We start from the raw sequence: 72,089 nt of genomic DNA on the forward strand, positions 1-72,089 counted from the left end.
GCGCCTGAACTTTTGCTGGGATTGTGGTCGTAGGAATACCGAGATACCACGGGAAACGAACGACGTCTCCGCCGAGATGCCGGCGCAGCGGAGACGAGCGAAGTAGCAGTCCGACATCAAGGAACCCACCATTAAGGATAACCAACGGCCTGATCACTGCTACCGTGCAGATCGGAGGTCGATGGGTGGACGCCACGGTGGATACGAGAGCGTCGGGGAGCTTTGCGAGCGGAGGAGATGCAAGAGATCATCACTACGATAGCGTTAGCTGATCGGTCAAGCCTGGCAGTGAAGAAGCTATAGCGTACTCGCGTGGAATTAGATGGCACGCGAGTGTGGATGCCCTTCTTGGTGATGCCAACCATGTTGGATCGCGTGATATTAGGCATGGACTTCTTGGCGGCGATGGGAACACAAATACAGTGCGGGGAAGCCACCTTAAAGGTAAAATTGAGCCCGTCGGCGGAAGACCCCCGACTGCGGCCGAGTAAAGTCGATCGGATGTCCTCAGAGGATACGAGCCCGGAAGTACTCGAAGGAAGGAGTACGACGGTTCTAGGAAAGCAGGAATCTGACGACAAGGACACTATTTACACAGAGCAGAGTGAGGTCCCCGCGCATAACCGGATCATGCGTCAGATGACCCCGTCAGGACAACGAAAGACCGACCACGGAGGAGAGGAGATCAGGAGGTACGACGAACCGGGAAGAGTCTTGGAGGACTTTCGGCCGGACGAAATCGAAGAAGCAGAGGATGGAGAATCAATTAGGGAAGAGGATGACCTAAGCCCCGACCAGCGGAAATTCATCACCCCAGAGTTGACGCTCTTCAAGGAGCTTCGAGGTGTATCACACGTGGCGGAGCATCGGATTATAATGCGAGACGATAAACCCTTGAAACAAAGGTACTACCCAAGGAATCCGGCAATGCAGAGCGTGATTGACGCCCAAGTGGATGAACTACTCCGAGAAGACGCCATCGAACCTTCACGGAGCCCGCATAACGCACCCATAGTGTTGGTCAAAAAGAAGACGGGTGAATGGCGCATATGCGTTGATTATAGACAATTGAACGCTCACTCAGTGCCCGACGCGTACCCCGTCCCCAGGATCAACCACATCTTGGAAAAACTACGTCAAGCCCGATACATTTCGACGTTGGACTTAAATCACGGTTATTGGCAAATACCCATGGCCAAGGATAGCCGTCAGTTCACGGCCTTCACCGTTCCGGGCAGAGGCCAATACCAGTGGAAGGTCATGCCCTTCGGGCTTCACTCGGCCAGCGCAACCTTCCACCGCACCTTGGGTAGCGTGATTGGTGTGGACATGGAGCCGTTCGCCTTCGCCTATTTGGACGATATCATCGTTATAGGCGCCACGGAGGAACAACATTTGGCCAATCTGGGCGAAGTCTTCCGTAGGCTACGGAGGGCGAACCTGAAGGTGAACCCTAGTTAGTTTACCTAGGCCACGTGATTAGCGCCGAAGGAGTCCAGACTGACCCGGAGAAAGTGACGGCCATTACCAACCTTAAGTCCCCTACATGTATCGCCGGTTCGTCACTAACTTCGCAACCGTGGTACAACCAATGACTGCCCTGTTGAAGAAAGGCCGGAAGTGGGCATGGGGCCCCGAGCAACAGAACGCGCTAGAAGAGGTAAAAAGGAGGTTAACCACCGCCTCCGTGTTGGGATGCCCCGACTTGGACAAGACGTTTGTGTTGCAAACGGACGCTAGCGACGTGGGGCTAGGAGCGGTCTTGTCGCAAGACATCGAGGGCCAGGAGAGAGTCATCGCGTACGTCAGCCGTCGACTCACAGCCACGGAGGGCAATTACACGACGACGGAAAAAGAGTGTCTGGCCATCATATGGGCTATCAGAAAAATGCGGTGCTACTTGGAAGGGTATCGGTTCGAGGTGGTTACCGACCACCTAGCCCTCAAATGGTTGAACTCCATCGAAAGTCCCTCCGGCCGGGTAGCAAGATGGGCCCTGGAGTTGCAACAGCTCCAGTTCGACGTGCGGTACCGTCGAGGCAAATTGAACGTGGTTAACCCGGCAACGCGTTATCCCGGCAACCCTGTGGAGTCTTGCAACAGATGGCCGAAGTGGACACACCCTGTAAATGGATCCAAGGTATGCGAGTTAAGATAAAAGAACACCCCGATAAGTTCTCAGACTACATGATGGAAAATGGGCAACTATACCAGAATTTGGGACACAGAGCTGATGACGAGGACTACTTCCCGTGGAAACTGTGTGTTCCTAGTTCAAATAGAGTCCGAGTCCTCCAAGAATGCCACGACGCGCCCACGGCTGAACATCTGGGCGTCCAAAAACCGTTTCTCGACTATCTCAGAGGTATTTCTGGCCCGGCATGTCAGCGCTGCGAGTCGTGCCAGAAGTTTAAAACCGCCCAGACGAAAGCGGCAGGCAAAATGTCAACCCGCATAACGAGCGAACCGTTTGACGTTTTCTGCGCAGACTTTGTCGGCCCACTACCCCGGTCGAAACACGGAAACACCATGCTCCTCGTATTTCATGACGTCTTTTCTAAATGGGTGGAGTTGATCCCGTTACGGAAAGCTACCGCCGCCCAAGTTCAGAAGGCATTCCGGGAACGGATACTGGGCCGAGTCGGCATCCCTCGGAAGTTCGTCTGCGATAACGGTACTCAATTTACCAGCCGCATCTTGAAAGAGTACTTCCACACGATAGGGGTAGAGATCCAATATACTGCTCCATACTGTCCACAGGAGAACCCTACCGAGAGGACGAATCGGACGGTCAAGACGATGATAGCCCAACTCACCGAGGGAGACCAAAGATCTTGGGACGGGCTATTACCGGAAATAGCGCTCGCCATCAACGCAAGTGTATCGGACTCTACGGGATATAGTCCCGCCTTCCTGACACAAGGAAGTGAGCCCAAACTCCCTACTATGTTATACGACGAGGTCACCCCCGGATCTAAGGACCCCGCAGGAAAAGCGCTCCAACTCAGAGGAATCTTCGATATTGTCAGATCCAACCTCCAACGTGCTTCCCAAGATCAAGCACGCCATTACAACCTTAGACGCCGTGAGTGGAGACCGAAGCTCGGTGACAAGGTGTGGCTACGCCAACATCCTCTCTCGAAGGCGGCCGAAGGTTTCGTCGCCAAATTGGCCCCCAAGTATGACGGTCCCTACACCGTAACGAGATTCATATCCCCTAACCTGGTTCTGTTGCGACGCCCAGGGGAAAGACGTTCACGCTCTGCCAACATCAGTCAGCTGAAACCCTATTACTCTGAGGACTTTGGGAATGCAGCCACGAAAGAAGACGACGGGGCTGCCCTGGGAGGCGACACGAGAGGTTAAGCACGGTAGAGGTTCGCATGGTAATTTCTAAGTTGAATTGTACTAACAAACAATGTTATTATCTAAGTATTCTAAGTCGAGGTTTCACTGCACCGATAGGTAGGGAGCTTGAACAATAAGGGTCTTGTATCTATAAGTTTAGTCTCCGCTTTCAAATGGATGAAGTCATCGAGTTGTCGGATGGTTCGGACGATACCGAGGTTTTTCATCACGACCTTTTGGAGCGCGACGAGTGGGTCGCGGAAGGGTACAGCGGAGGAGATTCGGAGGCATCGGAAGACGAAGAGGAAGAGGTCGCAGAGGACCAGTTAATCAACGATAGCCAAGGTGAAGAAGGCGTACCCGACGGCGCCGAGTCTTCCGACGACCAGGAGTCTGAGGTTACGGGTGGACCTCGGTTTGCGGGCATGTGGAGCCCTAAACCCGGCGAGACACGACGACCCGCTCGACCTTCGACAACGTATACCGTCGAGGATGATCTCAGCAACGCGAGCGACAGCGATGAACGCGACGAGCCTCGAGATTACTCGTGGGGTCGCCGTTCGCAAGGGCCACGGTATCACGCACCGCAAGAAGACGACGCACCGCAACCGTGGACCAGGCGAGATCCTCGAGGCGGTCACCCGAGGTACGCAGAGTCCCCCACCCCACGAGTTAGCCCGGTTACCAGAAGGCTGGACCGGGACGGGCGAATTGCGACAACTGCCGGCATCGGCCATTCGTCTGATCGCTGAGAGGGCGGCCGGACAAGCCGACGGCTAGACCGTCACAATATATAGATATACATAATAGTTAACTAAGTTTGCCATTGTTATTATTAGTACGTAAGTGATACGAAATGAAGGATTATGATTTATTAGGTGGAAAGCGAACATATTGATATGATTATCCCGAAGGTCCAGCCCGTGGAATTGTTGGCCTCGCAAGCCTTATCCCTCGGCCACGTATGATAGAACCCGGCTGCGGCCTCGCCCGGAGGTTCAGCCCGTGAAATTTTTGGCCACGTAAGGACTTGGCATTCTGACGGTACCGTAACCTCATAGGTCTTGGAATGCCCCTCCCCCCCCTCGAGCGGATAGACGTAGAGTCTCCGCGATAATTGATCATAAATCATCGTTCGCCCCGCGAATATTACTCTCTAGCCCTATGTCTCAGTGACTTTACATATTTCTTGTAAAAGGACCTCTGGATCCGACTGAGAGTTATATCCTGGCCAGAGGGCATCCTTACACCAGCAGCACAAATTTTCTAAATTTTTACTTTTGCACTTTCACCGCTTTTTCTCCCAAACAAATCTATATTTCGAAAGTCTTGGTATGCAATCTTCTTAGTTTTTGCGATACCTTTCGATTGGTGTGTCACTCGTTACGATCGGACCATAATGGCAGATTTTCAATTCTGCGGCTATATATAGTAGTTGCCTTCGCACGCGATGTCACCATACATACCAGCCGCGACTTGGGCTGCCAGCAACCGGTGTCCGTTCAACCCGCACAGAGGACCAGCTATAATCGCCTACCACAGTTGACGCCGACTACATCCAGCATTTCCCGGTGAGTCCGTTCCGTAATACTACGTCCACCACATTTGGGAACTTCCAGCCGTCGCATCGCGGCGTTGAGAAGTACCGCCATTTTTTCTGGCAGCCGAAACTCGGACTGCCTTTGCGCAACTCACCATAGTGCGCCAGTGAATTTATCCGGAAATAAGGATTATTTGTCCTCCTTGTTTGCCTAGAATCAAAAAGGTCGCGAGCATTAGTTGGATGGTATAGGTTACAGTGCAGTTACGTACCTTTTTGGCCTGTCCCTTCTTTTCCCCAGGAGTTCCTCAGGATTAGGTGACCATACACATGCGCATCGCGTATGTTCCTTTTGAGGGCCGTGTTTCCATGCGAGCTCTACCAACAAGTGACTGGTAGAGCGTAACTCTTCGCGGCGCCTATAGCCTTTTTCCAGCAAAGCAAATCCTCTGCTTTGACCGCGTAAATAGTGAAGACGGCGGCCAAGTATTCAGTCTTAAAGGCTGAGGAAGGATAGATCGGTTAAGAGAAGCATGAATATAAATGATTGTAATAACCATATTCATTAAACATTAATAAAACCCACAATGTGTAAGTAAGCTTACCCACTGGGGGAGATGGAACAGTCGTAGTAGAGAGGAGGGGGTCTTGCCGACCGAGCATCTTGAGGGCATCCATTGTTGTTTCTGTTAAGATTTTTAGCATCAAATCTGTAGCAGCCACAAATTTGGGCGGTTTTTGGGCGTTAGAGTGGGCGTGGCACTCTGCTGAAACAAACTTGCGCTGCGCAGGAATCTCTGGAATCTGCATGCCTAATCCCAGTATTGTAGCTCTTATAGTTTCCGAGATCTCAGCGTTCATACGGACAGACGGACAGACGGTCAGACGGACAGACGGACAGGCGGACATGGCTAGATCGACTCGGCTAGTGATTCTGATCAAGAATATATATACTATTACATACTTTCCGACGAATCTAGTATACCCTTTTACTCTACAAGTAACGGGTATAAATAGGAGAATTCGGAAGTTATCTTTGCTATTAGTTATTATCGTATTTATTTATTTATTTTGTAATTAATTATATTATTTATTATCGTAGTTATTTGTTAACCTTTTTATTTATTTTTTTATCATAATATTTTTTATCGTATTAGTATTTATTTTGAAAATTGAAAATCATGTCCGAGGATAAGGCCGTCAGGGTCTTTGAATTCAAGGCGATCATCGAGGCACAGGAGCAACTACTGGGTATGGACCAGAAGAGTCCGCAAAAGCTGAACCTGAAACGGGATACAGCGGCGGAGTCGGCGATGAACGCAGCTTAGGCACAAGCGGCCCAAACCTATCGCGCATTGCAGGAGTTGGGAGTTAGCCAGGCGTTGCGGGAGGAAATCAAGAACGGCTTCAAGGACATGATGAAGTTGCTGAACGAAGTCCTTAGGCCAGCGGAGAGCAAGCCACAGCTGCTCTAGGAGGGCGCAAGTCGCCAAGTATAGATGGTGCCCACTTCGTCGTGTCCAGAAGGCGGCGGAAATGGCCCAGCTGAAATTCATCAGCGGTAGGAGACAGGAGGATACTATCGAAGGCCGCCGGAATTTCCGCCCGCAACCACGACCGCCGGTGAATGACTCTCCGCGGATCGACAGCAGCCTGAGCCAGTAACCGGAGTATCATCCCGCAGGCAGGAGTGATCACTACGCGTGGCCGTGGCGCATCGAGGACCGAAGGACGGCGGATTTCCGGGGCGAGTCGCGGTTGTACGCCAACGCGGGAGCCCGCAACGGGAACCGATACATCCGAGTGGACCGCTGGAAACTCTCCTTCGGCGGCGAGGACGATGGCAATTCCGTAGACGATTTCGTGTTCCGTCTAGAGATCCTGCAGCGTCAGCATCAGTGTCCGTGGAATGAAGTTCTGCGTAACTTCCACGTACTCCTGTCGGGCATAGCTAAGGAGTGGTATTGGGTACACGTTAGTTATATGACACATTATTTAGGGGCTCTTACCCAATTTCTAAACAACTAATTTATAAACAGCTAATTTTCAAATAACTCTGACAGACCCGAGATAATACCGTGGTCAGCTATTTTTGTCGACCAAGCCTCCAAATCATTCCCAAACATCCAAGCCGATATTGTAAGTATCGGAGTCCCAAGCGAGCCCTAAGTTCGCTAACGTAGTTAAAAGATCCCCAAAGCGAGCCCCAAGTCCACTAACGTAAGCAAAAAGATCCCCAAAGCGGTCCCTAAACTCCGCTAATGTAAACACCAATTTCCGGCCAAGATAAGACTTCAAATTTATTTGGCAAATTGCATCATCATATTTTTTTGGGGATAAAATCTCTTAAGCCGAGGTTTGATTATTGATCATTGAACTAGAGAGCAGGCAGTCCGTTTTTGAGATCCGAGCAGTAGAACAAATCGAGAAAAATTAAACGAGCAGTGAATAAAATAAGTTCGACCTATTAAAATTCTAAAACAAAACTTTAAAGTACACGTTAAAAAAGTTTTAAGGAGAAAAAGGAATTTAGCGCGGCCAAAAACCAGATGCAACCGACGAATGTATACAGCCTGTGTTGATAAAAATAAGGTGGAAATTAATAAATGCAGTAATCCCCTCAAACCCTATACAACCGGCAAAAAAATAAAAAGTTTGTGTTGATAAAAAAAAAAACTAAGGTGGAAAACAATTAATGAAATAATCCCCTTAAGTCTCAAATTACAAAATAGTGATCGTAACATAAATTCACTGCTCGGACAATTTTAAAAAAAAATTTCCCAATGGTTATTATGGAAAAAAAAGTTACTTAAAAAAATGTTCAAAAACGAAAATTAACAAAAAATCTTCGAAATCATCAACAAAAAGACATTCAAAGAAAACGGGCTGAAGGACAATGCTTCGCCAAATATAAACATTGGAAAAGAAGGAAGACCCCAATTTAATAACCGAAAAAAAGAAGGAAGATCCCAAGATAAAATCGGAAAACCAAAAAAGAAAGGACGATCCCAAGCAGGATCATCAACCAAGAAAAGGACGACCCCAACAGGATTAGAAAACAACGAGAAGAAAAATAAGGACGACGATTCGTGAGCGATACTATCTTTTTTTATTATTATTATTTTATACGAAATTTGTACAAAATCAAGTATAAAAACAAAGTGGAAGACTTAATCTCTGATTTCAAAAAAATTTTCAAAACGTCAGAACCTTCAACCAGCCAGATTGGAGCAAATAAAAGACTCCACATGAATTCGCCTCAAGAACATACAAACCATCAGGCAATAACAAACAATACAATGTTAAATGTAGGAGATTTAATTAAACAAATTTTAAATTTTGAATTAAATCCAATAAAGGAGGAGATCGTAAACTTAAGATCGCAGCTTTCTCACAAAATTAAAACGGTTGAGGATTTTCAGATAGAGATTTTAGATCCAAAAATTAAGTGCGACACATCTTATGAGATCATCAAATCTGTAAGGGACTATAAAGGTGAAGAAGATAAATATGTAAGCTGGAGATAATAAGCTGAAATAGGCATGGGGCTATATGCCAGATGGAGAGAAAGGTTTTATTCTGCCTTATCCATATTAAGAAACAAAATAACGGCAATGGCTAACGATGCCTTAACCCATAATGGTACGGTATTAAATTAAGATGCCATAATGGCCAGACTTGACTTTGTCTTTAGCGACAAACGTCCAATTCATATTATTGAACAGGAATTAAGTGTATTGAGTCAGGGAAATTTATCCATATTGGATTATTATGGTACAGTTAATAGAAAATGAACTCTACTAATTAATAAAACTATTATGACCTATGGTAGAAGCAAACCAATAACAGCGGAAATTAATGAAAAACATTGGAAGAAGCTCTTAGAGTTTTCATTGCCGGCCTCAACGGCCAAATTTCCTGACCTACCAAATGCAATAGTCCTAGTTCAGGATTTAGAAAGCAACAACATTAGGGCTCATTTCGCAAATAGTTTCTCAACTACTTAGAGAAAACATAGTGGTAGTAATTAGAACAGAAATTTATAAAAATAAGAGTGAGCTTCCAATACATAAAAGAGTATCCACAGTGAATGGATTTTCAATAATTAAATATTATCACATGATAACTATTTTTGATACGCGATGTACTTTTCATGAAATAGAAGGGCTAGACTCAGATTTACTGGTCGGCTATAACCTTTTAAAAAAAAATTGGAGCTGTAATTGATACAGCTAAGGGAGTAATTATATAAAATGGAAAAGAATAAAAATTAAATTATGATTACGGAAACATTTTGAACCAACTTTCTTTAACAGAAGAAAACGCCATTCTTCTGTTACTACTTTACTACTTCGATGAAAAGGCTCAGATCAGATCCGAATCTGAAATGGGTAATCAAAGCGAGTTTAGTTCGGGATATAAAATTCCTGAACACGCCGTCGTTGAAATATCCGAAAAAATAAAAAGTTGGGAATTAAAAAATTTGAAAATAAGTTTGGAATTTAAAAAGTCTGAACACGCCGTCGTTGAGTTAACCGACAATCAAAAAATAAACAACATAAAAATATCATCTGCAGATCAAAGAAAAGATCTGGAGAACAAAATATTAAATATAATCAATGAAGAGCATTGAAAAATAAATATGCAGATTCCTTTAAGGACAGATATACGCGGTGAAATAAACACCGTAAATGATAGGGCCATTTACAGCAAACAACACCCTTATGCTCTATCAGCTTCAGACTTTGTAAATTCTGAAATAAGTCGAATGCTAAAAGAAGAAATTATTAGGCCAAGTATAAGTCCTTATAATTCCCCTGTACTAGTGGTACCAAAAGAGGGTTTCAATGAAGACGGAACTCCAAAACTCAGACTCGTAATTGATTATAAAAAAAATTTAATGAAAATACTATACCTGATAGATATCCAATGTAGGACCCTTCAGTGATTTTGTCAAATCTTGGAAAAGCCAAATACTTTTCAACAATTGACTTGGAATTTGGATTTCAACAAATTCTCATGAATGAACCAGATATTCAGAAAACCGCATTTTGAATAAACAATGGGAAATACGAATTCCTAAGAATGCCTTTCGGTTTGACCAACGCTCCAAGAATATTCCAACGAGCGATGGATGATATTTTAAGAGAACAAGTGGGTAAAACATGTCATGTTTATATGGATAGCAAATTTAAATTTCCAAAAACAATTGAACAACACTACAAAGATTTAATTTCATTATTAAAATTTTGCTGAACGCAAACATGAAAATTTCGATTGAAAAAAAAAGTTCTCGGTTTTCTCGGTTACGTTGTTTCTTACAATGTGATCAAACCCGATCCTGAAAAAGTTTCTACAATTATAAAATATCCGATCCCTAAAAATGTTCGAGAGCTTAGAAGCTTCCTAGGCCTTTTAGGATATTACAGAAAATTTGTGCAAGTTTACTCAAAGATAGCTAAACCATTAACAAAATATTTAGAAGGCCAAAACGGCAAAGTATCAAAAAAGGCATCACGTATAATTTTAATACAGTTTGATGATTCAGTTGTAAGAGCTTTTAACGAGCTCAAAGAAAATTTAATTGCACAAGTAGAAATAGTACAACCGGATTTATTTTTAATTTTAAATTTACCCTAACAACTGACGCATCTGACTTAGAAATTGGTGCTGTTCTTTCTCAGGAAGGAAAACCAATTATATTTATTTCAAAAACTCTGACCAAAACCGAGCAAGTATACCCAACAAATAAAAAGGAACTTTTAGCCATTGTATGGGCTTTTAAACATCTCCGAAATAACCCAAATGGGGTTAGCAACATCGAGATCTTTACCGATCACCTTTTTTTGTGCTAATATTTATTTAAGCGTTGATCAGCCAACCTAATGGCTATAAAACGCATGGAAATAACAAAGGAAAAATGACATGAAACATAACAGAAATATGGAAGTTAACAAATTTATAACAGTGTCAGTTCAACATTATTTACCGATCACCAACCTCTTTCTTTTTCCATTTCTCAAAAAAAACCAAATATCGAGATGAAAGATGGTATTCCTTTATTGAAAGTTATTCACCCAAAATTATTTATAAGCCAGGGGCAACAAATGTTGTTGCAGATAACTATTTTTGATACGCGATGTACTTTTCATGAAATAGAAGGGCTAGACTCAGATTTACTGGTCGGCTATAACCTTTTAAAAAAAAATTGGAGCTGTAATTGATACAGCTAAGGGAGTAATTATATAAAATGGAAAAGAATAAAAATTAAATTATGATTACGGAAACATTTTGAACCAACTTTCTTTAACAGAAGAAAACGCCATTCTTCTGTTACTACTTTACTACTTCGATGAAAAGGCTCAGATCAGATCCGAATCTGAAATGGGTAATCAAAGCGAGTTTAGTTCGGGATATAAAATTCCTGAACACGCCGTCGTTGAAATATCCGAAAAAATAAAAAGTTGGGAATTAAAAAATTTGAAAATAAGTTTGGAATTTAAAAAGTCTGAATACGCCGTCGTTGAGTTAACCGACAATCAAAAAATAAACAACATAAAAATATCATCTGCAGATCAAAGAAAAGATCTGGAGAACAAAATATTAAATATAATCAATGAAGAGCATTGAAAAATAAATATGCAGATTCCTTTAAGGACAGATATACGCGGTGAAATAAACACCGTAAATGATAGGGCCATTTACAGCAAACAACACCCTTATGCTCTATCAGCTTCAGATTTTGTAAATTCTGAAATAAGTCGAATGCTAAAAGAAGAAATTATTAGGCCAAGTATAAGTCCTTATAATTCCCCTGTACTAGTGGTACCAAAAGAGGGTTTCAATGAAGACGGAACTCCAAAACTCAGACTCGTAATTGATTATAAAAAAAATTTAATGAAAATACTATACCTGATAGATATCCAATGTAGGACCCTTCAGTGATTTTGTCAAATCTTGGAAAAGCCAAATACTTTTCAACAATTGACTTGGAATTTGGATTTCAACAAATTCTCATGAATGAACCAGATATTCAGAAAACCGCATTTTGAATAAACAATGGGAAATACGAATTCCTAAGAATGCCTTTCGGTTTGACCAACGCTCCAAGAATATTCCAACGAGCGATGGATGATATTTTAAGAGAACAAGTGGGTAAAACATGTCATGTTTATATGGATAGCATAATTATATTTTCAAAAACAATTGAACAACACTACAAAGATTTAATTTCATTATTAAAATTTTGCTGAACGCAAACATGAAAATTTCGATTGAAAAAAGAAGTTCTCGGTTTTCTGGGTTACGTTGTTTCTTACAATGTGATCAAAACCGATCCTGAAAAAGTTTCTACAATTATAAAATATGTTCGAGAGCTTAGAAGCTTCCTAGGCCTTTTAGGATATTACAGAAAATTTGTGCAAGTTTACTCAAAGATAGCTAAACCATTAACAAAATATTTAGAAGGCCAAAACGGCAAAGTATCAAAAAAGGCATCACGTATAACTTTAATACAGTTTGATGATTCAGTTGTAAGAGCTTTTAACGAGCTCAAAGAAAATTTAATTGCACAAGTAGAAATAGTACAACCGGATTTATTTTTAATTTTAAATTTACCCTAACAACTGACGCATCTGACTTAGAAATTGGTGCTGTTCTTTCTCAGGAAGGAAAACCAATTATATTTATTTCAAAAACTCTGACCAAAACCGAGCAAGTATACCCAACAAATAAAAAGGAACTTTTAGCCATTGTATGGGCTTTTAAACATCTTCGAAATAACCCAAATGGGGTTAGCAACATCGAGATCTTTACCGATCACCTTTTTTTGTGCTAATATTTATTTAAGCGTTGATCAGCCAACCTAATGGCTATAAAACGCATGGAAATAACAAAGGAAAAATGACATGAAACATAACAGAAATATGGAAGTTAACAAATTTATAACAGTGTCAGTTCAACATTATTTACCGATCACCAACCTCTTTCTTTTTCCATTTCTCAAAAAAAACCAAATATCGAGATGAAAGATGGTATTCCTTTATTGAAAGTTATTCACCCAAAATTATTTATAAGCCAGGGGCAACAAATGTTGTTGCAGACGCTTTATCACGGATCCAAGTAACTAGACTTTATTATTGGCCTAATTTATACAAAAATCTTAAGGAGTTTATAAAGAATTGCACAATCTGCAATAAAAACAAATACAACAGACACCAAGTACAGATTCCTATCGGTCAAGAACCTATTCCAGCGAGAGAAGGTGAAAATTTGCATCTTGACATATATTACGCCCAAAATCTTATATTCATTACCTGTATAGATTCGTATTCGAAATACTTAGTCGTAAAAGAAATCCCTAATAAACTAAATATAGAAAATAAAGTTTCAGAAATTTTACAACAATTTCCTTTAGCCAAATCTTTGATGATAGATAACGAACCAAGTTTTTCTTCATCCCAATTTAAATCTTTTGCACAAAGAAATGGGATATCTCTATTCTTTGCAGATCCTCGACATAGTACGCCCAACGGACAAATGGAAGGGCACACTCTACCTTAACAGAAATTGCTCGCTGCATTAAAGATGAGCTTAATTTAATTGATTATTCCGAAATTATAATTAGAGCAGCACAATAAAATTTAACAATTCACTCAATAACCAACCATCGACCTTTTGATATATTATTTAATAAAATCAAACACGATGATATTCATAAATTATTGCAACAAGCTCAAAAGAAAATGTTGCATTTTCACAATAAAGATAGACATAATAAGAATTATTACGTAGGAGAGGTAACTTACGAAAAGAAACACGGGGAAAGAAACAAGCTTAATTCTAGATATAAAAAACAAGTAGTTAAGGAAAATCTCCCCAATAAAGTTATTATAAATAACAGAAAGCGTACGATTCATAAAGATAATATTAAATAATTTGTTTAAAATTACAGATAATGATTTCAATAATGTACTTATTATTGCTGGTAGCTACAACCAAATCCGAAATTATGGATTACACGAACCATGATTTTCTTCTTTACAAGGATACCAAAGATGTTCGCAGATTTATATCATATAACTAATATAAGTCTTTATAGATATATAATTAATCTTGAAACAGAATTTCTAAAGAGTCACGACAGCAAGAATTTCCTTTGGGAAATATCCCACGATTTAAAAACTATCAAAATAATTATCTCTCAAATAATACCCAGTAGATCGAAAAGAGGCATTAATGAAATAGGCACTATTTGGAAATGGATAGCGGGAACACCAGATCATGATGATTTCATAACAGTCCGAAATAAAATCGATGATTTAATAAACAAGAAAGGAAGTTAGCTTCGGTAAGCCGAAGCTTATATACCCTTGCAGCTATAATTATTAAATTTAAAAACACAAAAAATTATATTCCCAATAGTATAAGATAATATGTCAAAAAACACCGAAGCTATAATTTGTTTCATATTATTTTCCTACCAATTTTCCGATCGTTCCAATGGCAGCTATATGATATCGTCGTCGTCCGATTTTGATAAAATTAAATTCAAAATTTAGAACTAATTAAAAAATGTTATTTCCAAGCGTAAGATGTTATATGTTAAAAAACACCAGAGCTATAATTTGTTTCATATTATTTTTCCACCAATTTTCCGATCGTTCCTATGGCAGCTATATGATATAGTCGTCCGATTTTGATAAAATTAAGTTCAAAATTCAGAACTAATTAAAAAATATTATTTCCAAGCGTAAGAGGTTATATGTTAAAGAACACCAAAGCTATAATTTGATTCATATTATTTTTCCACCAATTTTCCGATCGTTCCTATGGCAGCTATGTATATGATATAGTCGTCCGATTTTGATAAAATTAAATTCAAAATTCAGAACTAATTAAAAAATGTTATTTCCAAGCGTAGGAGGTTATATGTTAAAAGCACCGAAGCTATAATTTGTTTCATATTATTTTCCCACCAATTTTACGATCGTTCCTATGGCAGCTATATGATATAGTCGTCCGATATTGATAAAATTAAATTCAAAATTCAGAACTAATTAAAAAATCTTATTTCCAAGCGTAGGAGGTTATATGTAAAAAACACCGAAGCTATAATTTGATTCATATTATTTTCCCACCAATTTTCCGACCGTTCCTATGGCAGCTATATGATATAGTCTTCCGATTTTGATAAAATTAAATTCGAAATTCAAAACTAATTAAAAAATGATATTTCCAAGCTTAGGAGGTTATATGCTAAAAAACACCAAAGATATAATTTTTTTAAATTTGTTTTTCCTATTATTCCTATGGGAGCTATAAGATATAGTTGTCCGATCCGGCTGGTTCCGACTTATATACTACCTGCAAAAGATAAAAGACTTTTGGGAAAGTTTCAGCCCGATAGCTTTAACACTGAGGGACTTGTTTGGGTAGAAACGGACGGACAGGCGGACATGGCTAGATCGACTCGTCTAGTCATGCTGATCAAGAATACATATACTTTATGGGGTCGGAAACGTCTCCTTCACTGCTTTGAAAACTTCTGACTGAAATCAATGTACCCTCTGCAAGGGTATACAAAAATTGACTATCAATTCGTTATTAATTCTAAAATATTTAAAGAGATAAAATCTTTACCTGATCAATTTAAAACAGCCTTTAAGGATCAAGAAATTCCACTCAGAAAATATCGTCTGCGCTTGCTTACTTACGATCTTATGAATTTAATGGACACAATTACACTCACCAAAATTGATGTATTTAAAACTAAAATTTTAAACAATGATGATATACAAGAAATTTATAAGCACGAAAATAAGCCTGTTATTATAACAGACCTTTAATTCAAAATCGCTTTGCATCAAGATCTTATTATGATTTACATAAAATACCCTATTATTACCGATCGTTGTGACGTTTACAATTCAAGATCCATTTCACATAATAAAAGAAAATTATTAATTGATAATCACGTCGCAAAATGTAGAAATAAGTACTATTAATTACTACTACTAATAATTATGGCACACTTAACCCAGAAGGTTCTTGTTTCACCAGATTACTAAATGGAGAAAAATCTTTTTGTAACAAAATCCGAAAAAAAAATGTAGATGTAATCCAAGATGGAGCCATTTTTGTAAATGGAGAAATACAGTTGACACTCATTTAAATGGGTCATATTTAATAACTTTTAATGGCACCACTAAAATTAATAATATTTCCTACACCATCACAGCTCGAAAATATACAGATTTGTTAGTATCCGAATATATTATATCTAATGAATCGGAACTCTCGTTTGATAATATTAACATACTAAATACATTTATTCAAATTAAACAAACTCAAATACCAGTTACGTTAATGTTAATCATATTTACATTTATATATTTAACTATTATGGTTATAATCAAGTTCATACAATTTTTAATATTCAAACCATGGCAAATTCATATAGAAATTGAACCAGAAAGCAATATTTCCGATAATGAAATAAATAATATCCTCGACAATGAAAATATCCTAGAAGAAAATATCATTGTCGAATTAACCAATCAATTACATTCAATATACCCATCAGTTCCAATGAATAGGGACGATTCAATTTAGAATGGGGGAGTTGTATGACACATTACTTAGGGGCTTATACCCAATTTATAAACAACTTTGAACCGAGAGCTAATTTCCAAATAACTTTGACAGACCCGAGATAAATCCGTGGTCAGCTATTTCTGTCAACCAGGCCTCCAAATCATTCCCACCCAGATCAATTTCACGCATTGTATACATCGGAGTCCCAAGCGAGCCCTGAGTTCGCTAACGTAAACAAAAGATCGCCAAAGCGAGCCCCAAGTCCGCTAGCGTAAGCAAAAAGATCCCCAAAGCGGTCCCTAAGCTCCGCTAATGTAAACACCAATTTCCGGCCAAGATAAGACTTCAAATTTAATTGGCATCATCCTATTTTCGGACTCTCTTGAGTCATTCTCTTTATCAATTTTTGGGTAATAAATCTCTTAAGTCGAGGTTTGATTATTGATCATTGAACTAGAGAGCAGGCAGTCCGTTTTTGAGATCCGAATCGAGCAGTAGAACAAATCGAGAAAAATTAAACGAGCAGTGAATAAAATAAGTTCGACCTATTAAAAAATTGTAATAGTAAATAAGTGATTAAAAAATAAAAATGAATTTTTTTTATTAATTCACATATGAGAAACTTAATTGGCGCCCAACGTGGGGCCATGTGATTAAAAAACTCTAAAACAAAACTTTAAAATACACGTTAAAAAAGTTTTAAAGTGAAAAAGGAATTTAGCGCGGCCAAAACCCTATACAACCGACGAATATATACAGCCTGTGTTGATAAAAATAAGGTTGAAATTAATAAATGCAGTAATCCCCTTAAACCCTATACAACCGGCAAAAAAATAAAAAGTTTGTGTTGATCAAAAAAAAAACTAAGGTGGAAAATAATTAATGAAATAATCCCCTTAAGTCTCAAATTACAAAATAGTGATCGTAACATAAATTCACTGCTCGGACAATTTAAAAAAAAATTTTCCAATGGTTATTATGGAAAAAAAAGTTACTTAAAAAAATGTTCAAAAACGAAAATTAACAAAAAGACATTCAAAGAAAACGGGCTGAAGGACAATGCTTCGCCAAATATAAACATTGGAAAAGAAGGAAGACCCCAATTTAATAACCGAAAAAAAGAAGGAAGATCCCAAGATAAAATCGGAAAACCAAAAAAGAAAGGACGATCCCAAGCAGGATCATCAACCAAGAAAAGGACGACCCCAACAGGATTAGAAAACAACGAGAAGAAAAATAAGGACGACGATTCGTGAGCGATACTATCTTTTTTTATTATTATTATTTTATACGAAATTTGTAAAAAATCAAATATAAAAACAAAGTGGAAGACTTAATCTCTGATTTCGAAAAAATTTTCAAAATGTCAGAACCTTCAACCAGCCAGATTGGAGCAAATAAAAGACTCCACATGAATTCGCCTCAAGAACATGGTTTGTATGTATGTATGGTTTGTATGTATGTATGTATCAGGCAATAACAAACAATACAATGTTAAATGTAGGAGATTTAATTAAACAAATTTTAAATTTTGAATTAAATCCATTAAAGGAGGAGATCGTAAACTTAAGATCGCAGCTTTCTCACAAAATTAAAACGGTTGAGGATTTTCAGATAGAGATTTTAGATCCAAAAATTAAGTGCGACACATCTTATGAGATCATCAAATCTGTAAGGGACTATAAAGGTGAAGAAGATAAATATGTAAGCTGGAGATAATAAGCAGAAATAGGCATGGGGCTATATGCCAGATGGAGAGAAAGGTTTTATTCTGCCTTATCCATATTAAGAAACAAAATAACGGCAATGGCAAACGATGCCTTAACCCATAATGGTACGGTATTAAATTAAGATGCCATAATGGCCAGACTTGACTTTGTCTTTAGCGACAAACGTCCAATTCATATTATTGAACAGGAATTAAGTGTATTGAGTCAGGGAAATTTATCCATATTGGATTATTATGGTACAGTTAATAGAAAATGAACTCTACTAATTAATAAAACTATTATGACCTATGGTAGAAGCAAACCAATAACAGCGGAAATTAATGAAAAACATTGGAAGACAGCTCTTAGAGTTTTCATTGCCGGCCTCAACGGCCAATTTTCTTGACCTACCAAATGCAATAGTCCTAGTTCAGGAATTAGAAAGCAACAACATTAGGGCTCATTTCGCAAATAGTTTCTCAACTACTTAGAGAAAACATAGTGGTAGTAGTTAGAACAGAAATTTATAAAAATAAGAGTGAGCTTCCAATACATAAAAGAGTATCCACAGTGAATGGATATTCAATAATTAAATATTATCACATGATAACTATTTTTGATACGCGATGTGCGTTTCATGAAATAGAAGGGCTAGACTCAGATTTACTGGTCGGCTATAACCTTTTAAAAAAAAATTGGAGCTGTAACTGATACAGCTAAGGGAGTAATTATATAAAATGGAAAAGAATACAAATTAAATTATGATTACGGAAACATTTTGAACCAACTTTCTTTAACAGAAGAAAACGTCATTCTTCTGTTACTACTTTACTACTTCGATGAAAAGGCTCAAATCAGATCCGAATCTGAAATGGGTAATCAAAGCGAGTTTAGTTCGGGATATAAAATTCCTGAACACGCCGTCGTTGAAATATCCGAAAAAATAAAAAGTTGGGAATTAAAAAATCTGAAAATAAGTTTGGAATTTAAAAAGTCTGAATACGCCGTCGTTGAGTTAACCGACAATCAAAAAATAAACAACATAAAAACATCATCTGCAGATCAAAGAAAAGATCTGGAGAACAAAATATTAAATATAATCAATGAAGAGCATTGAAAAATAAATATGCAGATTCCTTTAAGGACAGATATACGCGGTGAAATAAACACCGTAAATGATAGGGCCATTTACAGCAAACAACACCCTTATGCTCTATCAGCTTCAGATTTTGTAAACTCTGAAATAAGTCGAATGATAAAAGAAGAAATTATTAGGCCAAGTATAAGTCCTTATAATTCCCCTGTACTAGTGGTACCAAAAAAGGGTTTCAATGAAGACGGAACTTCAAAACTCAGACTCGTAATTGATTCTAAAAAAAATTTAATGAAAATACTATACCTGATAGATATCCAATGTAGGACCCTTCAGTGATTTTGTCAAATCTTGGAAAAGCCAAATACTTTTCAACAATTGACTTGGAATTTGGATTTCAACAAATTCTCATGAATGAACCAGACATTTAGAATTCCTTATTAACGCTCCAAGAATATTCCAACGAGCGATGGATGATATTTTAAGAGAACAAGTGGGTAAAACATGTCATGTTTATATGGATAGCATAATTATATTTTCAAAAACAATTGAACAACACTACAAAGATCTAATTTCATTATTAAAATTTTGCTGAACGCAAACATGAAAATTTCGATTGAAAAAAAAAGTTCTCGGTTTTCTCGGTTACGTTGTTTCTTACAATGTGATCAAAACCGATCCCGAAAAAGTTTCTACAATTATAAAATATCCGATCCCTAAAAATGTTCGAGAGCTTAGAAGCTTCCTAGGCCTTTTAGGATCCCTTCAGTTCTGCAGTAGGGACGCGGTGACATGGCTCAAGGCAAAAAGCTTTTTTTGTTTTTTTTTGTGTGCCTAAAACGCTGTGCCGCTGTTGACGTCAGCAGAGCAGTCGGCGCAGCGTAGAAGACTGCCCACGAAAACGATCGTGCAACAAAGAGAGGCAGATATTCGGATATTTCCCTCTCTTTCTTGTCTTATAATCTGCCTGGACTCCGCGCTCGCAGAGACAAATTTCGGCTGGTCCTTTTTTTTTTTTGCGTCTCTCCGTTATGTTCGGCTAGCGACTAATATTTCGGCGGAAAAATTTTCGCGGAGAAGCGACATGTGAATGCCCTAATATCTTAGGAGCATTATTGTGTATCGAAAAAAACAACTAATATTGTTTTATAAAAGTAAACTATTTGATTATAGTAAAATTTAGTAAATTGAATTTACTTATAATGTTATATTTACTTATTATACATTTTTATTACAATATAATTTTTTAGTTAAGTTATAGAAATTTAGTCCGTTAAAATTGATTTAAGTATTTAAAACATTTAAGTATTACCGTTTAAAAAAAAATCGTATTGTATTTTTTACTCAAGAAGTAAAAACTATATAGTCGAATATATTTCACTTTAGAAAGGGTATAGGTGCAGTGGCACGCGCCAACAGCGAAGAGAAAACAAAAGAAATCTAGTAAAGGGGTGAGAAGACTTGGTGCATTCTGTTTGAGTGATTGAAAGGGAAGCATCCATTTTAATGGTGCGCAGCAGAGTTACTTTAATCGTTTAGTTAATATAATAAAGTCAGGTAAGTGCTACATTAAGTTTAAGATGTTGTGCATTGATCTTAGTTTAAAGTACGTAAATTTTGAAGGTATTCAATGGGTTCCGTTAGCCGAAAGTGGATGACGAAATGTTTTGTGCCAATAAAAATTCTGCAACAAGCTATAAAAGGTAAATATACAATTAAACAAATAAAACGCATTTTTTAAACATACAAATGTTTTTTCAGGAGCGTTGGCCAAGGATTCAGAGGACCCGGACAAAGGTTTAAGAACGGCGATGTCTAACGTTAAAAAAAAACAGAAACAATAATTGTACAATTTTTGAAAATCTAAATAGTACCATATAATTAAAATGAATTAAAATGAAATGAATTAAATTCTATATTTTTTTTATTGAAAACTAAAGGAAAAATTCTGATTTTCACAAGTGATTCACTTGGGACGTGTCCCTTGCAAGTGATTTCACAAGTGAAAACTCAGGGAAAAATTCTGATTTTCCCAAGTGTTTCACTTGGGACGTGTCCCTTGCAAGTGATTTCACAAGTGAAAACTCAAGGAAAAATTCTGATTTTCCCAAGTGATTCACTTGGGACGAGTCACCGGCACGTGACAGGCCATACGAAAAATGAGTATAAGGAACAAGTGAAATCCCGTAGGACTTCGACAAATTTTCATTTGAATTTTCACTTGTGAAAATGCGGACATCCCATACAATTTTCTATATGGAGCGTCACTTGTTCTTCACTTGTGCACGAGGACACGTCCCAGGTGATTCCCAAGGTGATTCACAAGTGAAACTTTTTTTTTGGAACTGAAGGGATATTACAGAAAATTTGTGCAAGTTTATGCAAAGATAGCTAAACCATTAACCAAATATTTAGAAGGCCAAAACGGCAAAGTATCAAAAAAGGCATCACGTATAATTTTAATACAGTTTGATGATTCAGTTGTAAGAGCTTTTAACGAGCTCAAAGAAAATTTAATTGCACAAGTAGAAATAGTACAACCGGATTTATTTTTAATTTTAAATTTACCCTAACAACTGACGCATCTGACTTAGAAATTGGTGCTGTTCTTTCTCAGGAAGGAAAACCAATTATATTTATTTCAAAAACTCTGACCAAAACCGAGCAAGTATACCCAACAAATAAAAAGGAACTTTTAGCCATTGTATGGGCTTTTAAACATCTTCGAAATAACCCAAATGGGGTTAGCAACATCGAGATCTTTACCGATCACCTTTTTTTGTGCTAATATTTATTTAAGCGTTGATCAGCCAACCTAATGGCTATAAAACGCATGGAAATAACAAAGGAAAAATGACATGAAACATAACAGAAATATGGAAGTTAACAAATTTATAACAGTGTCAGTTCAACATTATTTACCGATCACCAACCTCTTTCTTTTTCCATTTCTCAAAAAAAACCAAATATCGAGATGAAAGATGGTATTCCTTTATTGAAAGTTATTCACCCAAAATTATTTATAAGCCAGGGGCAACAAATGTTGTTGCAGATAACTAATTTTGATACGCGATGTACTTTTCATGAAATAGAAGGGCTAGACTCAGATTTACTGGTCGGCTATAACCTTTTAAAAAAAAATTGGAGCTGTAATTGATACAGCTAAGGGAGTAATTATATAAAATGGAAAAGAATAAAAATTAGAAGAAAACGCCATTCTTCTGTTACTACTTTACTACTTCGATGAAAAGGCTCAGATCAGATCCGAATCTGAAATGGGTAATCAAAGCGAGTTTAGTTCGGGATATAAAATTCCTGAACACGCCGTCGTTGAAATATCCGAAAAAATAAAAAGTTGGGAATTAAAAAATTTGAAAATAAGTTTGGAATTTAAAAAGTCTGAATACGCCGTCGTTGAGTTAACCGACAATCAAAAAATAAACAACATAAAAATATCATCTGCAGATCAAAGAAAAGATCTGGAGAACAAAATATTAAATATAATCAATGAAGAGCATTGAAAAATAAATATGCAGATTCCTTTAAGGACAGATATACGCGGTGAAATAAACACCGTAAATGATAGGGCCATTTACAGCAAACAACACCCTTATGCTCTATCAGCTTCAGATTTTGTAAATTCTGAAATAAGTCGAATGCTAAAAGAAGAAATTATTAGGCCAAGTATAAGTCCTTATAATTCCCCTGTACTAGTGGTACCAAAAGAGGGTTTCAATGAAGACGGAACTCCAAAACTCAGACTCGTAATTGATTATAAAAAAAATTTAATGAAAATACTATACCTGATAGATATCCAATGTAGGACCCTTCAGTGATTTTGTCAAATCTTGGAAAAGCCAAATACTTTTCAACAATTGACTTGGAATTTGGATTTCAACAAATTCTCATGAATGAACCAGACATTTAGAATTCCTTATTTTGAATAAACAATGGGAAATACGAATTCCTAAGAATGCCTTTCGGTTTGACCAACGCTCCAAGAATATTCCAACGAGCGATGGATGATATTTTAAGAGAACAAGTGGGTAAAACATGTCATGTTTATATGGATAGCATAATTATATTTTCAAAAACAATTGAACAACACTACAAAGATCTAATTTCATTATTAAAATTTTGCTGAACGCAAACATGAAAATTTCGATTGAAAAAAAAAGTTCTCGGTTACGTTGTTTCTTACAATGTGATCAAAACCGATCCCGAAAAAGTTTCTACAATTATAAAATATCCGATCCCTAAAAATGTTCGAGAGCTTAGAAGCTTCCTAGGCCTTTTAGGATCCCTTCAGTTCTGCAGTAGGGACGCGGTGACATGGCTCAAGGCAAAAAGCTTTTTTTGTTTTTTTTTTTGTGCCTAAAACGCTGTGCCGCTGTTGACGTCAGCAGAGCAGTCGGCGCAGCGTAGAAGACTGCCCACGAAAACGATCGTGCAACAAAGAGAGGCAGATATTCGGATATTTCCCTCTCTTTCTTGTCTTATAATCTGCCTGGACTCCGCGCTCGCAGAGACAAATTTCGGCTGGTCCTTTTTTTTTTTTGCGTCTCTCCGTTATGTTCGGCTAGCGACTAATATTTCGGCGGAAAAATTTTCGCGGAGAAGCGACATGTGAATGCCCTAATATCTTAGGAGCATTATTGTGTATCGAAAAAAACAACTAATATTGTTTTATAAAAGTAAACTATTTGATTATAGTAAAATTTAGTAAATTGAATTTACTTATAATGTTATATTTACTTATTATACATTTTTATTACAATATAATTTTTTAGTTAAGTTATAGAAATTTAGTCCGTTAAAATTGATTTAAGTATTTAAAACATTTAAGTATTAACGTTTAAAAAAAAATCGTATTGTATTTTTTACTCAAGAAGTAAAAACTATATAGTCGGATATATTTCACTTTAGAAAGGGTATAGGTGCAGTGGCACGCGCCAACAGCGAAGAGAAAACAAAAGAAATCTAGTAAAGGGGTGAGAAGACTTGGTGCATTCTGTTTGAGTGATTGAAAGGGAAGCATCCATTTTAATGGTGCGCAGCAGAGTTACTTTAATCGTTTAGTTAATATAATAAAGTCAGGTAAGTGCTACATTAAGTTTAAGATGTTGTGCATTGATCTTAGTTTAAAGTACGTAAATTTTGAAGGTATTCAATGGGTTCCGTTAGCCGAAAGTGGATGACGAAATGTTTTGTGCCAATAAAAATTCTGCAACAAGCTATAAAAGGTAAATATACAATTAAACAAATAAAACGCATTTTTTTAACATACAAATGTTTTTTCAGGAGCGTTGGCCAAGGATTCAGAGGACCCGGACAAAGGTTTAAGAACGGCGATGTCTAACGTTAAAAATAAGCTTACGAAGCAAAAAAACAGAAACAATAATTGTACAATTTTTGAAAATCTAAATAGTACCATATAATTAAAATGAATTAAAATGAAATGAATTAAATTCTATATTTTTTTTATTGAAAACTAAAGGAAAAATTCTGATTTTCACAAGTGATTCACTTGGGACGTGTCCCTTGCAAGTGATTTCACAAGTGAAAACTCAAGGAAAAATTCTGATTTTCCCAAGTGTTTCACTTGGGACGTGTCCCTTGCAAGTGATTTCACAAGTGAAAACTCAAGGAAAAATTCTGATTTTCCCAAGTGATTCACTTGGGACGAGTCACCGGCACGTGACAGGCCATACGAAAAATGAGTATAAGGAACAAGTGAAATCCCGTAGGACTTCGACAAATTTTCATTTGAATTTTCACTTGTGAAAATGCGGACATCCCATACAATTTTCTATATGGAGCGTCACTTGTTCTTCACTTGTGCACGAGGACACGTCCCAGGTGATTCCCAAGGTGATTCACAAGTGAAACTTTTTTTTTGGAACTGAAGGGATATTACAGAAAATTTGTGCAAGTTTATGCAAAGATAGCTAAACCATTAACCAAATATTTAGAAGGCCAAAACGGCAAAGTATCAAAAAAGGCATCACGTATAATTTTAATACAGTTTGATGATTCAGTTGTAAGAGCTTTTAACGAGCTCAAAGAAAATTTAATTGCACAAGTAGAAATAGTACAACCGGATTTATTTTTAATTTTAAATTTACCCTAACAACTGACGCATCTGACTTAGAAATTGGTGCTGTTCTTTCTCAGGAAGGAAAACCAATTATATTTATTTCAAAAACTCTGACCAAAACCGAGCAAGTATAAAGGAACTTTTAGCCATTGTATGGGCTTTTAAACATCTTCGAAATAACCCAAATGGGGTTAGCAACATCGAGATCTTTACCGATCACCTTTTTTTGTGCTAATATTTATTTAAGCGTTGATCAGCCAACCTAATGGCTATAAAACGCATGGAAATAACAAAGGAAAAACTACATGAAAAATAACAGAAATAAGGAAGTTAACAAATTTATAACAGTGTCAGTTCAACATTATTTACCGATCACCAACCTCTTTCTTTTTCCATTTCCCAAAAAAAAACCAAATATCGAGATGAAAGATGGTATTCCTTTATTGAAAGTTATTCACCCAAAATTATTTATAAGCCAGGGGCAACAAATGTTGTTGCAGACGCTTTATCACGGATCCAAATAACTAGACTTTATTATTGGCCTAATTTATACAAAAATCTTTAGGAGTTTATAAAGAATTGCACAATCTGCAATAAAAACAAATACAACAGACACCAAGTACAGATTCCTATCGGTCAAGCGCCTATTCCAGAGAGAGAAGGTGAAAATTTGCATCTTGACATATATTACGCCCAAAATCTTATATTCATTACCTGTATAGATTCGTATTCGAAATACTTAGTCGTAAAAGAAATCCCTAATAAACTAAATATAGAAAATAAAGTTTCAGAAATTTTACAACAATTTCCTTTAGCCAAATCTTTGATGATAGATAACGAACCAAGTTTTTCTTCATCCCAATTTAAATCTTTTGCACAAAAAAATGGGATATCTCTATTCTTTGCAGATCCTCGACATAGTACGCCCAACGGACAAATGGAAGGGTACACTCTACCTTAACAGAAATTGCTCGCTGCATTAAAGATGAGCTTAATTTAATTGATTATTCCGAAATTATAATTAGAGCAGCACAATACAATTTAACAATTCACTCAATAACCAACCATCGACCTTTTGATATATTATTTAATAAAATCAAACACGATGATATTCATAAATTATTGCAACAAGCTCAAGAGAAAATGTTGCATTTTCACAATAAAGATAGACAAAATAAGAATTATCACGTAGGAGAGGTAACTTACGAAAAGAAACACGGGGAAAGAAACAAGCTTAATTCTAGATATAAAAAACAAGTAGTTAAGGAAAATCTCCCCAATAAAGTTATTATAAATAACAGAAACCGTACGATTCATAAAGATAATATTAAATAATTTGTTTAAAATTACAGATAATGATTTCAATAATGTACTTATTATTGCTGGTAGCTACAACCAAATCCGAAATTATGGATTACACGAACCATGATTTTCTTCTTTACAAGGATACCAAAGATGTTCTTATATATGCATCATACACAGATTTATATCATATAACTAATATAAGTCTTTATAGATATATAATTAATCTTGAAACAGAATTTCTAAAGAGTCACGACAGCAAGAATTTCCTTTGGGAAATATCCCACGATTTAAAAACTATCAAAATAATTATCTCTCAAATAATACCCAGTAGATCGAAAAGAGGCATTAATGAAATAGGCACTATTTGGAAATGGATAGCGGGAACACCAGATCATGATGATTTCATAACAGTCCGAAATAAAATCGATGATTTAATAAACAAGAAAGGAAGTTAGCTTCGGTAAGCCGAAGCTTATATACCCTTGCAGCTATAATTATTAAATTTAAAAACACAAAAAATTATATTCCCAATAGTATAAGATAATATGTCAAAAAACACCGAAGCTATAATTTGTTTCATATTATTTTCCTACCAATTTTCCGATCGTTCCTATGGCAGCTATATGATATCGTCGTCGTCCGATTTTGATAAAATTAAATTCAAAATTTAGAACTAATTAAAAAATGTTATTTCCAAGCGTAAGATGTTATATGTTAAAAAACACCAAAGCTATAATTTGTTTCATATTATTTTTCCACCAATTTTCCGATCGTTCCTATGGCAGCTATATGATATAGTCGTCCGATTTTGATAAAATTAAGTTCAAAATTCAGAACTAATTAAAAAATATTATTTCCAAGCGTAAGAGGTTATATGTTAAAGAACACCAAAGCTATAATTTGATTCATATTATTTTTCCACCAATTTTCCGATCGTTCCTATGGCAGCTATATGATATAGTCGTCCGATTTTGATAAAATTAAATTCAAAATTCAGAACTAATTAAAAAATGTTATTTCCAAGCGTAGGAGGTTATATGTTAAAAGCACCGAAGCTATAATTTGTTTCATATTATTTTCCCACCAATTTTACGATCGTTCCTATGGCAGCTATATGATATAGTCGTCCGATTTTGATAAAATTAAATTCAAAATTCAGAATGAATTAAAAAATGTTATTTCCAAGCGTAGGAGGTTATATGTTAAAAACGCCGAGGCTATAATTTGTTTCATATTATTTTCCCACCAATCTTACGATCGTTCTATGGCAGCTATATGATATAGTCGTTCGATATTGATAAAATTAAATTCGAAATTCAGAACTCATTAAAAAATCTTATTTCCAAGCGTAGGAGGTTATATGTAAAAAACACCGAAGCTATAATTTGTTTCATATTATTTTCCCACCAATTTTACGACCGTTCCTATGGCAGCTATATGATATAGTCTTCCGATTTTGATAAAATTTAATTCGAAATTCAAAACTAATTAAAAAATGTTATTTCCAAGCTTAGGAGGTTAAATGCTAAAAAACACCAAAGATATAATTTTTTTAAATTAGTTTTTCCTATTATTCTTATGGGAGCTATAAGATATAGTTGTCGGATCCGGCTGGTTCCGACTTATATACTACCTGCAAAAGATATAAGACTTTTCGGAAAGTTTCAGCCCGATAGCTTTAACACTGAGGGACTAGTTTGGGTAGAAACGGACGGACAGACGGGCAGACGGACATTGCTAGATCGACTCGTCTAGTCATGCTGATCAAGAATATATATACTTTATGGGGTCGGAAACGTCTCCTTCACTGCGTTGCAAACTTCTTACTGAAATCAATATACCCTCTGCAAGGGTATAAAAATAATGACTATCAATTCGTTATTAATTCTAAAATATTTAAAGAGATAAAATCTTTACCTGATCAATTTAAAACAGCCTTTAAGAATCAAGAAATTCCACTTGCTTACTTACGATCTTATGAATTTAATGGACACAATTACACTCACCAAAATTGATGTATTTAAAACTAAAATTTTAAACAATGATGATATACAAGAAATTTATAAGCACGAAAATAAGCCTGTAATTATAACAGACCTTTAATTCAAAATCGCTTTGCATCAAGATCTTATTATAATTTACATAAAATACCTAATTATTACCGATCGTTGTGACGTTTACAATTCAAGATCCATTTCACATAATGATAGAAAATTATTAATTGATAATCACGTCGCAAAATGTAGAAATAAGTACTATTAATTACTACTACTAATAATTATGGCACACTTAACCCAGAAGGTTCTTGTTTCACCAGATTACTAAATGGAAAAAAATCTTTTTGTAACAAAATCCGAAAAAAAAAATGTAGATGTAATCCAAGATGGAGCCATTTTTGTAAATGGAGAAATACAGTTAATGACACTCATTTAAATGGGTCATATTTAATAACTTTTAATGGCACCACTAAAATTAATAATATTTCCTACACCATCACAGCTCGAAAATATACAGATTTGTTAGTATCCGAATATATTATATCTAATGAATCGGAACTCTCGTTTGATAATATTAACATACTAAATACATTTATTCAAATTAAACAAACTCAAATACCAGTTACGTTAATTTTAATCATATTTACATTTATATATTTAACTATTATGGTTATAATCAAATTCGTACAATTTTTAATATTCAAACCATGGCAATTTCATATAGAAATTGAACCAGAAAGCAATATTTCCGATAATGAAATAAATAATATCCTCGACAATGAAAATATCCTAGAAGAAAATATCATTGTCGAATTAACCAATCAATTACATTCAATATACCCATCAGTTCCAATGAATAGGGACGATTCAATTTAGAATGGGGGAGTTGTATGACACATTACTTAGGGGCTCATACCCAATTTATAAACAACTTTGAGCCGAGAGCTAATTTCCAAATAACTCTGACAGACCCGAGATAAATCCGTGGTCAGCTATTTCTGTCAACCAGGCCTCCAAATCATTCCCACCCAGATCAATTTCACGCAGTCCGAATAAAACGGATGCCGTAAGCATCCAAGCCAATATTGTATACATCGGAGTCCCAAGCGAGCCCTGAGTTCGCTAACGTAAACAAAAGATCGCCAAAGCGAGCCCCAAGTCCGCTAGCGTAAGCAAAAAGATCCCCAAGCCGGTCCCTAAGCTCCGCTAATGTAAACACCAATTTCCGGCCAAGATAAGACTTCAAATTTAATTGGCATCATCCTATTTTCGGACTCTCTTGAGTCATTCTCTTTATCAATTTTTGGGTAATAAATCTCTTAAGTCGAGGTTTGATTATTGATCATTGAACTAGAGAGCAGGCAGTCCGTTTTTGAGATCCGAATCGAGCAGTAGAACAAATCGAGAAAAATTAAACGAGCAGTAAATAAAATAAGTTCGACCTATTAAAAAATTGTAATAGTAAATAAGTGATTAAAAAAAAAAAATGATTTTTTTTTATTAATTCACATATGAGAAACTTAATTGGCGCCCAACGTGGGGCCATGTGATTAAAAAACTCTAAAGCAAAACTTTAAAATACACGTTAAAAAAGTTTTAAAGTGAAAAAGGAATTTAGCGCGGCCAAAACCCTATACAACCGACGAATATATACAGCCTGTGTTGATAAAAATAAGGTGGAAATTAATAAATGCAGTAATCCCCTTAAACCCTATACAACCGGCAAAAAAATAAAAAGTTTGTGTTGATCAAAAAAAAAACTAAGGTGGAAAATAATTAATGAAATAATCCCCTTAAGTCTCAAATTACAAAATAGTGATCGTAACATAAATTCACTGCTCGGACAATTTAAAAAAAAAATTTCCCAATGGTTATTATGGAAAAAAAAGTTACTTAAAAAAATGTTCAAAAACGAAAATTAACAAAAAATCTTCGAAATCATCAACAAAAAGACATTCAAAGAAAACGGGCTGAAGGACAATGCTTCGTCAAATATAAACATTGGAAAAGAAGGAAGACCCCAATTTAATAACCGAAAAAAAGAAGGAAGATCCCAAGATAAAATCGGAAAACCAAAAAAGAAAGGACGATCCCAAGCAGGATCATCAACCAAGAAAAGGACGACCCCAACAGGATTAGAAAACAACGAGAAGAAAAATAAGGACGACGATTCGTGAGCGATACTATCTTTTTTTATTATTATTATTTTATACGAAATTTGTAAAAAATCAAATACAAAAACAAAGTGGAAGACTTAATCTCTGATTTCAAAAAAATTTTCAAAATGTCAGAACCTTCAACCAGCCAGATTGGAGCAAATAAAAGACTCCACATGAATTCGCCTCAAGAACATACAAACCATCAGGCAATAACAAACAATACAATGTTTAATGTAGGAGATTTAATTAAACAAATTTTAAATTTTGAATTAAATCCATTAAAGGAGGAGATCGTAAACTTAAGATCGCAGCTTTCTCACAATATTAAAACGGTTGAGGATTATCAGATAGAAATTGTAGATCCAAAAATCAAGAGCGACACATCTTATGAGATCATCAAATCTGTTAGGGAATTAAAGGTGAAGAAGATTAATATGTAAGCTGGAGATAATAAGCTGAAATAGCCATGGGGCTATAAGCCAGATGGAGAGAAAGGTTTTATTCTGCTTTATCTATATTAAGAAACAAAATAACGGGAATGGCAAACGATGCCTTAACCCATAATGATACGGTATTAAATTAAGATGCCATATTGGCCGGACTTGACTTTGTCTTTAGCTACAAACGTCCAATTCATATTATTGAACAGGAATTAAGTGTATTGAGTCAGGGAAAATTATCCATAATGGATTATTATGGTACAGTTAATAGAAAATGAACTCTACTAATTAATAAAACTATTATGACCTATGGTAGAAACAAACCAATAACAGCGGAAATGAATGAAAAACATTAGAAGACAGCTCTTAGAGTTTTCATTGCCGGCCTCAATGGCCAAAGTTCAGATACTATTTTCTCAATGAGTCCACCTTACCTACCAAATGCAATAGTCATAGTTCAGGAATTAGAAAGCAACAACATTAGGGATCATTTCGCAAATAGTTTCTCAACTACTTAGAGAAAACATAGTGGTAGTAGTTAGAACCGAAATTTATAAAAATAAGAGTGAGCTTCCAATACATAAAAGAGTATCCACAGTGAATGGATATTCAATAATTAAATATTATCACATGACAACTATTTTTGATACGCGATGTGCTTTTCATGAAATAGAAGGGCTAGACTCAGATTTACTGGTCGGCTATAACCTTTAAAAAAAAAATTGGAGCTGTAATTGATACAGCTAAGGGAGTAATTATATAAAATGGAAAAGAATAAAAATTAAATTATGATAACGGAAACATTTTTAACCAACTTTCTTTAACAGAAGATAACACCATTCTTCTGTTATTACTTTACTACTTGGATGAAAAGGCTCAAATCAGATCCGAATCTGAAATGGGTAATCAAAGCGAATTTAGTTCGGGATATAAAATTCCGACAAAAATAAAAAGTTGAGAATTAAAAAACCTGAAAATAAGTTTGGAATTTAAAAATTCTGAATACGGCGTCGTTGAGTTAACCGACAATCAAAAAATAAACAACATAAAAATATCATCATATCAAGATTTGGTGAACGAAATATTAAATATTATCAATGAAGAGCATTCAAAAATAAATATGCAGATTCCTTTAAGGACAGATATACGCGGTGAAATAAACACCGAAAATGATAGGGCCATTTACAGCAAACAACCCCCTTATGCTCTATCAGCTTCAGATTTTGTAAATTCTGAAATAAGTCGAATGCTAAAAGAAGAAATTATAAGGCCAAGTAGAAGTCCTTATAATTCCCCTGTACTAGTGGTACCAAAAAAGGGTTGCAATGAAGACGGAACTCCAAAACTCAGACTCGTAATTGATTATATAAAAACTTAATGAAAATACTATACCTGATAGATATCCAATGTAGGACCCTTCAGAGATTTTGTCAAATCTTGGAAAAGCCAAATACTTTTCAACAATTGACTTGGAATTTGGATTTCATCAGATTCTCATGAATGAACCAGATATTCAGAAAACCTCATTTTCAATAAACAATGGGAAATACGAACAAATGTTGTTGCAGACGCTTTATCACGGATCAAAATAAATAACTTTGCGGAAAGTTATGAATCGGTCTCAGATCAAAATACGCAGCATTCAGCAAAGAGTAGTTTTGAGAATGTTATACAAGAATCCCGAAAACCCTTAAACCAGTTTAAGCAACAATTGGTAATAGCAACGGGGAGGTGTACAATACATGAGTCGATAAATAAATAATAGAGTATGACACTATAGAAAATTTAAGGGAATACATTCCACCCAATATAACAATAGGAGTTAAAGATTTTTACAGAATTCAAAAACCACTCAAAGACAATTTTATTTGTTGAACGTTGATGCACTTAGAGCAGTACAAAAAAGTGGCCCAAACGACACCAAGCACGTGCTTGTTACGCGCGGACCCATTTTTATTTTGGGCAAATACGGTTCGCGAGGAAGGTACATAGAACAAACAAGGACTGGACAAAACATAGATCAACAAGACTAAAGCAAATGAGCTAAGATTTTAGTTTTTAATACAGGGATAGAGGTTGAGGAACAAATTAAATGATATAGGTTGTTATAATTATTACAAAGAACGCGAAAAGGCTCATGCTGACTAAAATTAGATGAACATCGTGGCAAGATTATAGGATAGTAGTTTCGCATTAGTCTAACAGGAACATTGAAAGTAAGGCGGCTTACCAAATCTACAGAATCAATATCGCCTCTGATAAGATTATTCATAAAAATAGTACCAAGCATAGTTCTACGGCTTACTAGACTAGGCAAATTAATTAAAAGCAATCTACTCGAGTAAGAAGGCAACCTGACGTTTTGATCCTAGTTCAAACCACGTAAGGCAAAAAGAAGAAATTGTTTCTGTACGGACTCTATACGGTCAATGTGCACTTGATACTGAGGACTCCAAACGGAAGAACAGTATTCCAAATTAGGACGGACAAGGGAGGTAAATAATAATTTGGTAGTGTATGGATCATCAAATTCTTTAGACCAACGCTTTATAAACCCAAGAACACTCATAGCTTTATTTACAGTAGAGGTTATGTGGGAGTCAAATTTAAGTTTAGGATCTAGGAGAACACCTAAATCGTTTACTGAGTACATTCGGTCCAGGGACATGTTCTGAAGAGAGTAACTTATGAACGTTGGCGTACCCCTATAAAAAGTAATAACGTTGCATTTAAGATAGTTTAAATTCAAAAGGCTGTACTGACACCATTCCTGGAATCTATTAATGTCTGACTGCAAGCAGAAACCAGACTCAATATTTTTATATGAAAAACAAAGCTTAACATCATCAGCATACATTAGTACACGAGAGTGAGTTACTATAGAGGGAAGATCATTTATAAACAGAGTAAACAGCAAAGGGCCTAAATGACTGCCCTGAGGCACTCCAGATGTCACATTGATCATCTTGGAAACAGCGTTTTTGAATAAAACCCTCTGAGATCTACCATTCAAATAACTTGAAATCCAAGTTAACAGATTATTCGGAAACCCGAGCTGATCTAATTTGAATAAAAGAAGAGAGTGGTTTACAGAGTCAAAGGCTTTACTAAAATCTGTATATATAACGTCTGTCTGCAATTTTTCGTTAAACCCATCTATTACAAAAGATGTCAATTCGAGCAGGTTAGTGGTGGTCGATCTTCGCTTAACAAAACCATGTTGACACGGCGATAATAAAGAGGAGCACAAATGTTGCAACTGAGAGGTAATAATGCGTTCAAATATTTTAGGAATTGCAGACAATTTGGAGATTCCTCTATAGTTCTGAACATTAACCTTCGCACCCTTTTTGTGGAGTGGAATAATAAAAGAATCTTTCCAGATAGTAGGAAAAACAGATGATGAGATAGACAAATTAAAAAGTTTTAGAATGGGTTTACAAATAGTTCGGGCACAAAACTTAAGAACACACCCAGGGAGTCCATCTGGCCCCGGAGAATAGGTTGGCGTTATAGTTTCTAAATCACTTAAGAGAGAACTTTCGGTGATTACAGGAGAAAAAATACAATTTGCCCTGTTTAAGTGATTAGGGTAGCTAGAATTAGACCAAGAAACAGAACTATAAGTAGATTGGAAGAATTCAGCAAATAAATCTGCAATTTCGGGATGCGTAGATGCCTCAATAGAGTTTAATCGTACAGATGATGGCAAGGCTGAAGACTTTCGCTTAGCATTGACAAAGTTATAAAACTGCCTTGGATCCTTTGAAAATTCAAATTTACATCGGTTCAAATACATGGAATAGCAATGACTGTTAAGTACATTAAAATTAGTACGAGCCACCACATATCTTGAAAAATCGGATGGCCTACCCGACTTTTTGTACTTTTTATAGAAGTTTGTTTTTAGGTTTCTGAGTCTTTGCAACTGATTGGTAAACCAAGGAGGCCTGTCTAACTTAGGAGCAAAACTATCAGGAACACATTCACAGAAAAAAGAGTTTAGGACACTATAAAATAGTTCCGTAGCACTTTCAATATCCAAGCAATTATATAAATTTGTCCAGTTATATTGTGAAATCAAGGTGTTGAGTTTACTAAAGTCACATTTACGAAAGCATCTACTTTTAGTTGGTGAAAGAGAAGGAGAGAGGGTATCAACGCAGGGAAGACAAATTGTAAGTTCTAATGTGGGATGATACCGGTCTTCTGGCATAACTAGTGGGTCAATTCTAGATACCGTGACTTCAGACGGATCTAAAGCAAATACAAGATCTAATTGTCTGTTTAGAGAATTACGTATAAAGCTAACTTGCTGTAATGATAATTCTAACAGACCGTCAACGAATTCATGGTCAGATAAGGGGGTAGAGACAAGTGAGTCAGTGGAAAGGGACCAAGAAATGTCAGGGAGATTGAAATCACCCAAAGCAATCAAAAGATCCCTTTCGGAAAGATGAGATAAAACAGTTTTTATTGCAGACAAATGTTGCTTATAAATTGTTAAGTCGGATCCAGGTGGAATATAAGAACAAGTTACATAAATAGAAAAAGATTTCAAAGAAACTTTAACACCAACAAATTCTATTTCATTGGGATTAAGAAAGTATATCCTTTCCGATGTTAAAGTAGAGGTAACGGCAACCAGCACCCCACCCCCCCTACGAGGAGAGCGATCAGTTCTATACGTACTAAAATTTTTGGACAGAACTTTAGAGTCTGATATCTCCGGTTTCAGCCAAGTCTCAGTAAAGGCCAGAATGTCTTCCGAAAAGGCAGAGGAGTCAGCATAAAGCTTAGGTAGCTTCATATTGAGTCCCCTAACATTTTGATAGGCCAAAAATAAACTGCTCAGTTTTTTGGCGCAGGTACTGTCGTGGAAGGCCTATTATTAGTTCTCCGTCTGTTTGGAACAAATTCTTTAATGACCAATTCATCATTAAGCCAAAAACTTTTAGAATTTATTACATTAAATACTTCCGGAGGAGCAGATATTTTAAAGGAAGATATCCTACGAACATATGGAAATTTAAACTCCTCCACTGTGATGTGTTGAGATGGGAATTCCTGTTGTATAAATTCCAAAACATCTGCAGATGTGGTTTCAGGTGTTAAACGAGACACAAATAATTGCTTCCTATATGGAACAACCGAGAGGCTCTTTCTTCCACCACCAGCAATCTGAACATCGTTCATCTGATTATTGAGACTAGGGACTCCTATAGAGCTAACTTCCACCGTAGGCACAGAAAGCTGCGTAAGGTTTGAAACGGTAGGCTGACTAGCAGAAACAGGGACTCCAGAGCTTTTGGTACCTATGGGTACTGCTGTCACAGAAGCTTTAGGTCCCCCAGCCCCAGTGGATGCCGACATTGCTGCCGTTACCGATCGGGTAAAAATATTGGAAGCTAAGTTGGGATTTGGAACTGATGCCTTTACTTGAAGAGATTTTGAAGGAGCAGTCTTCTTGCGTTTAGGTGACCCTACTGACATTTTTTTATTATCAAGGTCCGCCTTAAACTCTTTAAAATCAGCAACTACGCTCATGAGTTTATCGAACAGTTTCATAAAACGATCATTGGTCAGCGCAACATAGCCATCCAAATCACGATCTATTTCCACGCATGAGGCACAAGTCCACGAAAAACCAACACGCAGATCAATATAATCTTTTACTCTGCCAACAAGTCCAGTACATTTTGGGTGTATGACTATGTTGTAGAGACGACAGTAAATAAAAACGTCATTAGGTGACGATCCAAACTGACAATCTTTTTTGCCACAAAAAAGAGCCATTTTTAATTTAAGAAAAAAAGTTATTAATAAAACCAAAGAATCAAAAGAATTATAAATACCTCACTTAATTTGACACTGGGATCAAACAAATACAAAATGTAGACACACAAGAACACAAAAGTATAAGAGCGCGTAGAGACTTAGAGAGCGAGAGAGCGCAACAGAGTGGCTGTCGACTGAGCGTGGCTTGCGAAACACAAACAAAATATACACGACAACAGTTTAGACGACAAGAAACGGGAGAGAGATTACAAGAAGGTTATGGGAAACAACAACAAAAGCTATTGAAACCAAAGCACCACAGCGTACAGAAGTTACAATAACAAAATGCACGGGCTAAACACAGAGTTTGGTTTTGTTAAAATTTCTACAATAAAATAGACAATTAAACATCAACAGACGATTTAAAACACAAGCACGGCTGGTTATGAAGGACTAAGTCACAAAACAAGGCACCAGTATTACAGATATTAATGACAAATTGACAAAAATCACAGAGCACAAGATAAACACAACCGGTCACAAGCGACGCTAAATCGATTTACATTTTTATACACTAAGACATTTGTCCAGGATATCGAAAACGCTGAAGACAGATCTCTCATTATCACAGAAACTCATTGTACAGCTCAAAGAGGGCTTGATGAAACATATAAACAAATAACTAGACTTTATTATTGGCCTAATTTATACAAAAAGCTTAAGGAGCTTATAAAGAATTGCACAATCTGCAATCAAAACAAATACAACAGACACCAAGTACAGATTCCTATCGGTCAAGCACCTATTCCAGAGAGAGAAGGTGAAAATTTGCATCATGACATATTTTATGCCCAAAATCTTATATTCATTACCTGTATAGATTCGTATTCAAAATACTTAGTCGTAAAAGAAATCCCTAATAAACTAAATATAGAAAATAAAGTTTCAGAAATTTTACAACAGTTTCCATTAGCCAAATCTTTGATGATAGATAACGAACCAAGTTTTTCTTCATCCCAATTTAAATCTTTTGCACAAAAATATGGGATATCTCAATTCTTTGCAGATCCTCGACATAGTACGTCCCACGGACAAATAAAAAGGGTAGACTCTCTCCTATCCACAAATGGGTCATAAACATGTCATAAAAGGGATTCAAGCAAGAGCTACCCGAACATGCGCACCTGTCCATTACCTGACCGCAATAAAAGGGGCACATGCACAAGCCTAAAGCGCACGCTCATTGACAAGCGCAATAAAAGGGACACATGCACAAGCCTGAAGGCGCACGCTTATTGACAAGATCATGGGCCTCACGCCAACGACCTCACGGCTGACTGCTAGCTCTAGTACGTCCCATAACACCAGTTTACAAAAAAAAATCGATGAAATACGCCTTCTAGGAAACCTTTGTTTTCCGGTAAGGTACATCTCCCTGATTAAGAAAAGGGCACTTAAAATGTTTTCTATGGTACCAATTTTTTTTAAGTGTGAAAAAGAAGAACTTGGTGCAAGTTGTAATGCATAACGTCAGTTTTCTTGCTATTAGTGCTGGGCAAGCTAAAAAGTATGCGATTGCAGTTACGACGAAATCATTTTTATATATTTTTAGCAAGGAAATAGCAAGGAAACTGACGTTATGCAGCACAACTTGCACCAAATTCTTACGTTCCCCAATACTGAAAATTTAAAATAATGTTTAACTGTCGCTGCACTCGAATACTGATCTTGGGTATATACCTTTAAAAATCTGTAAATAACGATTTACCAACGGATTGTCGTGATCAAGTGCGCATTTTCTCCGTTAAGGATCAGCCTTCAAGAAAACAACATAAAACTAATTACGGTTTTTAGGCGTGTATTTTTAAAGAGCCATTTATGCCAGCGTTTTTGCAATTTTTCCAACATTTTTAACTTTGACGAATTGTAGCTTTTCAACTAATGAATGGATCTCAATGATGTGAATAAGAAAGTTAAAGGGCATTCTATTACCTGTAAAATGAGTCTTTGATGACCGAATTCGGTTTATCAGAACTCGAGTTAGAAAATAAAAACGTGCGAAAATCGTTTTTTACACTTTAAAAATAATTGGTACCATAGAAAAAATTTTAAGTGCCCTTTTCTTAATCAGGAAGATGTACCTTACCGGAAAACAAATGAATGCGTATTTCATACATTCTTTTTTTTAACTGGTGTAATAGGGGTTGAAATCACGACCGCGCAACAACTCGCAAGTAGCCGACATATCTTAGACAAGGAAATATTTTCCATTCTCCGTACCCGTAATTTTAACTCGAAATAAAAAGTCAGAAGATCATTTTGTAGCGTAATAATACATTTATTCATTTATTTTGGTATTGCGAACATGTTTTATTATATATAGAAATTAATTAATTAATACGTCCCACGGACAAATAGAAAGGGCAGACTCTACTTTAACAGAAATTGCTCTCTGCATTAAAGATGAGCTTAATCTTATTGATTATTCCGAAATTATAATTAGATCAGCACAAAAATACAATTTAACAATTCACTCAATATCCAACCATCGACCTTTTTATATATTATTTAATAAAATCAAACACGATGATATTCATTTATTTATTTATTTACTTATCGCCAATGGATATATCCTTATCTGGCTACATATGATTATCTGAAATCGATTATTGAATTGAAAATTAATTAAAAATTTAATTATTAATTGAAAATGAATTAAGAAATATTCTCTAAGGGTTTGCCTTAGCATATCTTTCTCGGCCCCCCAACTGAATCTAATGCTAGAAGGTTGTTGGGGCGGGGTGGCTTGATCGCTGAAATAGATAAAGTCCCAGGAACGGAGGGTACGCAAAAAAAACACGGATGTAGGTTGGGGTTTTTCGCGCGACGGGCATAGGTGTTTATTCGTACACTTGGAAATAAGAACTCCTTAAGCCTAACTTAACTTAAGCGCTCCAGAGCGGAGCCGAGACTTAGGGGAGAGATGGAGAGGGAGAGCGGACGGCAGTGCGAGCGTGCGAGATGTAGACATCTGGATAAAACTGCCGCTTGACACTGCCTCCTTAAATTAAACGCCCTTTTGACGCAAACATTCTCCCCCCTTGCGGGGATACCCGTAGCAAGAACCTCAGTTTAGTAGGCTCAGGAATACGTTGGAAGTGAAGATCGGTCGTCCGTATGTAGGAGAGTGTGGTGGCCCTTTCCACACTTGTGGCAGTGATGACCACTGCGGCAGGAGTCCTTGGAATGTATGTGAGCCAAGTAATTGGAGCAGTACTTCTGGATATGTACTTCCTGGAGCCGATTCTGGGGGCTTAGCCGTAGAAAGTGGTGACACTTCCGTAGAGGATGGATATTTTGGCAGACTCGGCATTGATAGGATTTAATACTTCGAGTACGTCTGCCATCCAAGGCGGGGTATGGAACCCAATATTCGGATGGAGGGGGATAGGGGGAACTTTTTGTACGGAAACTTGCGTTGAATAGGACGAAATGGTGTGTGGAACTGAGGCGGATACTGGCCTTGGAGGGTCGGATGGAATCGGCAGAGTAGTGGGACCGCTGTTTCGATGCAGCAATGTGTGATGCCGATCTTGGCAAGTGAGACAGTTGTGAGCGCTTGTGCAATCCCGGAATTGATGGCTGCTTGCAAGGCAATTGGAGTACATTTGCTTTCTTTGGATATAGGCTAGGCGATCGTTTACCGTCATTTGTAGGAAGCGTGGACATGTACGCACGGGATGGTTCTTTTTTGAGCACAGATCGCAGCCTTTGGGTATCGGAACTAACCTTGTGTTGAAGGAATTTATTTTTGGAAATTCTGCCACTCGATTTGTGTCTTTGGACTGGACGTGGAAGAAATTGGCAGTTTGGAAGCTAACGATGGCCTCAAGAGTTCGATGGCGCTCCATCAAATAGGAATCAAGCTCAAGCCACGTAGGAATTTCGGCTTAATTTTGGATGGATTGCTCCCATAATAAGAGAGTGAGCTTTGGTAGTTTTGTCGAGCACAAATAAACCAGGATAGGATCCCAATTCCCAATTATTCACAGTGGCCTGAAAGTGGATCAGGCAGTCAGCTGTGGCGATAAATCGGGTTAAAGCGGATTTGACTGATGTTGCCATGACGTAAAAGTAACTTAAAATCGGGCTAGAATCCAATTGGAATTTAGGAACCAATCAAGATTGTAAATATATACGGTCACAGTGTCGGATAGGCAGAGTCAATAAAAATTTAATATATCGGATGGTCGGACTTATTTAAAGAATTACGGTCTTTAATTTTGTTGTGCACTGGCGAAAATATCAATATACGTATGTATGTACACTGTACATATGTACATATGTGGGGTGCGAATAGCGGAATAACGCTGCGGGAATTGTAAAGACCTCGCTTATGTTTGTTTGTCGGTGCGTTTGTTTGTCACGTGCACATCTAAATTGCAGACGATTTGCTGGAGTAAATTTGTGGATTTTGTAACTTTGTTTTTAATTTTAGAAATATTTTAGCCGTATTTGTAGGTCGAAAAAAGTAGTTGGAGTGGACTGCATTAAAAAGAGTAGTTAGAGTGGACTGTATTAGAATATTTATGTAAATATACACACGCAGCTGGAACACAGTAAAAAATAAGGAGTGCAAATCTTAAGGAAAAATTTTATGATCGGAAATTTTACTGTGGCTGAGCTATATTTTACACACAATTGGAATTGAAAATATATTTGAGAATTATTTTAGTTAAATAGTAGCACGAAAATATTTACTGGAATTGTTTCATGTGTACAATTGTGGGCAAAGGAAACTGGAATATTGTCGGGCACAAATAACGGAATCGAAATACATATATTTATTGCCGTTGCGTCTTTTGGATTTAGACAATATATCAAACAGAAAGTTAGTCGAAATAGGGTTCAAAAAACTGGCTGTATGACCGGCAAAATATCGACATATCTTAGTCAAGGAAATATTTCCCATTCTCCGTACCCGTAATTTTAACTAGAAATAAAAAGTCAGAAGATCATTTTGTAGCATAATAATACATTTATTCATTTATTTTGGTATTGCGAACATGTTTTATTATATATAGAAACTAATTTTATTCTTTGATTCCGGCGATTTGCATAGAAGAAGCAGGCGCACGTTTCCGACGTCATTTCAGGATTACAAAATGTAAAGTGTTCACCATAATTCGTAGTTTTGAGATCATGTCCATCTCGATTCATGAACATAGATTTTGTGTTTAGAAGGTATTGAAAGTGCTGACCAATTATCTGTTCTTTAAATTGTTCAATAAATTGGTTAAATTCCTCATGAAATTTCATTTTTTTAATTTTGTTTTTTTATAGGTCTTTACACATCTAGTCTCAACTTTAAAATGATGTATAATAATTATTTTATTGTTTTGGAGCTACTTCTAAAAAAATGTCAAAATAATGTATGCATTGTTAATAGCACAAACCCCGCCCTTAAGGTGTGTTTCACAATAGGGAAACTGGTTTCCTTTAAACCTGTTTAATGACGGACAACCCATTTCCTCTATCTTAATCAGCTGACGACTCCCAAAGAACGTCTGTAGAAATCGTTTCTTTTCCGCACCTTTCCAAATAATTTGATTTGCGCTTGTTATTGTCCTTAGATACTTTCGAGTTTGAAAAAAACAGTTTTCTCCATCGTTCCAAAAAATTTTGTGATGTGTATTGGTCAACCAAATTGCAGTCTTTCGAGATTTTGTATTTAGCAAAGTAAAATCATATGGTGGTTCTATTAAAAAACAAAGGAGAACGCTATAGCCGAGTACCTTGACTATCAGATACCCGTTAGACAGCTTAAGGGACCAAAGGGAAATGGAGATATGCAAGCAGCAAAGCGAGATTTAAATGCGCCACCTACCGGAGGCACACATACTTAAGCGTTTTGGGCGTTAGAGTGGGCGTGTCAAATTTTTTTTTTGGATCAATCGATAGGTATTGACGAGACCAATACATTTCAGTAAAAATTTTGTATCTAGCATAAAAATTCTGGGCGCCACAGATTTAGGCGGTTCGCGTAACAAAATTGCGCTGCGTAAAAATGGTTGTCACTCACGATTATAGTAACTAGATTGAAATCTTGTATACATTTCATATAGGTGAGCATACTGATTCTTACTAAAATCAACATTAAGAGTTTGAAGTTTGATAAGTTATTTGTGATAAGTTCTCCATTTAGTGTAAATCCAATTATGGCAAATATTTGTTTTCGCGGTTAGCCGATAATTTCACATTCCAGCTGTGTTGACTCCCACACCCCAACTTTGGGTTAACATATGAATACCAACTCCGGAATGCGATTGGTAGGCTTACACCACTTTTAATAATATCATACATCTTAATTTTTGCAAAATCGCTCGGAGTTACATGGGGAATTTTTCAGGTTATATTCGTCATTTCCAGCTTAAAAGACTGTTCATTTCTGGGTTGTTCAAACACATCACCAAGATTCTTAGTTAGCATCAACACTAGTTCATGTTTACATTTTAACAAAACTGTTTTTATAATCCTCAGCAAATCTCAACCAAATTTTAATGGTACATAAAAGTTGAAGTGGGGTCCCGTAGAAACTTCGTCTCCACTGCTCCATCCAGAATTTAATAGATTTTGACTTTGAAGATTATCCAGAGATATATAATTTTTTAGGGTAGTACTCATATTGACATGGACTTGACAAGTTGGACACGTTGTATTTAGTTGTTACCTAGGAGTATTTTGATGGTTACTTTCTGTTTAGTCTTGTTTTTGGATGGTTATTTATGTATAGTATCTGTAAAGTACTTGGTTTTGGATGATTACTTTTTGTATAGTATCTGTAAATTACTTGGTTTTAGATTGTAACTAACTGTTAACAAGTGTTATGAGTTGTTATAGTCTCTCATTAAAAATTATCAAAGCATACAAACCAACTTACCGTGAACTATAATTACCCGACCGTCATTAAAGTCACATGCCCAAGACCTAAGGAGCAGGACGTCTGATAAGATCATACATCTCAAGACCATTGATAAGGGATGAAGTTACGACCGTGCAACAACTCGCAAATAGCCGACGTAGCTCATTTAACAAAATAATTTCCCTTCATTCGTACTTGTAGTTATACCCGTTACTCGTAGAGTAAAAGGGTATAATAGATTCGTCGGAAAGTATGTAACAGGCAGAAGGAAGCGTTTCCGACCCCATAAAGTATATATATTCTTGATCAGGATCACTAGCCGAGTAGATCTAGCCATGTCCGTCTGTCCGTCTGTCCGTCTGTCCGTCTGTCCGTCTGTCCGTCTGTCCGTATGAACGCTGAGATCTTGGAAACTATAAGAGCTACAATACTGGGATTAGGCATGCAGATTCCTGAGATTCCTGCGCAGCGCAAGTTTGTTTCAAAAGAGTGCCACGCCCACTCTAACGCCCACAAACCGCCCAAAACTGTGGCTCCTACAGTTTTGATGCTAGAACAAAAATTTTAACTGAAATGTATTGTTCTCATCAATACCTACCGACTGACCTAAAAAAAAGTTTGCCACGCCCACTTTAACGCCCACAAACCGCCCACAAACTTCAAAAAATCGTAAATATGAACGCGGATATCTCGGAAAATATCAAAGATAGAGAAACGAGATTTCAGATTTAGATTCCGTAGGCTTGAGCGCAGCGCAAGTTTATTACGCGAATATGCCACGCCCACTCCAACGCCCACAAACCGCCCAAGTCTGTGGCGCCCACAATTTTCATGGTAGATAAAAAATTAAAACTGAAATGTATTGGTCTCGTCAATACCTATCAATTGATTTAAAAAAAAGTTTGCCACGCCCACTCTAACGCCCACAAACCGCCCAAGCCTGTGGCGCCCACAATTTTCGTGCTAGATAAAAAATTTTAACTTAAATGTATTGGTCTCGTCAATACCTATCGATTGATTTAAAAAAAAACTTTGCCACGCTCACTCTAATGCCCACAACGCTTAAATCTGTCTACCGCCTGTAGGTGGCGCATTTGCTGCTTGCATATCTCCATTTTCCTTTGGTCCCTTTAGCTGAGTAACGGGTATCTGATAGTCGAGGTACTCGACTATAGCGTTCTTCCTTGTTTTAATTATAGTCAGAAAGAAATTTTGTAGGATCATTTAATATTATTTTATTTATTTTATTATTGTAAACATATTTTATTTAGTTCATAATTAAATATATATTATATATAATTATAATTAATTTTCTGACTCCTCCCTCTGTAAGAAATATATGGGTTGGTAACCTTCGTTCCAAACGCATATTTTCGCTTTCTCACAATTTAATGTTTCTCAGATGTTGGATTATTTTTAAAGCATTCATTTGTTCAGTCAGAAACAAATTTAGTAGGATCACATAATATTATTTTATTTATTTTATTATTGTTAACATATTTCATTTAATTCATAATTAAATATATATTATATTTATTTTTAAATATTTAATTTTCTGACTCCTCCCTCTGTAAGAAATATATGGGTTTTTAACCTTCGTTCCAAACGCATATTTTCGCTTGGTTCCCATAGTTAGATGTAAAATAATTCTCACAATTTAATGTTTCTCAGATGTTAGATTAATTTGAAACCATTCATTTGTTAAGTCAGAAACAAATTTTGTAGGATCATTTAATATTATTTTATTTATTTTATTATTGTAAACATATTTTATTTAGTTCATAATTAAATATATATTATATATATTTTTCAATATTTAATTTTCTGAATCCTAACTCTGTATGAAATATATGGGTTGCAAACCTTCGTTCCAAACGCATATTTTCGCTTGGTTCCCTTAGATAGATGTAAAAAAATTCTCACAATTTAATGTTTCTCAGATGTTGGATTATTTTTAAACATTATAACATATTTCGAAGGCATCTTTAGCTAACATAGGAGCGTCTTTTAATTTAATTTCTGATTCAAGTATATGATAGAGGTGGTGTGACCTGGTAATATCTGTTTTTTGTTGCCAACTATTTTTCTAGTTCTAGTTTTCTAGTTCTATTCTATTTGTATACTATTTGTATGAGTTAGGCATCATTGTCTAAGATTTTGAATAAGTTTAATAAACTCTTTAATAACAAAACTCATCTGGTTTTCGTGATTCATGATGGCGGTTGAGCTGCTTGGACTTTGATTACTAGCTCTTGTAGATCAAGAGAGTTTGGAGACCAAGGGTGGAGATCAAGAGAGTTTGGAGACCAAGGAGCGGATAAGGAGAGAGTGGAGACTTGCCGGGCAGAACACGAGTGCCATGTGGGGTAACGGGACTCCACCGTACTTTGGACTCTCCCGTGAATTTTGGACCGGGAGAAGAAGTGTCACATCTTGGCAGTGGAGCGGCACACAGGCGCGCCGCAAGCATCACGGGAATCAGCGGGACGGCAGCAGTGGGCAGAACATCGGTTGGAAGCGGTACATGAAGGACAAGTGGGTCAACCAGGAGTCACGGACTTTGGACCCGGAGGGGAGAGATCCAGCGGGCCGTAGGCAAAAGGGCCCTCTATAAGGCCACAGAGCGCTGGCAGCTGGATCAGTCGATCACGAGGAGTCAAACCGTCAAGATCAATCAGATACCAAAGTGAACAATCAAACAACCCGATATTCTACAAGGGAGCAACAGCAATTCGAGTCGTCGGAAGAAGCAGCGCCGTGGGAGCCTATGAGGAGCAAAATTGCTACGTCGAGACGTTCGGGATTGGGATACCAGGAATCTCCGAATTGAGACGCAGGTAGCTAGGGTCCAGAGGGCATCACACGGCTTGGTCAAGGCGGTCGATTAACCCTATCAACAAAGTCCTGGCCTTACGCCTGGAGAGAGTATAACAAGCCAGAAGGGAGAGCGGTCGACCGGTACGGTCTCGAGTGAAATCGTCCAGGAGAGCCCTACGGTTTCGACTTGCGAGGTCCCGGAGCGGCGTGCCCGAACCCCAAGTATAACAAGCCAGAAGGGAGAGCGGTCGATCGGTACGGTCTCGAGTGGAGTTGTCCCGGAGCGGCGTGCCCGAACACCAAGTATAACAAGCCAGAGGGAGAGCGGTCAATCGGTACAGTCTCGAGTGGAGTTGTCCAGGAGAGCCCTTCGGTTTCGACTTGCGAGGTCCCGGAGCGACGTCCAGCCGCGCAGCCAGCACCGCCAGGAGCACTGCGCGAGATAGCGTCAGCAGCAAGCCAGCCAGCACATCACGACAGCCACGCAACACAGAGCGACCCACGCGGAAACGTCCCGGACCAAAAGCAAAAGGGTGAGGCTAGGGTGGAACGTTCGTTTACACTAGGCGTGGAAGCGAAGTAAAGCGCGAGGCAGCTTCCTGGCGTTCCGCCTTGACTGTCCGCGCGGACTGAGCAGAAACCCCAGTGGGACCATCCGGGGCAGAGCAAGGGACAGACGGCGGTGCGTCGAAAGGAGTGAATCTGGAGAGCGCAGTCTCTGTTCACCCTAGTCTAAGAACGGTGACGCTTCCCTAAGCCCGTACGGCTGATCCCCCTCGCGAGCCCGAGTCGTTACAAGCAGTCACCGAGATAACGCGTCAGGGACGAGCGGCGAGCGAGCATCTTCAGGGAGCCGCAGGATTTCTGGGAGCCACAGGACTGGAGCACCGTGTCAACAAGGCGAGAGGTCGTCGAGACAACCAGGACCGTCGAAAGTACCGCAGGCCACAAGTGTCGAGTCAAGGCCGACCAAGCTACCAAGATATTTGTATTAATATACCCGCAATAAACCCACTACGAACCCGTGAACTCTGTGCTTTCTCACTGAGCTTCTGGGCCGTCACGTTTATATAAATTTGGTGGGAAGAACACACAATCTACTGAGCTAGCCGCACGAATCTCGTAGAGAGCAGACCACGAAAATCAGTTCGTTACATCTGGCGCCCAACGTGATTGTCCCAGCAGTTAAAGCAACTTAAACAGAATGGGAAAGATGTGGATCTACCGGCTTTAAAAGGAGGACTTCGCCAATGTCGCACAGAGACTTAATGCCAACCTGGACGGCAGATTAGAAGACATGAGAAAGGCATTATCCGAGTATTACTCAGAAACGGATAATGACCCACAACTCGTCGACATCTGGGCTGAGTTGGAGGCTACATGACACGAAAAAGCCGGCCCTAGCATCACGTTAACGAATGCCAAAGGGGACAACCTAGTGGCAAACCTGTGCGTTGACAACTTACAAAAAGAGGCAAACAGGAGAGAGTCAAGCCAAGACGGGAAAGTAACAGCGCTGATCTCGAGACCCAGTCAGTCAGACTATGCAAGGATCACCAAACAGGTCCGCGAATGGTCGTTCAGGTTCGACGGGGCTGAAAAACCGTTCGAGTTCCTGGAGCAGGTGGAATGGTCCGCCAACACATACGGCTTGGAGTTAGACATGATTCCCCGAGCGATGCCGGAATTGCTTAAGGGAAAGGCTTTGAAGTGGTTTATCGCCAACAACAAACAATGGAAAACCTGGGCGGCGCTTATAGATAGTTTCCACACATACTTTCTGCCGAGAGACTTCTTCACCAGGCTGGCGGATCAGGTCAGGCAACGAAAGCAGGGCTTCAGCGAGTCGTTCAAAGACTACATGATCAACATGCAGACGATGGTGAGGCCACTTAATTATTCCGCGAAAGAGACCCTAAGGATCATCAAGGAAAACTGCACCCCCAGTCTAAGGATCTTCCTAAGGGCGTACAAAGTGTCGGACCTGGACACGCTGATGATATTAGCAGACGAGTATGAAGAACTCGAAAAAGAGCGGGCAGCGAAGATGTCGCAACATGGAAGATGTGCGTTCCAAAAGCTCAGATGCAAATGGCTGGGAAAATGCTGACGCAGGTGCCAGAGGAACCATGGGCTACGGTATGTGCGGACTGGTAACTGCCGCGTTCGAAGCACGGCAACCAAATGCTGCTGGTATTGATAGACCGGTTCTCCAAGTGGACTGAGTTGGTGTTGCTGCGAAGCGCGATGGCCGAGTCCTAAAATAAAGCTTTTAAAGAACGCATAATCGCGAGGTATGGGGTCCCCAAAAAAAAGTCTTAACGGACAACGGAGTACAGTTTGCCAGCAAAATTTTCAAGAGTTTCATGGCCGAAATGGGAACAAAAGCGGCCGAGGGGTTCGCAGCAAAATTGGCCCCAAGATACGACGGACCTCACCAAGTCATGGGTTTTGAGTCACCAGTAATCTGCAAAATACGACACATAAACACAAAGAAAGAGCGGACCATCCACGTAAGCGAGCTGAAACAGCAACAAACGGAAAACACAAGCGAGCGGTTACAGCAAGCAGACACAACAGACGCAAAACAACATTGAAAGTCCAAGGATTCCCGAAGGATACTACGAAAAGAGTCCAAGGATACCTCCAAGGATTCCCAAAAGATAATACGGAAAAAAGTCCAAGGACATCTCCAAGGATGCTCAAAGGATACAACGAAAAGAGTCCAAGGATACCACCAAGGATTCCCAAAGGATACTACGAAAAGAGTCCAAGGATACCTCTAAGGATTCCCAAAGGATACTACGAACACACTCCAAGGATACCTCCAAGGATTCCCAAAGGATACTACGAAAAGAGTCCAAGGATACCTCCAAGGACTCCCAAAGGATTCTACGAACACACTCCAAGAATGGCAAGACGGACCTGCTCCACATCAGCACCACAGAGTTCAGCTTGGAAGATCTCAACACTCCGGTGCGGCTGATGGTCACAGTTTTGCGACAATTGCGACTTATTAGCTGGCATACCAAGGCGGATGGAATCGTGAGGACAAACAACTTTACCCTCATCAACTTTGTGCTAGTCATTTTTGGACCTGTCCATGAAAGAGTGGTTACGCAGATGCTGCTGGGATTCCAGGTGCTGTGCACACTGATCGCTCTTACCATTCGCTATCCCCTGGCCAACTACTTCTACACGAAAACGTAACCCTCGATCCTGTTGTTTATTGATTCAGATATTTATTGTAGTAAGCCTTTGTAAGTTAACTATACAAACAGAATACATTTATTTAATGCCTACACAAAATATTTCCCGAAAGTAAGTCGTAAGAAAAATCTGTATTTCACTCGTCAACAAAGAACCAACCGAATCACCTCAAAAAAAAAAAAAAAAAAAATACCTCCAAGGATACCCAAAGGATACTATGGACCGACTCTAAGGATAACTTCAGGGACTAGCCAAGGATACATGAATTAGCTACTAGGACACGATAAGATAAATCCAAGGAATCTCCAAGGATACTACAGGGCAACTACAAAGGTGCAATGAAATACATAAAGGACATCAGGAGAACGTCAAGAACACAAAGGGAGCAAACCAGAGCGTCCAAAGACTCGATTGGGGCTGATTGGAGGAAAGAAAAAACACGCATCAACAGTCTGCCGAAGGAAGGGGGAAGACGGCACAGATCAGAGAGCTGTACCGTAGATCTGGGTAGGAAGGAGAGGCCGAAGGAAATAAAAACTTGATAAGCACCCACTGCCGGTCGCGTCCTGCCAAAAGAAGCCGTTAACCACTTAGCCCAGACCCAGGTCCAGGTCCAGTTCGAAATGCCCAAGGAAGACGCAGAGCCATCAGGTGGTGGCATTCCAGTAGTCGCCAAGGAAAGCGATCTGCCTCCCGCGGAAAAGCAACCCACAAGGTAAGCGACGTTTCTGCCACAGCCTCTGCCAGCGCCAGCAGCGACTCGACAACGCCCGCCCGCCCAGGACGACGCCGAGGAGATGGAACTGCTGGAGCAGTGGGCAACACGAACAGCAGCTGGCGGACCATCTGGGCAAGGTGTGGGGCATGTCGGTGTCCCCCGAGGTGGTCACTCTGCTGTTGGAAAACGAGGCCATCGATACGATCATGTACTCCCTAATGGCCGGCTGTGAGGATGGGCGCCAGCTGTGCTGGCCAGTTGTGCCCTGGTGGAGGAGGAGAACGCCAAGACAACATTGAATCTGAAGCCTTGGGCACAGTCGGCGATGGCGTCAATAGCGCCTTCCTGCGACTCATGCGCGATGATCAGGCTGGGCGACGAGTGAAGGGCGAAAGAGGAAAAAATGATGAGAGAAACAAATTTTAAAGAAATTCGGAAACTTACCATGAAAATTGCAAAATCACAATGAGCCAAGGAAGGGCGCGCCTCGAAAGGCGATCGATTGGCACTAGACGATAGTGCGATCGATGGGCACACGAAAATGGAAATATCGGCAAAAGGTAGAAATATCGCAACGAGCAGGTGGCAACGCAGCAACGTCGGTATCGATAGGCGAATAAACATCGATCATCGGATGGTGTGACCAGGCGGAGGAACCAATGAAAGGAGTGGGACGCATGGGCGCGTATGAGGTAGCAACGAGGGAGCGCCGCGGGAGTCAGAGGAAGCATCACAAGGACACGAAGGATAGGATATGCAAGGAAACGCCGGAGAGTAGGAACAAGTTTCAAATGTTTCCCGAAGTAAGGGGGGAATGTGAGGAAAATGTAAGCAGCAGCAGCATCAGATGGCCGGCCGCTTACCAGATACGCGGCGAATTCGCGTAGTAACGGCGTGGCGAGGAGAGGATGGAGATCTAGAGAGTTTGGGGACCAAGGATGGAGACCAAGAGAGTTCGGAGACCAAGGGTGGGGATCAAGAGAGTTTGGAGACCAAGGAGCGGATAAGGAGAGAGTGGAGACTTGCCGGGCAGAAGACGAGTGCCATGTGGGGATAACGGGACTCCACCGTACTTTGGACTCTCCCGTGAATTTTGGACCGGGAGAAGAAGCGCCACATCTCGCCAGTGGAGCGGCACACAGGCGTGCCGCAAGCATCACGGGAATCAGCGGCACGGCAGCAGTGGGCAGAACATCGGTCGGAAGCGGTACGTGAAGGACAAGTGGGTCAACCAGGAGTCACGGCCTTTGGACCCGGAGTGGAGAGATCCAGAGGGCCGTGCGCAAAAGGGAAATAACGGTTCCCGGAGGCCCTATATAAGGCCGCAGAGCGCTGGCAGCTGGATCAGTCGATCACGAGGAGTCAAACCATCAAGATCAATCAGATACCAAAGTGAACAATCAAACAACCAGATAATCTACAAGGGAGCAACAGCAAGTCGAGTCGTCGTAAGAAGCAACGCCGTGGGAGCCTACGAGGAGCAAGATTGCCACGTCGAGACGTTAGGGATACCAGGAATCTCCGAATTGAGACGCAGGTAGCTGAGGTCCAGAGAGCATCACACGGCCAGGTCAAGGCGGTCAATTAATCCTATCAACAAAGTCCTGGCGTTACACCTGGAGAGAGTATAACAAGCCAGAAGGGAGAGCGGTCGATCGGTACGGTCTCGAGTGGAATTTTCCAGGAGAGCCCTACGGTTTCGACTTGCGAGGTCCCGGAGCGGCGTGCCCGAACACCAAGTATAACAAGCCAGAAGAAGAGCGGTCAATCGGTACGGTCTCGAGTGGAGTTGTCCAGGAGAGCCCTACGGTTTCGACTGGCGAGGTCCCGGAGCGGCGTGCCCGAACCCCGAGTACCAAAAGCCACGCTGCGTCCAGCCGCGCAGCCAGCACCGCCAGCGACAGCGACAGCGTCAGCAGCAAGCCAGCCAGCACATCACGACAGCCACGCAACACAGAGCCAGCGTCCAGAGCGGAAACGTCCCGAAACAAAAGCAAAAGGGTGAGGCTAGGGTGGAACGTTCGCTTACACTAGGCATGGAAGCGAAGTAAAGCGCGAGGCAGCTTCCTGGCGTTCCGCCTTGACTGTCCGCGCGGACTGAGGAGAAACCGGGACAGAGCAAGGGACAGGCGGTGGTGCGTCGAAAGGAGTGATCCTCGAGAGCGCAGTCTCTGTTCACCCTAGTCTGAGAACGGTGACGCTTCCCTAAGCCCGTACGGCTGATCCCCCTCGCGAGTCCGAGTCGTTACAAGCAGTCACCGAGATAACGCGTCAGGGACGAGCGGCGAGCGAGCATCTTCAGGGAGCCGCAGGATTTCTGGGAGCTACAGGAGTGGAGCACCGTGTCAACAAGGCGAGAGGTCGTCGAGACAACCAGGACCGTCGAAAGTACCGCAGGCCACAAGTGTCGAGTCAAGGCCGACCAAGCTACCAAGATATTTGTATTAATATACCCGCAATAAACCCACTACGAACCCGTGAACTCTGTGCTTTCTCACTGAGCTACTAGGCGGTCACGTTTATATAAATTTGGTGCGTTGAACACACAATCTACTGAGCTAGCCGCACGAATATTGTAGCGAGCAGACCACGAAAATCAGTTCGTTACAAGCTGTTATAGTCTTTTGTAAAGAATGATCAAAAATTCTTGATCACTAGACGACTTTCGATGTGAAGTAAAAACTTACACTATGATTTTCAATGTGTTTGCTGTGTACGTTAGAAATACCACACAACCAAAACATCTAAAGATTAATATATAAATCTTGGGGAACATGTCCGATTATGTTGGGGAAAGATGAATACTATGGTTGTAAATCTAATTAAAAAATTAGTTGTTCACAAACTGTCTAAAAGCTGTTTTAATAACAAATTTCGATCAAAACAGATCAAGACAATAGTCAATCTATTAGACATAAATACTTGTTAAGATACCTACCAGAGGATGAAAAGCTTCGTCGTTATATGGAGACACGGAACCGGATCTTTGCGGACAATCAGCTAAGCGGCATGCGTATAGTCTCACGGAGAGTCCAGAAAGCAAGGGAGCGCTTCAGGAAAAAGAGATCCAGACGAAGAGAGGTGGTGGCGGCCGTGAAACGCATAGATTCCGCCGATCCTAGACCCTTAGCCGACGTGGAGACCTTGGGCAAACAGCTCAATGGCTTGTTGGACACGAGCGCCAGCGTAAGTGTGCTGGACAAAGGCTGTCGAGAGCTCGTGGGAGTTACCGTCCAACCGTATTTTTCCGTAGTCCGGCCGGCTTCTGGCGAGGATCGATCCATTATCGGACGCTTGGAGTTGCTTGTGAAGTACAAAGGCGTAAGTAAGCCGGTTACGTTCTACCTTTGCCCGTACCTGGAACAATCTGCTTACTTCGGAGTCGACTTCTGGCGGGCGTTCGGACTAGCTCCAGCCGTCGTAGGGTAGCCGGTGACGAGAGGCGTCAGGGCAGCGGAGGAAATCCATGCCAGCCAGATGGAGGACTACGCCGAGCAGGAAGATGAGGACGAGGTAAGGGAGGAGCCCGAATCCTGGAGCCTTTCTGCGGAGGAAATGCTGCCATTAGGCAAGGTCAAGGAGGAGTTCCTTACCTTTGAAAGGGATGGAGTCACAAGCATGGAGATGCATTCCATTAAGCTGATGGAAGGAGCTCGGGTGTTCAAGGATCGTCCGTATCCGATGTCTCCGGCGAAGCAAAAGGTGGTCGAAGATGAAATCGACAAGATGTTGGAGCTGGGTGTCATCGAGGAGAGCAAGAGCCCGTGGAGCAATCAGACAACAGTAGTGTCGAAGCCAGAAAAAGACAGGCTCTGTCTGGATGCCCGGAAGTTGAACGCAATGACCATTAAGGATGCATACCCTCTGCCCAGTATTGAAGGAATCGTTTCCAGGATAGATCAAACGCATTACATCTCCAGCGTAGACCTTAAGTTTGCGTTTTTGCTGATTGAACTGGATGAGAGAAGCAAGGAGTACACGGCGTTCACGGTTCCAGGCAGGCCGTTGTACCAGTTTCGAATGATGCCATTCGGGCTGTGCACAACGCTTGGTGCGGCTCATGGAACGAGTGATACCAGCGGAGCTCAGATCCGACGTCTTCGTATACTTGGATGACCTGCTAGTCCTCGCTCCAGATTTTCATTTGAAATACTTGCGTCGAGTAGCCCACCGTCTGAAAGCAGCCGGATTGACCATAGGGTCAAAGAAGTTGAAGTCTTGATTCAAATCGTTGACTAACCTAGAGTTTATAGTCGGAGGTGGACTACTGCGGATGGATCCTGGACGGGTTTCGGCAATTCAGAAGATGCTTTACCCGAAGTCAATGAAGGAAGTCCGAGTCGGATGGTATCGACGGTTCGTCAAGAACTTCGCACCACTCCCCGAGTCTTTGAAGAAGGCTGGAAACACCAAGTTCTCCTTAAGTCCCAACGCCACACAGGCAGTGGGTGACCTGATTTCTAGAAACATTTCTACATCCAGTGCGACGCATCCCACGTTGGCGTCGGCGCGTTATTGTTTCAGAGGAACCAGGACGGAGAGCAGCCTATCGCGTTCTTCTCGGCCAAGATGAACAAACACCAGGTGAATTACTCGGTCACGGAAAAGGAGTGTCTGGCGGCCATCCTAGCCATTCGGAAGTTCAGACCGAATGTGGAAGGGATGCCGTTCACATGCATTACTAATCACGCCAGCCTACGACTCGCAAGGTGGTCCCTCCAGCTGCAGGGCTACGATGTCAGCAGTAAACTTCGCAAAGGCAGCGAGAACGTAGACGCCGACACTCTATCCCGCATCATCGAGGAAGTCCGGATAGATTCGACAAATAACTGGGATTCGAGACGACCGAATTTGCTGCGGCGGATTACACGGAATTAGTGCAAGACGTGGAGTCCAACAGGGAGCACTTACCGGACCTCAAGGTGGACGGCGGACTAATCTTCAAGCGCATAACCTGACGCACAGCTTGATAGAACGTGCTCATTCGGACCCCAAGGCTGGCCATGGTGGGATAACGAAGACCTTGGAGACCCTGCGACGCCATTTTTATTGGCCAGGGTTGATTATCCAGGTGCGTGAATACATCCGGGGTTGCGAGGTGTGCAAGGAGTCCAAGGCGCCAAACTTCCGAACGCAGGTCGGAATCGGAAGAAGGGTAGAGACGGAGAGACCATTCCAAAAACTACATTTTCTGGGCAAGTATCCGAGGTCCAAGAGTGGACACGCCTGGATATTCATCGTAGTGGACCACTTCTTCAAGTACACCTTCTTAAACGTAGTAAAGAACGTAGAAGACTCTGATTTCAGCAAATCTTTTAACGCCAAGTTTGCTCGCAAGTTCTTGAAAGCCAGGATGGTGAAATCCGTCGGCAGCAATGCATACTTGCTGGAGGACCTCCAAGGCCGCAGTCTGGGAGTGTATCACGCCAAAGACATCCGATTTGTTACCTAAACGAAGGACAAAACAAAGTATACGAGCATCGCGATCAAATCTGCTATACTTCCCGTCATGCGTGGGCCCCGCGTTAGGCGCCGATCGAAATGCAGGATTGTATCAGTGCCGTATTGAGTCCCATCGTATCTCCAAAGCTACCAATTACTTCGTCGTTTTGCTCAAACTCCAGGTAGCGCCTCCCGAAATCTTTGGTTGACGTTGCAATTGGAACCGATAATGGAAGGGACTCTATCGATAGGTTAGGTCGATAGGGCGATAGTCGCAGCCATATTGTCTAATCTGGCAGATGCAGATGGGAGTTCAAAGATAAAATTTTCGTGCTTAATACTAAATAAAAGGGTGCCGGGGTCCCAACACAAAGGGCCCGGGATATTTACTTGGGAGTTACACAGCCACGACTTGGGCTGCCAGCAACCGGTGTCCGTTCGACCCGCACAGAGGACCAGCCATAACCGCCTACCACAGCCGATGCCGACGACATCCAGCATTTCCCGGTGAGTCCGTTCCGGAATACTACGTCCACCACACTTGTGAACTTCCAGCCGTCGCATTACGGCGTTGAGAAGTACCGCCATTTTGTCTGGCAGCCGAACCTCGGACTGCCCCTGCGCAACTCACCATAGTGCGCCAGTTTTCCTTTGCTGAGACCCGTGTTGCCGCTGACCTCCGGCGATAAGTCCTCAGCCGGGCTATAATCGCCCTCTAGGCCCGTCCCAAAAGTGGCGTGTGTTCCTTTTGTGAGCCGTATTTCCAAGCGAGCTCTGCCAACAAGTGACTGGTAGAGCACATCTTTTCGCGGCGCCTGTAGCCTTTTTCCAGCAAATCCTCTGCATTGACCGCGTAAATAGTGAAGACGGCGGCCAAGTATTCGGTCTTAAAGGCTGAGGAAGGATAGATCGGTTAAGAGGAGCATGAATATAAATGATTGTACTTACCATATTCATTGAAAATTAATAAAACAGTCCTAGTTGCAAGGAGGGGACTCTTGCCGACCTAGAATGGGTGGTGCCCCGCAGCATCTTGAGGGCATCCATGGTTGGGTGGGAGCGCTTGGCTAGGTCATCGATAGCCACCAAATTTAATTTAATAGGGGTACTCTGCCCTGAGATAAGACTGAGCTAGCGGCACTGCCACCGAAAATAAGTAATTCGTAACAATTATAATGCAATAAACTAAGGCATCGCGGTCTTTTACTACCTACTGACCTTGTCATTGTACGATTCAACGGATACATTTTTATAGCTAAATGTTTCAGCATTTACAAGACTAACATATTCGGAAGCTTCAGACATTTTGATTTTGGTTAGGTGTATATTTAATGTAATTATATCTGTAATACCGACCTTCCTCATGTGTTCAAGAATGTTTACAATGCTTGTAAATGCACACTTTACGTTATAGGGAAAAGCATTCATTGTGTCATTACTAAGCAATGTGATAAAATTCTCATTTAAACAACATAATGATTTCCAATTTCATTTGTTTTCACCAGCTTGTACTGGATTTTTTGTTCTAACCGATCGTATAAACTTTTTACGTCCTGCTACATATTTAAGATCTTAATACGGTAAAATTTCCGTTTTCAATTTTTGTAATTTTAGCTTTTTATTTACGTTGTCGTTAATTAAGCTACTAATAATACTAATTTCGTTACATCGGTTTTACTATCTTATAAAGAGGTATCACTCAACTTTCGTTTATCTGACACTACACTTTGTTTTTTATTTGAACTCAAATTTTTCCTGACGTGAAGGATCGTACTTTAATGTTGATTTTGATGTGCTGGGATTTATATTAATCCAATCAGAGGTTTGAAATTCACGTGTTCTGGTTGTATTAGCATTTGCTTTTTGAACATTTCATGATTTATTACGTTTTTTATTTTGATAGTAACTTAGTTCTTGACGAATATTGAGCCATTTATCGAAATCACTTATTTTGTTACTACTTACTACTATCATTGTTTGTCAATTTCTGACAGGTTGCATTAAAATTACTTTGCTTAAATTATATTTATTTTTAATACTTTTTTAAAAGCTTTCCAAAAATTCCAGAAAGCATTGAAGTTTTTAGAATTGGTAAAAATCTCCCTTTTTGAATAAAGACTTTTTTTAGAGTTTAATATACTTTTTTAGTAACTTTTTGTGGTCCACAAAATAAGCACTGTGAAAGGATGTATAAATTGTGTAAGCATTTTTGTATTCAAAAATTTTATTTTATCCAAAATGAATTTTATTATATTATAAGTAATTGCTTATATGTTTTTAAGTTAGGTTAGGTTAGGTTAGGTAGGAGTGGTTGGAGACTAAATATTAGTCCCCTCACTTAGGCCACAATGGGCCCCTTGTGATACCACATGATCTCTGAAAGATCCTTTTCCCTAGCTCATGGGTTTTCTGCCTTCTCGAAGTATTCTGTTCTTCTTAAGAAGCATAGTAATTTTTGAATGCTTACGTCCTGAATGGCCGCAAGGTTCGGAAGTGTGTAGCTACCTAGGGTTTGAAAGCGCTTTAGGTTATGCGCTGGGCAGAAGCATAGGAGGTGTTCGATGCTCTCCTCTTCGTCTATCTCCTTGCAGCTGCGGCAGAAGTCGTGGTTACTTAAACCCAGCCTTATCGCATGAGTCCCTATAAGACAGTGGCCCGTGAGGGCATTTAGGAGAGTGGAGATGTCCTCCCTACTACATTGTAGGAGAGTTTTTGTTCTTTTCGTGTTATAGTTTGGCCATGTGAGTCTAGAATTGTGGCATGTTGAGATTGAGTTCCAACGGTTGTTGGAAAGAGTATACAATCTCTGCCTGAGATGGAGCTTGCAGGTAGCCATGGGCATCCCTACCGTGTCCTTATCACGAAGGATATCGGCGGTTGTCCCCTGTCTTGCCAGCTCGTCTGCTATGCAGTTGCCCTCAATGTTGCGGTGCCCAGGCACCCAGATGAGGTTGATTCTCAGATGAGTGGCCATCTCGTTAAGAGATTTGCGGCATTCAGAGATTGTTTTTGAGCTCGTTGTGTAGGAGTCGAGGGCCCTGAGGGCAGCTTGACTATCCGAGAATATGAAGATATCACTGTCCTTATGTACAGACGTGTTCAGGTGGGTAGTGGCTTCCTGAATTGCCATCACTTCCGCTTGGAAAACACTACAGTGGTCTGGTAGGCGGAATGAGACTTTTATGTCTAATTCGGGGGAGAAGACTCCCCCACCTGTTTGGGAGTTAAACTTGGAGCCGTCCGTGTATATGTTGACGGCGTTTACGAATTGATGTGGGAGGTTGTCCCAGTCTGAACGGGTGGGTATATGAATTTTGTATCCTCTTTCGAAGTTGACTATGGGTGGGACGTAGTCTGTATAACGTGGTAGGGGTGAATGTTTTGATAGGATAATGGAGTGACCCGTGGAGCCCGTTGTCCATGCCGCTGCTTCACGGAGCCTCAGCGCTGTTGCAGATGCCCAGCTTTTGGCAAGTAGGTCCAGGGGTTGGAGATCGAGAATTGTGTTTAGAGCCTCAGTGGCGGTAGTGCGCAGCGCCCCACTGATGCAGAGCTCTGCGCTCCTTTGGATCTTGTGAAGGATCCGGAGGTTGCAGTTCTTATCTAGAGAAGGCCACCAAACGATGTTTCCGTAGAGGAGAATGGGCCTGACTATTGCAGTATATAGCCAGTGAACTATCATGGGGGAGAAACCCCACTTCCTCCCTATGGCTTTTTTACAAGCGAAGAGGGCTATGGCCGCTTTGCGTGTGCGATCTAGGATGTTGTCAGTCTAGAGGAGCTTTTTGTCAAGAATGACACCTAGGTACTTTGCTTGGTTGCTGAAGGTTAGGCGCGTTTGGTGTAGTTTTGGGGGAACTAGAATTGGTATCTTGTACTTCCTTGTAAAGAGAACTAGTTCGGTCTTTTCCGGGTTAACTCCCAGTCCACAGCCAGCCGTCCACCGGGAAAGGGTGGATAGGGCTGTCTCCATCAGATTACAAAGGGTTTGCGGGAATTTGCCCTGCAGTAGGATAACCACGTCATCCGCGTAGGCTACCACTTTTGTGCCCGCCTCTTCTAGAAGTGATAGCAGTTTGTTGACCACCAAAACCCATAGAAGAGGTGAGAGTACTCCCCCTTGTGGGGTTCCTCTACTGACATTCCTGGTCGAGAGGGCCGATCCCATAGTGGAGTGCACTACCCTGCTGGTTAGCATGGTGTGTATGAGTCCCACTATGGGCCGCTCAATGCCCAGTTCAGTCAGAGCACCAGTGATCGCCGTTGGGGTGACGTTGTTGAAGGCGCCTTCTATGTCTAGAAACGCTGCAAGAGAGTATTCCTTATTTTGGAAGCCTCGTTCTATACTGTACACTAGAGAGTGGAGGGCGGTATCGGTTGATCTACCCTTACGGTACGCATGCTGTGCGTCAGAGAGTAGGCTCTGGTCGATGGTTAGTCTGATATGGGTGTCAATTAGCCTTTCCAGGGTCTTCAACAAGAAGGAAGAGAGACTGATCGGGCGGAAGTCCTTTGGGTTGGTGTGGGAGGGCTTGCCGGCTTTCGGTATAAAAATTACCTTAACGTCCAGCCACCTTGTTGGAATATGGTTTAGAGCAAGGCAGCCGTGGAAGATGGCTGTCAGCCAGGGAAGGGACATATCTAATGTCCGTTGTAGCTGGGCCGGGAAGAACCCATCTGGGCCAGGTGATTTGAAGGGCTTAAAAGAGTTAACAGCCCACTGAATGCGGTCAGGGTTTGAAATGTTGGCAATACTCTGGTCGTCTAGATTCTCCTCTATGTGGAGGTCCTCCACTACCTGGGTATTGTTAGGGAAGTGTGTGTCTAACAGCAGTTCAAGGGTTTCCTGACTGTTTTCCGTCCAGCCATCATCATTGGTTTTAAGATAGCCAATGGTAGCTGGAGCTTTAGCTAGAATTCTTCTGAGTCTGGATGCCTCCGCAGTAGATTCTATGTTACTGCAGAAATTAGCCCAGGCTCTTCGTTTTGATAATCTTATTTCCTTTTTGTATAGGCTTAGTTTTGAATGATATAGATTCCAGGAGGATTCGCTATTGTTATATTTAGCTTTATTGAAGTAAGTTCTACACTCTCTTTTAAGGTTCGCCAGGGTTGGGTTCCACCATGGGGGTTTGTGCTTTGTTTTGCCTGTTCTACTTGGGCAAGCCCTTTTTAAGGCCTCCCCGCAGATATCAGTAAATGTGTTAACTAGGTTATCTAATTCTTGACGGTTGTGTATGCGTGTCGGGGGAGCGAGTAGGTTCCTGCTGAGAAGATTTTTGTAGTATCCCCAGTTGGTTAATCTTAGATTAGTGATGTTCTCGGCTGGAGGATGGTCTAGACTTATTGTAAATTCTATGTACCGGTGGTCTGAGAATGAGTGTTCGATCCCCACCTTCCACGTTTCAAGTTGGTTAAGTAGGGGATCAGATATTAGAGTAATGTCTAGTACTTCCCTCCTATTTCTAGTGATGAAAGTTGGGTCATTACCTTTGTTGCAGATGAATAGATTTGATTGAAGGAGATAATCGTAGAGTAACTCACCCCTTTCGTTGGTGTTTGTACTTCCCCATTGCGTGTGGTGAGAGTTAGCGTCCCCACCCAGGATGAGTTCCTTAGATGAGTGAGTGTGTATGAGTTGTTGTGTAGTGGTGTTTGGTAGTGGCCCTTCGTGGTCGTGAGCCAGATAGAATGATGCTATGGTGTGATGGGTGTGTTCGCTTAGCTCCAGCCTGACCGTGGTAAGGTCGCCTTCGCTAAACTGTGGAATAAGAAATGTGTTAAAGTGTGTTTTTGTAAGAATGCAGGTTCTGGTTTTACCCTTGTCCTTGGTGTAAAAAAGGTTGTATAGGGGGGTTGATAAGCCACAGATGTTGTTACCAACAATCCATGGCTCTTGAATGAGGACTACGTCTATGTTGCCTGTTGCCAGGCGGGTGAGGAGGGCAGCGGATGCTGCCTTGCTGTGGTGCAGATTAATTTGCAGAAACTGCACCATCTTTGGGACTGGGGTCGGGCTGGGTTCCCTCCGCTTCCTCCGCTATGTCCTGGAGGACAGAGCGCCCTGGTCGGGCTGTGTCCTGGGTGCACAGCTGTTTCAGGCTCTCCGTCAGCTCCGAGTCGGTTGACACGTAGCCGGTGAGGGTGGCCTCCTCGTGATCTGGTTCGTCGTCGCTCGGGGGTTCGTACGACGCACAGGCAGCCAGGTTGTCTGCCGCTATCTTGTCTGTGTCATAAATACGAAGCTGCACCTTATCGAACCCGTAGTTCACTCTGTGCTGCTGGGCTGCGAGGGGTTCCAAGCATGCCTGGTTTAGGAGGATGACCACGCTCATGGTGACTCGCTCGGTCTTCTCCACCTTGACCACCTTCCAACCGTCTGTTGGAAGTTTTGGGTTGAACCTGGTCAGCAGGCTGAGTATAGCCTCTGGTTCCGATGGTTCAGACGGCAGCCACACCCTCGCTCTCGGTCGAGACGGGATGTCTGCAGCCTCACAAACTGCCAGCTTGGCCCCGGGGTAGACCTCGCCGACTTTGTCAATTGCAGCCTTGTAGAGTGCTGCCGATCTCTCGTCTTCGCAGGCGATCAACTTTACGTTGCCCTGGTACCACCCTGCATCTGTGCAATCGGGTGGCGGTCCTGGGTTTTCGTCCAGCACTTTCAAGGCCACTGTCGCAAGGGCCCGTCTAACCAGACCCCAATGGTTTCTTGGGATCCTTCCGCCTTCATCGCTCTGGTCGATGACTCCAATGGTCTTCCGATCCTTTACCACTTCCGCAAAGGATCTCGACCATGTGCCGCGGTTGGTTACTTTGGCCTTCTTGCTCGCTGGTTGAGCTGACTCCATCGACCTCTCACGCTTGTTGCTGGTAGTCATAGCGATGTCGAAATCTGGGATAACTGCCTTCGCCCAGGCTATGTGCTCTTGGATTTTCTGGTAATCCAATTTCGAAGTCTGATCCTCACGTATCGGATTGGTGGCCAGCCGTTTGAGGATCCTAGAAGCCTTCTTTCTTTCAAGAGGTCCAGCCTGGTTAGGTGGAACCCTCTTGAACTCCTTTGCCCTGGTACTCACCACGAGACCGGCTTTGGCGCTCCCCTCAGGTTGGAGTGGCTGGTTAGCCACACCTACGCTGGTGGGAGGCTTGGGCTTGTCGCTATGGCGAGTTGGGCTTAGCCGGCTGCGTTGTTCGCTGGCCTTGGCAGGGGTAGACGTCACGTGGACTGGGGTAGTCAGAGCCGTGATCTTGCTCTTTCTTTCGTCGTTGGTTACGACTTCCGACTTTATAAGAGTGTCGGGCTCTCGTTTTGTGCAGTCTTTTTGTTTAGTGTTAGTTGAGTTCTCCATGTTAAATCCCACGAGCTGCGGAGAAAGGACAGGTCCACCCGGGCAGAGATCCGCCGTACCCGGGTAAGGCTGACTTAGAACAGGCGGTCGCCACTTGCCTGAGTTCACCGTTTGAGACTGAGTTATTTGATGACTCGGGCTCCCAGCCAGATTGACTCTCGGCACGGTACGAGTGACACCTTAGTCCAGCCCGGGGTGAGATGAGTTGTGTGGGTAGGGAAGAGGTAGGTTCAAAGAGTGTGGGAAGGGGTGTGTGTGAGCTATTTGTCGGAGGCGGCAGCACAAGCGCGACGTCGGTACTGCTACGGCGCAGATACCCGCTGACTGTCCGGGGCTACTTATTTGCGCTTCGTGTTGGGGGCTTGGCGGTAGCCGGGCCGTGTCCAACTTCCACGCTTATTCGTAGCTACCCTGGAGAACCAGGGCGCTCGCTATCCGCAACCTGCGACCCGTTCGGTAGCCTTCAGCTCGGCGCCCTCAGAGCCATCCCACTAGCTCTTTGGCCGAATGTTTTTAAGTTACACTAGGTTTTTTGTTATTCTCTTGATCGCGTTTCTTGGAACAGTTCTTCTCGAAATGAGTATTAGATCCGCAATAATTACAATAAATAAATAGTAAATTTTTGCAGGGATCATTTCCAAAAAAAAACTTTTAAAAGAATACATAATAATAAAAATTTCATTTTACTGAATCTTAAACACATGTGTCACCATTGCTTTATATTTCATAATTGGTGTTTTCTAAGAATACAAAGAACTTAAATAAACCATTTAATGAATATCGAAGTGGAAGTTTTTTCTTGTGTGTTCTACAATTGGTAAAGAAATTGGGTAGTTGAGTTAATCTTCTTCCAATATCTATATCGATAATGTTTGTTGATAAATACTTGATTAAATTTTTTTTAATCTCTCCACAAACTCGTTAAATTTCACATCTGACGTCACGTACAAAATACAAAATAATTGTAAACGATTTCTCTTTTCGTGCCGACAATGTAATAACAATAATATTATTAAGCATTTCATAACTTGTTCGCGAGAGATGTATACCCGTTACTCGTAGAGTAAAAGGGTAAACCACACTTGTCGAAAAGTATAACCCCCCAGGGAATACCCCATAAAGTACATATATTCTTGATCAGGATCACTAGCCGAGTCGATCTAGCCATGTCCGTCTCTCCGTATGAACGCTGCGATCTCGGAAACTATAAAAGCTGCAATACTGGGATTAGGCATGCAGATTCAAAAAATTTATACGCAGCACAAATTTGTTTCGTCAGTGTGCCACGCCCACTCTAACGCCCACAAACCGCCCAAAACTGTTGTTCCTACAGTTTTGACGCTAGAATAAAAATTTTAGCAGAAATACATTGTACTCATTAAAACTTATCGATTGACCTAAAAAAAAGTTTGCCACACCCACAAACTTCAAAAAAATGTAAATATGAACGCGGATATCTCGGAAACTATCACATATAGAGGATTGGGATTTCAAATTTAGATTCTGTAGCCTTGTACGCAGCGAAAGTTTATGATTATACTCACCGTATTTATTAAATGTCTGTAAAACCCGAAATGTGTGAGTTGCCCCTATGGGGGAGAGGGTGCGGCTTCAGCCGACCGAGAACGGGTAATGCCCCAGCAGAATCCAACGAGCATTCTTGGTGGGGTGGGGAGCGCTTGGCTAAGTCAACGGTAGCCGCCAAAATTAAGCAATTATTCCGTCAAATTGTATTTACTTACCTCTGTTTATGTTTGATTCTTAGTAATGACAGATAGTTTGTTAATGTGAGACAGCGTAGTTATCGATGTTTTATGTGGCATTCGGGGTACTCCGCCCTGGGGTAAAATATGATTTAGCGGCACTGCCACCGAAAAACATGCAGTTTGTAACATTGGTTTGTTTTAGCTGCAAAAATCTTGTACCTAGCACTTGACATGGCCTTTCGAAAGGCTACTGGGTAACTATCCTTTCCAGGACCTTTTTATACTAAACTTAGAGCAATGCTGAGTAGATCTGAGGGTTGTCATTATCCTTTTATGTGATCTTTTTCCCTCCCTGCCCACTTGAAGCTTTTTATCGTCCTATGTGCTTTGCATGCTTAGAGTCCTTTAGAACGCCATAAAAGGCTTTCAACAATAAACAAGGAAGAACGCTATAGTCGAGTACCTCGACTATCAGATACCCGTTACTCAGCTAAAGGGACCAAAGGGAAATGGAGATATGCAAGCAGAAAAGCGAGATTGAAATGCGCCACCTATCGGCGGTAGACAGATTTAAGCGTTATGGGCGTTAAAGTGGGCGTTGCAAATTTTTAAATTTTTTGGGTCAATCGATAGGTATTGACAGTACAGTTCAGTTAAAATTTTGTATCTAGCATGAAGCCACAGGATTGGGCGGCTTGTGGGCGTTAGAGTGGGCGTGGCATATTTGCGTAACAAACTTGCGCTGCGCACAAGGCTACGGAATATAAATCTGAGATCCCAAGTGGGCGTGGCAAACTTTTTTTTTATCAATCGAAAGGTATTGATGAAAACAATACATTTCAGTTAAAATTTTTATTCTAGCATCAAAACTGTAGGAGCCACAGTTTTGGGCGGTTTGTGGGCGTTAGAGTAAGCGTGGCACTCTACTGAAACAAACTTGCGCTGCGTAAGAAGCTCAGGAATCTGCACGCCAAATCTCAATAGCCTAGCTCTAATAGTTTTCAAGATCTCAGCGTTCATCCGGAAAAGCTTCCTTCTGCCTGTTACATACTTTCCGATGAATCTAGTATACCCTTTTACTCTACGAGTAACGGGTATAAAAACGGCTTCAGGGCACCTATTCACAAATGTTTGTATACAATTGACCCTGGTCCTGAAATATTATATATTTATAAATAATAATAAAATTATATAAATTTAAAAAATATAGGTTTAAGAGATAATTCAGTGAAACAAAAATAATTGGATTGTTCCATTTATTCAAAATAATTTTGTTGAATAACATTATTATACATTTATAAAGGTAACAAGAAAGAAAGTTAACTTCGGCAAGCCGAAGCTTGTATACCCTTGCAGTTATAAGAAATAATCAATGTTAGTAACACCATGTTAAATTTTTAAGGATTGTTTCAGCTTCAGTGATATTTGTGTAAAACTAAATTCGTAGTGCTGAAAAGTTAAAATATTCTACATCCCAGAGTAGAAAAAAATACGATCAAATGCAAAGAAAGCTAAATTTTTTAAAATAATTATTTCATTAATTCTCTGACCGTTTCTTTGACAGCTATATGTTAGAGTCGTCCGATTATTATTAAATTTAATTCGAAATTCTTAAAAATACACAAATTGTTATTCCCAATAGTATAGATAGATAATATGTCAAAAAACACCGAAGCTATGATTTGTTTCATATTGTATTCCCATCAATTTTCCGATCGATCCTATGGCAGCTATATGATATAGTCGTCCGATTTTGATAAAATTAAATTCAAAATTCAGAAGTAATTAAAAATGTTATTTCCAAGCGTAGGTGATTATATGTTAAAAAAAACCAAAGATATAATTTTTTTTAGTTTTATTTCCCATTATTCCTATGGGAGCTATAAGATATAGTCTTGTGATCCGGCTGGTTCCGACTTATATACTACCTGCAAAAGAAAAAAGACTTTTAGGAAAGTTTCAGCCCGATAGCTTTAAAACCGAGAGACTAGTTTGCGTAGAAACGGACGGTCCTATACTAAATGCAAGGGTACAACAATTATTTTACTATTTCTGTGACCGTTTCTTTGACAGATATATGTTGGAGTCGTCCGATTTTTGTAAAATTTACTTCGAAATTCTTAAAAATACACAAAATGTTATTCCCAATAGTATAAGATAATATGTCAAAAAACACCGAAGCTATGATTTGTTTCATTTTATTTTCCCACCAATTTTCCGATCGTTCCTATGGCAGCTATATGATATAGTCGTTCGATTTTAATAAAATTAAATTCGAAATTCAGAACTAATTATTTCCAAGCATAGGTGGTTATATGTTTAAAAACACCAGATATAAATTTGTTTGGTATTTTTTCCCGAATATTCCTATGGGAGCTACAAAATATAGTTGTCCGATACGTCTAGTTCCGACTTATATACTACCTGCAAAAGAAATAAGACTTTTGGGAAATTTTCAGCCCGATAGCTTTAAAACTGTGAGACTAGTTTGCGTAGACAGACGGACGGACAGACGGACATGGCTAGATCGACTCGTCTGATGATCTATTTACTTTATGGGGTCGGAAATATCTCCTTCACTTCACTTCTGACTGAAATCATTATACCCTCTGCAAGGGTATAAAAAAAGAGCACTTAAAGTTCAAGATGTCAATCGTGCCAACATTTAAGTTTATCACTGTGTATGGTAAAGCAATACTACAAAAAATGTCAAAATGGGTAATTTAATGATTATTTCCACGCTTCAATTTAATTGTGGTTTCTTCTTCGCAATAAAAAGATTTTAAAAGCAAAAAGTGGCATTATTTTTACGGTTTATTAAAAAGTCAACCTGATCGGCTCAGCAGTTAGTTTTTGAACTTAAAATGTTGAGACGAATCAGCTCCAAAGTGGTAATTATCTCATTAGATAATCAATTTATATTTTAAAATAGTAGTATTTTTGACCACCAATATCTCTTGTAACGCCCTAAATCAAGGGCGCACAAATCCTATTCATTCATATTTAGTTTATTGTAATCATAGTCATTGTTTCGCTATTAACTTTAAGATTGGACATGAAATTCAACGTTATGAATTAAGATAATAGGAACTAAGGAAACTAATTAACCTAGTATTAATTTAGAGCCAAGACACGCACCCTAGACAAGACACGCACCCCTAACGCGTTATCGCACTCGTGAGGCCCGCGATCGATAGCATCACCGATAGAGGGGAAATGGTTCAGAGAGCGCAACGCTCGACTGAAGTGCGATCTCTGATTCCTAAGCTCGGCCTCTCCCGTTTTGACTTTTCGCCGAGAGTGGACGTGTGTCCCAGCATCCCTCCGGCACGCCACTACCGACACACATGTGACAAGATACGCGCCGATCCGCCGGGGACTCAAGTCAGCCTTGCGTCTCCGAACCCGCGCCCGACGCTGCACCTTTTCCTTTAGTGTTTTAGGCTCTTGTCGATCTGCGCAACACCGACCAGCGCACCAAAATACACTTAAGCAAGCATACCCATTGTGAGGGCAGCAGCCAGGGCCCCCCCTATTCTTATCAATTGCCAATACAAACCTTAAACTTAAAAACCCCGTGTGTTAGTTCTACCCCTACACCCCCCTCCTCCTTCTACTACCCTTTCTCGACCCAGATCAACGGCGCGTGTTTGGTTTCGCATTCACGCGGCGCATCTCGGCCGAGAGCTCCCACCATAGAATCCTCGTAGTCTCCGAGAACATCCGGAGTGAAGAATTCTCGTAGACTCCGAGAACATCCGGAGTGTAGAATCCTCGTAGACTCCGAGAACATCCGGAGTGTAGAATCCTCGTAGTTTCCGAGAATATCCGGATTGCAGAATCATCGTAGACTCCGAGAACATCCGGAGTGCAGAATCCTCTTAGACTCCGAGAATATCCGGAGTGCAGAATCCTCGTAAACTCCGAGAACATCCGGAGTGCAAAACCCTCGTAGTCTCCGATAATATCCGGAGTGTAGAAACCTCGTAGACTCCGAGAACATCCGGAGTGTAGAAACCGAGTAGATTCCGAGAATATCCGGAGTGTAGGACCCCCGTAGACTCCGAGTTCACCCGGATAAACCGCGCCGTTCACGTCCGGCGGAATCCCCGTAGCCAACTCCAGTCGGAGTCATCCAAGTTCACCACCAATCAGTGCAATCGCCCTCTCAGTACCTCGCTCTGCCACCAGAGAGCGTTCTAAGCGGGACAGCCCAAGTTCCCCACCAAGCAGTGCGATCGGAGTCATCCCAGTTCACAACCAAACAGCGCGATCGCCCTTCAGTACCTGCCACCAGAAAGCGCTCTCAGCGCAGATGTACTGAACTGGTAACTAGTGTGAAGCAGGTTATAGGATTTTTCCGTTTGAAAGCCGTCTAGAAAGTCGTTGTATATGTGTTTTGTTAAAGCGTTTTCGGGCTGGGATCGTGGAAGCTTCTGGTACATTTCCTCTAGTTGCTGGGTAAGCTCGCGAACATGCTGCGCGGTTATGGGTCGTACCTGTGCTCCTCCGTTATTACAGCCTGAAGAACATGCCATAACCTCTACAAAATGGGAATGTGCACCTTTTACACGCTTCAGTTTTTGAACCAGGTTTTGTATGTTCCGGATGCCGTTGGCAATAGCAAATTTTAAGACGACCTTGCCATTGTTTTCAAGAATTATTTCTCGAAAGTCGCGATTTCTAAGATGTTTGAACTCAAGCTCTTCCGGTGTTTCCTCGTTGAAGAGCTCTCGAGCAGCGAACTTGAAGATGTGTTCTGCGTAACCACCAGACAGGGTCGCCTCGTGGGCCCACACCATGAATTCTGGTCTTACTTCAAACCAGGGCCAGTCCAGATCATCGGGGTCGTATTCCGCCAGTGTTCGCTGGTGCTCGGTCAACATCTGTTCAACCTCAACTGCATATAAGTTATGTCGTAGATTAGTTGGCCAATTAAAGTTATAACAACTGTTAGCTTTGATTTGTCTTTCGCTTCCCATTCGTTTTCATGTATGTACTTCTGTGCTGTTCCTTTGGCTGTTCAAATAGAGGCAATAGTTTCTGTTGTCAACGTTAGTCTGTGCACTGGTGTGAGCGAGACAGAAGGATGCAGGTGTCCGCATCAAAAAGGAATAACGGGAAGTTCTCAGTAGTGTGTGTATTGGAATGCGAGAACGAGAGTAGAAGAAAGTAGCGAGTGACGCTAGCGAGAAAGGAAAAGGGGACGCAAGGGAAAGCATTCGTATTTGAAGAGCCAAACTGAAAAGATGCCACGCGCCAGAAAACGTTTCCGTTTGGAGCAGCCCGAAGAGCAGCCTGAAGCAGAGGAAGGTTCTAGTGATTCCTCGACAGAGGAGGGTTCTAGTGATTCCTCGACATCAGAAGTGGGATTGCCCAGGCCTCAAACCGAAAGCGAAAATAATCTGAAGCTGCTTTTGGAATCACAAAATCGTACTTTCTTGGAACTTATAAAAGCAGTACAGCGCGCCCCGAAGGACGCAGTTACCGTTGTACTTCCGAACTTTAATCCTGATCGTGCAAGCGCGGATGCAGTATCATGGAGTGCAACGGTGGATTTATCTGTAAGGTGTCAGAGACGACCTTACAGATTGAGCGTGGAAGAAAAAGAACAAGTGCGAATGTCTATTAAACAGCTGTTGGATGCGAATATTATAAGACCAAGTTCCTCCCCCTTTGCAAGCCCGATGCTTCTTGTTAAGAAGAAAAATGGAACTGACCGTCTCTGTGTTGATTATAGGGAACTGAATTCGAACACTATTTCTGACAAGTATCCGTTGCCACTTATTTCGGACCAGATAGGTAGACTAAGTGGTGCTAAGTTTTTCACCTGCATAGATATGGCAAGCGGATTTCACCAAATCCCAATTCATCAGAATTCGATCGAACGAACAGCGTTCGTTACTCCGGACGGACAGTATGAGTTTGTTGCCATGCCATTTGGGTTAAAGAATGCCCCTTCCGTATTTCAACGAGCTTTAAATTGTGCTTTAGGTGATCTTGTTCATTCGTATGTAATAGTCTACATGGACGACGTTATGGTAGTAGCAGGTACCAAAGACTAAGCTATAGAAAGACTTGAGGTAGTTTTGCAAACCCTAACTAAAGCCGGATTTTCTTTTAATATCACCAAATTCTCATTTCTTAAGTCCTGTGTTGAATATTTGGGGTTTGAAGTTAAGGCAGGTGAAATAAGACCCAATCCAAGAAAAATAAAAGCATTGACTGATTTTGCCACCCCCACTGTCTGTGACCCAGCTGAGACAGTTTATTGGTCTCGTTTCTTATTTTAGGCAACTTGTCCCTCAGTTCTCACAATTGTTGAAACCTCTGTATGCTTTAACTTCCAAAAGCATATCGTTTGAGTGGAACCCGGATTACGAGCAAGTACGACAAAGAGTCATTTTTATCTTGACCAATGAACCCGTGCTCACTATATTTGACCCACTTTTTCCGATTGAGCTTCACACCGACGCAAGTGCTGATGGTTATGGGGCCATTTTATTGCACAGGATCGAGAACAAGCCTCGAGTGATCGAGTATTTCAGCAAAAAGACTTCCCCCGCCGAATCACGCTACCACTCATACGAGTTGGAAAGGCTCGCAGTATATGTCTCCATGAAGTATTTCCGTCATTACTTGCATGGTCGTCAATTTACGGTGTATACGGACTGTAATTCGCTCAAAGCTTCCAAAACCAAAGCCGAGTTAACTCCTAGAGTGCAAAGGTGGTGGTCGTATATGCAGGTTTTTAAGTTCGATATTGAGTATAGACCAGGTGATCGAATGGCTCATGAGGACTTCCTCTCTCGAAACCCAGTGTTGGAAGATCGTAAAAATTCAAAAGGTATAACCGAAAAGCGT

The 72,089-nt window shown here is 40.3% G+C and overlaps 1 protein-coding gene and 1 pseudogene across 1 annotated transcript; one reads left to right on the forward strand and one right to left on the reverse strand.

Annotated features, from left to right (window-relative positions):
* Positions 1 to 6,069: 6,069 nt before the first annotated feature.
* LOC119559717 (UDP-N-acetylglucosamine--dolichyl-phosphate N-acetylglucosaminephosphotransferase-like) lies at positions 6,070 to 50,010 on the forward strand. The gene is made up of 2 exons (XM_037872780.1): positions 6,070 to 6,194; positions 49,689 to 50,010. The coding sequence occupies exons 1-2, from the start codon at positions 6,070 to 6,072 to the stop codon at positions 50,008 to 50,010; spliced, it is 447 nt and encodes a 148-aa protein (XP_037728708.1).
* A 19,495-nt stretch (positions 50,011 to 69,505) lies between these two features.
* The window catches only part of LOC119559718, a 5,842-nt pseudogene continuing 3,258 nt past the window's right edge, over positions 69,506 to 72,089 (reverse strand).

This window comes from Drosophila subpulchrella, unplaced genomic scaffold (genome assembly GCF_014743375.2).
Source record: "Drosophila subpulchrella strain 33 F10 #4 breed RU33 unplaced genomic scaffold, RU_Dsub_v1.1 Primary Assembly Seq35, whole genome shotgun sequence".
NCBI classification, from domain to species: domain Eukaryota; kingdom Metazoa; phylum Arthropoda; class Insecta; order Diptera; family Drosophilidae; genus Drosophila; species Drosophila subpulchrella.

Bases quoted from the DNA above. Each gene is read 5' to 3' on its own strand.
- LOC119559717 (XM_037872780.1), top strand. From the start codon at position 6,070: ATGTCCGAGGATAAGGCCGTCAGGGTCTTTGAATTCAAGGCGATCATC. The intron at 6,195-49,688 runs GTCGGCGATGAA...GGACTCCCAAAG, and splicing joins AAACGGGATACAGCGGCGGA to GATTCTACGAACACACTCCA.